General features: G+C 39.8%; 2 protein-coding genes across 2 annotated transcripts; both read right to left on the bottom strand.

Annotated features, from left to right (window-relative positions):
- Positions 1-5,634: 5,634 nt before the first annotated feature.
- Positions 5,635-33,303, bottom strand: LOC136678328 (erlin-2). Its single transcript, XM_066656344.1, has 12 exons — positions 33,170-33,303; positions 28,665-28,785; positions 27,061-27,142; positions 23,877-23,923; positions 23,231-23,292; positions 22,943-23,068; positions 21,799-21,872; positions 18,523-18,581; positions 12,296-12,387; positions 11,969-12,058; positions 9,707-9,786; positions 5,635-9,415 (listed from the first exon to the last, which is right to left on the bottom strand). Exons 2-12 carry the CDS (start codon positions 28,766-28,768, stop codon positions 9,236-9,238), a joined length of 996 nt encoding a protein of 331 aa, XP_066512441.1. The 5' UTR covers positions 28,769-28,785; positions 33,170-33,303; the 3' UTR covers positions 5,635-9,235.
- Positions 33,304-55,886: 22,583 nt separating this feature from the next.
- LOC136678991 (zinc finger protein 703-like) lies at positions 55,887-60,470 on the bottom strand. The gene is made up of 2 exons (XM_066657225.1): positions 59,875-60,470; positions 55,887-58,136 (listed from the first exon to the last, which is right to left on the bottom strand). The coding sequence occupies exons 1-2, from the start codon at positions 59,935-59,937 to the stop codon at positions 56,610-56,612; spliced, it is 1,590 nt and encodes a 529-aa protein (XP_066513322.1). The 5' UTR covers positions 59,938-60,470; the 3' UTR covers positions 55,887-56,609.
- Positions 60,471-64,586: the final 4,116 nt, after the last annotated feature.

Here is a 64,586-nt window from a genome sequence, read left to right as displayed (position 1 = left end):
ACATGAGCCTGACTTAAAATTATATATATATATTTATATTTTTTCAATAAAATCATAAACAAATAGCTTACAAACTTCTTTTATTACTTTTTATAAATTGAAATACACTCTCTAGTAATTCTGGGATGAGTCAGAGTGCTTTTTGAGACCCAAAACTAGTATTTGAACAGCAGTCCCTGACTTAAAGGAGATAATTTCAAAAGACACTTTTTATAAAATTCAGAAATCTGTTTGCATGCACCGGTCGAAACCCGGGGTCTGTAAATGAGTAAAAAATTGTCTCGGTCCTGTATACTTTACTATTTCTCTCTCTGCTCAAGGTAGAAGCATCTGGAGTCTTTTTAGACAAAGGAGAGAAGTCCAAATGTTGAAAAGCAGGATCCAAGATGACGATATTGCTCTAATCCCATGCCATATATTGGCAAAATTGATTTATATTTGTTGTTTCTTATCACATGTTGGAAATGACTCCAGATTTGCAAGTCCTACAAAACTAAACAACTTGAGAATTTCTGTGGTAATTCTAAACATGAATAAAAACTTACAGACAAGCAGAACCTTAGCCAATGAATGTAAGACAAATTAGAGGATATATCATTTCCCCACAACCATAAACATTCCCTTTACCTAATGTTATAGTGCAGGGGTATTCAATTACAAACCAGTTAAGTCCAGTATATTCTCCCAGTAAAGGTCCAGATCTCAAGATTTGTGCTTCAGCTCCTATTGGAGCTTCACATTGCTGCTTTTAACTTATGCTTAGATTTCTGAGCACATTAGACACACTGGTTTGGAAGAAGTTGCACAAAGAATGAACATAAAATGCACCGTCCATTCAACTTTAAATGTTTGGGTTTCTGCTTTACTCTGCTTATTTTGGATCAAGCCAGACTGCCCTCATTCTAACACTTTTCTTACTCTTTAAGATTGACCCAGAAAGGAAGAATATGCAAGATTATATTAGAACAACTCAATGTTAGGGTGTCTACAAAGCATTTCTTGTACCAGTATTATTTTAAGCATCCAGTTGAGCTTTTGAGGACTACACTATTTATCCCTTATCACAGCAGTGTTCTTCAAGTCCAGACAATGCATAACTGTTGTGCTAGGGTTAATAACCTTGTAACTTTATTCAGCTGCTATCAGCTGGCTGCCCAATACAATTTAAAAGATAATTGCAGCAAATAGAGCAATTTCCTGTGGATTATGGTGAACAATCTTAAAAATAGACTTTTTGAGGAACTGGTAAGTGGTCATTAAATTAGTTGATTCTTATGAAAACCTCTCAACCTGCAGGACCCCACTTAGTGGCCACTGTGACAATATCAAAGCACCAAATCAAATCACCTTGAATATTTGAAATGAATACAAAGAAATAAGACATTTTCCCTGTAACTGTTATCAGATTAAGTTGAGACAGGATTGATCTGCTTGTGAGCAATGAAGTATAAAACTGAAGGGAAGAAAACTCCTTCCAGCAAAAAACATTTCACATGTTTCCACGGTGAGTCATGCTGTTATAAAACAGCACAACAGCAGTTTCTACCTTTAAAAAACACAAGAATCATTTTTCATTTTTTGGCTACTCTTGCTTTTCATTTTTACAAAGTTTACTAACTGTATAATAGAGTTCTAATGTTCAGCTATTAGCCTGATATGTCTTAAAGACAATAGGAAATCGTTTTTTAAACCTGCAGAGGTCTTAAAAGCAAATCTGCATTATGTGAGTCTGGACTCTCAAGTGCTGGAGTTCCATGTAGAACAATTTTTGTGTGGGAGTGGTGTCTGTGAACCACAACGGATAATTTAATAACAGTACCTGCCCCCTAATTTGAGTATGTTCAGGGCTGCTTTTGATGCCATATTTGATGGTGTGAATACTGGGAAGCCCTGGGCAGTACATATCTGTGATTAATCTAAGTAATTGTTGGAACCAACAACTGTAATTTGTTCCATTTTAACATTATAATTCATTTTCAAACTTGTCATAATCATAATTTGTTGTGACACTTGTTTCTTTGTTGCTCTATTGCCTTGCATCTCTGCATGAACGACACAAACCCTAATCGATAGGTACATACCTATACCTATGTGTGTGTGTGTGTGTGTGTGTGTGCACATATTTGCAAAAAAGAGAAATCATAATCTGAGGCCAGTTCAGTGAATCTGCCAAAAGCAGACAGTAATCAAACACTGGAGCACCAAAAATTCTTCTGTTACTTTACGTAAGTAATGTGAAAACATGGAAAAACATGGATCATGCACCACACACAAAGCACACATCTGCTGATGGACAGATTAAAAGAAAATAAAAGCATAGAAATCATTCATTGAATAAAACAGAACAGGCTTTTTATGATCCATACTGAATTCAAAATAAATACCTCATTAACTTTTAATTAAGAACTCAACCCCTTGCTTTATCTTTTTACACTCTATTGCAGTTTTAAAAACAACTTTCACAAAAGCAAAGAAACTATTCCAAAAACAACAAACAAATGTGTACAGTAGATTTAACAACAACAGCTGTACTAGTGCTTCTTTGGTCCTGGAGTCTGTGACAGCAGTGATGGATTATAGCAATGTGCAAATTCTTCTGAGAAAACAATATTTATTATGTATTTATCTGGACAGCAAATTGTTTATTGTCTGGAAAGACATTAATATTAGAAGAAATGGAAATAAACACATAAATTATACATTTCCAAAACCCTCCTTGAGGTCCAGCATTTACAGTTATCCAATACCTAGTTTGCCTTACCAATGCTCATTCACATTAAATCCAGAGAGGCTAAAGGAACTAAATTCTGCAGTAGCTATAGTACTGTTTCCACACCTTAAAACTTTTAATTGTATATGCATGTGCAGAAGATGTTTTGTGGATTTTCCAAGCAAAAGTTAGTTAACCTATCCTATACAGGGAATAAATGGTGAATATGGACTTTTTTTCAAATATTTATGTACAATGTATATAAAATGGAAATTAAGTATTTAATCAATTTTAACAGTGCTAATTACCAAATGGGGGCGGCACGGTGGCGCAGCAGGTAGTGTTGCAGTCACACAGCTCCAGGGACCTGGAGGTTGTGGGTTCGATTCCCGCTCCTGGTGACTGTCTGTGAGGAGTTGGTGTGTTCTCCCTGTGTCTGCATGGGTTTCCTCCGGGTGCTCCGGTTTCCTCCCACAGTCCAAAAACACACGTAGGTAGGTGGATTGGCGACTCAAAAGTGTCCGTAGGTGTGAATGTGTGTGTGTGTGTCTGTATTGCCCTGACCCCTCCAGGGTGTATTCCCGCCTTGCGCCCAATGATTCCAGGTAGGCTCTGGGCCCGCCGCGACTCTGAATTGGATAAGCGGTTACAGATAATGAATGAATGAATGAATAATTACCAAATGTGTGTTTTTTCTGTAAAGGATGGGTATTTATTTTCACTTAGAAAATAACAAACAAAACACTGAATTGGACCAGTCACCGAAACTACTAAACCAAATTACTGCATAAGATCCAATATATAAATAATTCTATGCATATGATGATTGGTCAATCATCATCTTACTGGCCAAAAACTTTTAGTGCTGAGTATTAAATGGTAATAACAAACAATAACAATGGAGTTAAATTGTTCTAAACTCAGTTGTTCCTGACTCACTGAGACATTTGCACATAAATTTACAAACTTCAGTTCCAAAAAAAATTTGAGACACAATTTAAATGAAAACAAAATACAATGATATGAAAACGATTTAAACCCTATATTTGATTTAAAATTGTACAAATGAGTGTTATTAATTCAACAAATATTCAAACTGAGAATTTGTTTTGAAAGTGAAACCAATTGCACCAATTATTTTTTAATGGGTGACATGTTTGGAGTATTTTAGCAACCAGTCTCTTTCATTAAGGAGCCATACTGTTATGATAAATGCAGAACGTGGATTGGCCTTGTTACTGAAATAAGCAAGGCTTTTCCTAAAAAAAAATGTTGTCTGGATGGCAGGACAATGTTAAAAACCTGTGTATATCGTTCAGCATTAATGGTGCCTTAACAGATGGGAAACTCACACATGTGCACAATCTAACTGTGCACTTATAACATGCCTTATGTTCCCTCTTCTCTTTAGCCCAGTGGACATGGCATCCATGATTTTCTACAAATTTTGAGTTGTCAGACCATAGGACACTTTTCCATTTTGCCTCAGTCCGACCTAAATGAGCTCAGTCCTTGGGAAGTGGAGGAGTTTGTGCATATTGCTTATCCATGGGGTGCAGTCGTGTGATTTTTTATTTTTTATTTTTGCATGCTCTTCTGTCTGAACCTGAGTGAGTGATTCGGAGATCCCTGCCTACATTATTTCTCTGATTTGGCTTAAAGGTGTTATATTCCTGAAAACATGAACGATCCATGATAAATGTTTCATGTCGCAGTAAAGCTGAGGCTGAATCCCAGCGTCTCCCTACACCCTCCATAGGGCACAGTGTCAGTCATAAAATAAAGATTTCTGCACTCACATAGTGTGTTGTATGTTGAAAATATTATAAAATCTTTATATTTAATAATTAGTGACCTTATAGGTTCACATTTCCCTGTCAAATTAACATCTAATAACTGTCTGGATGCAATATTATTAGTTTTATTATCTATGATGTGCACTATGTAGGGAGTATGACATTACAATGGATGCAACCCAAACTTCTCTACTGACTGATACAAACAAATCTGTTTAAAAATGTGATGCTGAAAAATGTAGTAAATGTCATAAAACAGCAGTTTTTATTTGAGTTGTGTGTTTGAGTAATGAGTAGATTCCAAATAAATCAACTATTTTAAACTGTGACATTAGCTGCAACTAATGGAAATATGGTTTCTTTGTTGCATTTGAGAGCATTAATTTGCAGTTACAAACTGTTCAAAAACAATGATTTTCAAAAGTATTTGAGCCCATGCAGTGAATTCTACTACAGAAATGTTTCTGTTTGTAATTCATTGCCACCATAGGGCCCAAAGACCACAGCCAGTTAATACTGGTTTGGGATTTGTCCCATTGTATGCAGAAATTTGACCAAGTTCTTTAAATAGCTGGAGAAATCCCCAGGTTATGTGCTTGTTTACATAGAGAAATGTTTCCTGAATTGCTGCACTATTTGTCTGATCCCAATTCAAGTCTTTTAATATTGTGTATCTATTGATACTGAGTCCCAGTCTGATAAAATCAGCCCAGTGTTTGACACTGAATATCTCGCATTAAGAAAGACAAAATGACATTTTTCAGCACTGACCTGATTCTTTCTCTCTAGAGGAAACCAATGCAACCAATAAAGGCCACTATGAAACATATAGATTCAATACCCCTTGAGTCTTCAAGAGCACGGGTGGAAGATGACTCACAGGAGGATTACATGGCTACGGACCATGGAACAGCTTTGACTATGAGAAAGGAGATAAACATAGAGGCAACTGGGGTAGTAGGAGAAGGAAAGAGGTTGTAGGTGTATGTGTGCAGAATGAGAAAAGGTGACAACAGTAAAAGGACTGAGGATTCATCAAGAAAAGAGAAGGTGCTTGGATGAGAGAGTACAGGGGTCACACACTGAACAATACTCGTTACGGGGTTGTTCAAATCAGTCGGTTTATTTTATTTTATTTATTTATTATGAAATCCAGCGACAGGTTACTCACCACAGTTCACAAGATATCAACACCTCTGTTATTATTGAGGAGAACCCCATCAGAAGTGTACAGGAGGGTGCATCTGATGTTATCCAGAGGAATGGTGGAGAGCAGGAGAGAGTGAAGCAAGGGGTGAAAGAGAAAGCAATTGGGCAGAAAATAAAATGGCCAGTTGCAGTAGATAATGTAGGGTAGAAGTGTATAAATGCTGATTTAAAATCCAGGGCCAAATGATGTGCCGCATTGTGTGTACAAGTATGCACCTGAGGTCTTGAAGTTTTTATGGAGGTTTTTTGTCATAGTTTGGAAGAAAAGGATCATTCCAAAAGAGTTGAGAAGCGCAGGTGTTATCCTTATCCCTAAGGAGAAAAATGCTGTGGTTATAGTTTCGGCCTACAAGTCTTCTTAATTTGTAGGGTAAATTTTTCTTTTGTGTGATAGCGCAGAGACTTGCTGTTATTTGAAAGCAAACAAATTAATTAACATGTCAGTACAAAAGGCAGGGTTATGTGTCGTTTTCCTACATTTAGTGAATGCATTTGGCTCTGTTCCACATAAACTTATGTGGAAAACTTTTACATTTTTCCAGGCACCAGATAAGGTTACTAGGCTTGTTAAAGCATATTTTGAGAACATTCAGTTTTACTTTTGTACAGGGGAATTTGTTACATCATGGCAGCAGTTAGAAATAGGTATAATAGCTGGATGTACAGTTTCACCATTAGCAATTATGATGGTGATGGGGGTAGTAATCAGGGCCTCTAAGTGAGTCATAGGTGGAGAGAAGTTGCATGATGGTACTCGGCTTCCCCCAATCAGGGCTTACATGGATGACATGACAATCCTGACGGCTACTGTGCCTTGCGCATGCTGTTTGCTGGGGAAGTTAAATGATAATCTAAGGTTGGCTTGGCTAAAAGTGAAACAGTCTAGAAGTCTGTTGATTGTCAAAGGAAACTTGTATAGGAACATTTTTGGATGGAAGGAGAAATGATTCCTACAGTACTGGAGAGACCAATACAGAATGTAGGTAGATGGTATAGTGCAGCGCTAAATGATCCCGACCAAACTGTGGGAATAAATGCTGAATTGATGAAGGCTATTAATAGCATTGATAGATCATGTCTGCCAGGGAAATTGAAATTGTGGTGTCTGCAGTTTGGCCAATTGCCTTGCATTAGATGGTCGTTGACTGTTTATGACATTTCGATCGCAGAAGTAGAGACGATGGAAAGGGTTATGAACAAGGCTATAAGGAAGTGCCAGTGTAGTTTAAGTAGTGTGGCATGGTATGGGAGATGGGTACTGGAGCTACCACTCAAGTTATTTGAGGAATTTAAATGTGCAAAGGTGAGTCGCAAGATTATTCTGTCAGGGTCTAAGGACGCAGTGGTTAAGTGGCAGCGCCTGTCACAAAAGCAGGAACGAAGTGGAATCCATGAGTGGCAGTGCAGGTAGCCAGGAACTCATTTGAGCTAAGGGATGTGATTAACCAACTGCAATGAGCGGGCCTTGGGTCAGGTGATTCGTGGAAAGCATTTAGTAAGGCCACATCACCATAGAGAAGGCAAATGATGACTAGATTTATTCACGATAAAGAAGAGGAGACACGGTGCACAACAGCAGCGTCACAGACAAAACAAGTACAGTGGCTTCACTAGGAGAATCTGTAGAAGCGTAAGATCACTTGGCAAGAATTGTGGGCGATGGAGGCAAATCGTATTAAGTTTTTGCTTGGAGTAACTTATGATGTCCTTCCAACTCCATAAAATCTTAGACAGTGGGTAGGTGAAGATCCTAGTTGTAGATTATGTACAGAGGTTGGCACGCTAAAGAACATTCTATCAGCTTGTAAGGTTAGTTTGTTGCAGGGGAGATATACATTGAGACAATCAGGTGCTTAGGGTTTTAGCATGTTTGTTGGACAGCAAACACTTATCGGTAAATGCAAACGCTTTGCATGCAAAGTCTATAAATATTGGTGGATGGGGTGAAGCATGAGGTTGGAAATTGATAGTGGACGTAGGTAAAAATTGCAGGTCCCAGAGTGCATTGCATTAAATAGGCCAGATATGGTGCTGTACTCTGAAAGTAAATGGATAGTTTATTTCATAGAGTTAACAGTTCAAATTTGTAGAATTCTGCCACATCCCAGCTTTTTCAGTTTGGCATCAGGGGCCAGAAACTAAGGGCAGCTTTGAAGGAGGTTACTTAATTTGTTTTGTGTTGCCCTGTCCCAATTTTTTTTAAATGTGTTGCTGGCAACAATTCCCAAAAATGTATATTTTTGTACAAATTTAACTTAAATATAGAAGTTAAATGATTTGCACATCATTGCATTGTATTTGCACAGCGTTCCTACGTTTCTGGAGATGGGGTTTGTAAAATCTGTAGTCAGTAGTGCAACAGGTAATTTAAATAACAGAAAATACCTAGTAAACCACAGATTTACAGCACTGCCTGTGTGTAAACTATGCTCTAGTTAGTGAGGCTAGGAAACTCTAGTTAAATCATGATTCAAGTTTGATTATAAGACTATTCGATGTATCTCAATTTTCTATAGTCTGCAAATGGATTTAGGAAAAGGAGCACTGCATGGTAACAGTTAAACAGACATTCAAACATATTATTCTGCATGTAATTGTTAAAATTAGAAACTTCAGCTTTGTAACTCTTGACACTGTGCTACAGTTACCTTTTCTTGGCAAAAAATTAGGTTTTCAATTTTAAGTCAACACCAAGCTGCTGAGACGTGACTGATCCAAATGAGTTTTATAGTAGTACATGTAGTAGTAGTATACACAGATTCAAAGACTGGAAAATGGACCTTGCAAAGGAATCACTTTTTTCCCTTCCATGAGAAGGGACATGGGGAAATCCAGACTATCACTGTTGTGTAAAGTAAAGCAGTCGGTGGAGGGAGGGTTTTACAGGGGGTATTGTCAGGGACAGAGAAGGCTGTCCATCAAGATCTTCAGAGAACTGTGTATTTTTAGAACTCTAAAGAATTCCAGAGACATTCCAGAATGTTAGAGACAGAGAGAGAGAGATGGAGGAACTGAGGGAGAGGGGCATGGAATGAAAGTGAAAGAATTAATAAAAAAAAGCAAGAGAAAGATGGAACAAAATAGAGGCAAATAAGAAAGATGGGATGAACAGATGAAAGAATGAATAAAAAAGAGGGAGTGTTAGAAAGATATTGAGGGGACTTATAAACTGAAACACTGAGGACCCTGCTCTTAAAAATCACTCTCCTTCTTATTCTCTGTTTTAGAGCAGACAGAGACCCTGTTGTTTTTCACATTGAAAGTGGCACAAAGCCCATGTTCGAACTTGGACACTGGGGACTGGGCAGCTGAGAGAGAATGTTGTTCTGAAAGTCTTTTAATCTTTCACAAACAAAACCGGAGCCTCAATAATGCAGCAATGTGCTGAGAGTCAGTTGTGAGCCACTGAACAGAGGAATTAAAGACTTGACCTTAGCTATACTAACGATGTTTTCTCTTCAGTGGTCCAAGTACAGTCCCGTGGCACTGTGAACTCAGGCTTCGCCTGTCCAACTTTCTCTCAATCCAGGTTCAGCATGTCTTCAGACAAGATGTCTATAGCTTTGGATGTCCTGGAGGAGCTGCTCCCAGGGCCAGAATCCATGAACATATGAGGAATCTCACTGCCAAAATAAATCTTACTGTTGGTGGCAATAGCTTTAAACTTCATCAGCTGCAGATATTCGGGAGTCAGCTTCACCTGCAATACAGAAAGAGAGAGGAAAAAATGTATACACAGGAAAGAAGAAAGTGAATGAAAACAGAAAGGTTAAAGTAAATATGAAAAAAGAAAGAAAAAAATAATTACGTATGAAAGAACAGAAAAACAGACAAAAATAAGAAACAGCAAAGAGGAATAAAGTGTGGAACAGAGACATTGCAGAAAAGGGTCTAAATGAGCGAGCAGGTTTAAAGAGCAGATGTAGGTTTATAGGGTAGATGGACTGTGATTTATGGTTTCCAGTTAGAAAAACGGTTTTCTGTTTCTCACCTTATTGGCTTCGGCTGTTCTCTGAGCTGTATAAAACTCTGCATCTGCTTTAGCTTTCTGTCTTGCGAGAAAAGCACTGTCTAGAGAGAGAGAGAGAGAGAGAGAGAGAGGGAGAAAGAAAGAAACTATTGTACAAAATTGTATAAAGGCAAATACTAATTTATCAGTCAAAACACTCCAAAATGGTTGTATTAATGTAATGTCACTATCCAACACATTTTCATTTTCAGTTAAATTTTGTGCACATTTTAAATGAATGAGAAACTACCCATTTGAACACAGCAGCTGTCCTTCACATTGTGTGAAAATGTCATGATGGACCAAAAGAAATCCTAGTTACTTTTCTGTGAGATATATATTTTTCATTGGACAGTGATGATATGCAGAAAGTTTTCAACTTTAACTTGCAGCTGAACCATGGATGTTGCAACCTTTCCTTATTGTCCTGCACAGTATGGCACCAACTTTTAACCAACTCCAGCAGACCAAATACTTAAGAGGAGCCTCATTAGTCACTGTGTTTCATCACAGCTGGCAGAGCAGTGCAACTTTCCTTACAATTTCCAGCAGGATGAAAGCACTGGGGATCATAAAATGCTCTGTAAAAAGCTCCTTCTGAGCATTTGTTAAACTGTGCACACATTTGCCTTTAGCGCTCTTAAATACTCCATAAGAACAGGGTCTTTATGCTTGTGTGGGAAGAACCCTGAGGCCAATAGTAGAAGCCAACTTGTAATCTGTTGTAGAAACAGTTAAGATGGTCATGAATAGAGACATTACCCTTATGAAGAAAAAAAGTTTGACTGCATAAAAAGGTTCTATTCTATTTTGACTAGGCCTGTCACAGTTACGCAATCAATCATCTGAGAGATATTATTTTAACTGACAGTGTTTATATTGTGCAGCTTTTGCAATTATGTATTTTTTGCAGTCAATCAACAATTAAACAGTAATTCATGTGCGTTCTCCGTGATGTGTGTATGTTTTAAACAAATTAAGGTGTAATAATCATGTTTGAAAAGCCTTGCATATTTACCTATTTTAGGTGCAATGGAGAAATCAAGCTTAGTAATAAACAGCAAATATAGCTAAATATCTAATTCCCAGTGAAGCCCTGTTCCTTTAGCAAGTATAGATTACTTGGTTGATAAAATGTTAAGGTGCTCGGTTCTAGAAATGTACAAAAACAAGTAATAAACTAATTTTATAAATTGTTATTTGTTATTATTGTAAACAAAGACATTGCTATGAAGCACCAAAGAATCTCCAGATCTTCCAATGAAAAAGGTATGTATTTTGGGCTTTCCTGCTTTTGAAATGCCAGAAAAAACCCTGTGACAGTGGCTATATGGCTAATGTTAGTCCAGCTAAACTAGGCTTGCCTAGTTTCTCTTTCTTTTAATATAGAGTGAAGAGAGATAGTTATTTATATCACCTTTATAATGGCAGTGAGGCGCATAACCCCCTAGTCCCACACATGAACATGACAGAGTGAGAGGCTGCCAGTCATTTCATAGTAGAGCAGGCATTTTTTAGCCTCAGTTTTTCAGCAAGCTCTAAACCACACAGCAGCAGATTGATAAGCAACAATCTGAATTTTCCTGAGTTTATGCAAGATTTATGACAGTTTTATGGGCCAATCACAGACATGTGCAAGCTTAAAGTTCTTTTTCTATGGACAAAGACAATTCAGAGACTAATAAAAATGAATCCATGATAACATTCACAACCAAATGTGGCCATGAACATGTCCACTCACTAGCAGCAAACATGGGGTGTCATGAGTGAGTCATAAATTATGATGGAGGTCAGGCCCCAGCAGAACGGAGTAACAAAGAGAAACATAAGATCGGGGTAAATCAAGTACAGCAGTCACTCTGTGGTGCAGACAACTCAGGCAACAAAACATCCCTCATGTAAACATGTCTTGAGTGTGATTGTGTGTGTGAAAAATCTCTGCTGATTATTAGGTTTCTATTTCATCATATCCAGTACCCATGGGAAATAAGAAAATTTTACATTTTGTACCACCCCATGTAGCTGTGATATGAGAAATGAATGTTTAGATTTTTTAATAATATTTAATTACGATAAATGCAAACAATTTTAAATACAAACAGATTTTGAATCTATGTTGTCACATAGCATTTGGATATTTAATTACTACTACAGTTTATTTACTGTTTGTAACCCATTGGAAAAAGAATTGGGGGTTTTACTGTCAAAGAAATTCTATATACATGCTCGTAATATTGCACATACCCTCAATTTCTGAAATCTTTTTCTCTGTCTCTTTCTCCATCACTTTCTGTCCAAATTTGATCTCTGCGACTTGGGCGACCTTCTCTGCCTCTGAAAATGTAAACATGAACAAAGAAAAATGCTTTTACATGCACAGCTGTGTGTGGATGGTTGAACACGATTTGGTCAATTTTTGTGACTCTAAATGATTGAAATAATCTTAAATAAGGACCTTTTTTCTGCACAATGTATCAAATTCTTTCAAATCTTAAAACAGTAAAATGTGCATAAAAATATTGTAAAGTGTATTGTCTGTACAGGATGGTGTAAGTGACGGGTTCCACTTACCAATAACAGCTCTTTTCCTCTCAGTCTCTGCTTCCTTCTCCACCACTTTCTGAGTCTGAGCAGCTATGAGCAACTTTGTCCTCTCACTCTCCCTGATACCACACACACACACACACACACACACACACACATAAATAAACACTGAAAATGACCAACAAACCACATTCTATACATTTTAGAGCACAATTTATTTGCCATATGTAACAAAAATATAACATTTACACAATGTAAAATAACAAATAGACAGAAAATGTTTACGTCATATTGATATGACATATATATTATATAAATATAAATAGATATAAATCTCATAATAAATGTCCTTGCACTGTGGCAGGGGTACGTCTATCTATGCTTAGCCAAGATACATAATTCTCACCTTTGTTGTGTATCAAATATGATGCATATCATCATTAACAGATTGTTATAATAGATCAGACATGAGGTAGATGAGAATTAAAAAAAAAAAAAAAAAAAGGGACGACAAGCATTTTCCACAAGCAATTAAACTTTAATGTAAATGGAATTCCATACACAAAGAGCCTTATGCCCAATGCAAAGCACTGTCTAACCTGGGAGTGGGGGGCTGATGGGTTTTAGTCCATTCAGGTCAGACCACACCCAGATTTCACTCCTTTAGTTATATGGTCTCAGTAAAAAACTGATCATGTCACCTTTTGGTTTGTTGGAACAAAAACCAGCAGCCACACCTTTGTGGATAAGATTGCCCACCCCTGATCTAAGCAGGGTAAAGCTAGTAGAAATGTGGTATCTAGAGCTGTGAACCATGCTTCACTCTCTGTATGTTGAACAAATCTGGGTTTGACAGGTTTTCGGTAAGGAGAGTTGTTGGGTTGTTTCTAGACAGTTTTTTCCCCTCAGTTTATTAGCAACATTAAGTTCCACCCATTAGCTAAGACTCACAGATGTAATGCCACCAACCGGGTGGGCGAGGGCCTGCACATATCCTACACAACATGTGAAGCCATCTCCTGCATTTTTAAACTAAATATAAGCCAACAGTGTTGTAGGGACTTTTCTGTGATGTCAGCTAACACTCAGGTTGGCTAGCATCAGGCATATGTGACACAAGTTGACTTTTCAGCCATTCTAGCATATGGGTATTCCCATTGGCTAAGGACAGACAGGACTTCATGTTTTCTAGTTATAAATAGTTGGGGCCGGTTGCACAAAACACCTTAAGTTTTCCCCCTAAGTATGACACTTAAGGCTTAATTTCTCCTTAGCTGAGGGATTTACTTGAGGGTGTCCCTTAAAGAATTCCCTTACCTAAGGGAATGTGTTAAGGTGGTTACTGTGTTAAAAAAAAACATGTTTTACAGGAGTAAAATTGTTTCATGAAAACGGTTGTTTACATGCACTCGCTGTGAAACCCATTATCACCTCTCTTCTACCAGCTCACAAACATTTCAGATAAATTGAAGAAAAGAAAACAAGAATTGGTCAGAGAAGGAAAGGATAATACTTCTGGAGGAATACAATAAAAGCATTTGAAACTCGGTGAATGACATGGCCCTTCCTGGATCTTGTGTGGCTTGTGTGGTCTCATGACCTCCAGGGCTATATCGTCGGGAGCTGTTAGCTCCCAGTAGGGTCTCCCATGGCGAACAGGTCTGGAGTGAAGATCCAGACAAACATGATCCAAAAGCATTCCTATGAGTACACACATTAAAATTCAGTGTACCCTGCCCGGGAAAGGGTTACCGGGACCTACCCCTGGAGCCAGGCCTGGGGGTAGTGTCCGACGGCGAGCGCCTGGTGGCTGGGCAGCCCACGTAACCCGGCCGGGCTCAGCCCGAAATGGCAACGTGGGAGGATCATGTAGGCTCACCACCCGCAAGATTCAGAGTAGGGGTGCGGTGCAATGCCCATCGGGCACAGAGCGGGGGCAAGGGGGCCCCTGGCGTCGTGGAACTTGTCAGCGGAAACTGGTTCTTGGTACGTGGAACATAACCTCACTGGGGGGGAAAGAGCCAGAGCTGGTGCGTGAGGTTGAGAGATACCAGCTAGATATAGTTGGGCTCACCTCTACACACAGTGTAGGCTCTGGAACCAAACTCCTCGATAGGGGTTGGTCTCTCTCTTACTCAGGAGTTGCACAGGGTGAGAGGCGCCGGGCGGGTGTGGGGATACTCACAAGTCCCCGCCTGGCGCCTGTACAGCTGGAGTTTGTCCCAGTAAACGAGAGGGTCGCCTCAATGCGGCTCCAGCTTGCAGAGAGGAAAACTTTGACTATTGTGTGTGCGTATGCACCGAACAGCAGCTCAGAGTATTCGGCCTTCTTGGAGGCAGTGACTGGAGTTCTAGAGGGGATTCCATGCACTGACTCTGTTGTTTTGCTGGGGGACTTCAATGCTCACGTTGGCAATGACTGGGAAACCTGGAGAGGAGTGATTGGGAGGAACGGACTGCCTGATCTAAACCCGAGTGGTGTGATGTTGTTGGACTTCTGTGCTAGCCATGGTTTGTCCATAACAAACACCATGTTCGAACATAAGATTGCTCATAAGTGTACTTGGTACCAGAGCACTCTGGGCCAAAGGTCATTGATCGTCTTTGTGGTTGTGTCTTCTGACCTGAGACCGTATGTTTTGGACACTCGGGTAAAGAGAGGGGCTGAGCTGTCAACCGATCACCATCTGGTGGTGAGTTGGATCCGATGGCGGGGAAAGCTGCCGGACAGACCTGGTAAACCCAAACGTATTGTGAGGGTGTGCTGGGAAAAGCTGGCAGATGACTCTGTCCGGATGGATTTCAACTCTCACCTCTGAGAGAACTACTCACATGTTCCGGAGGAGGTAGGGGGAATGGAGGCTGAATGGACACTGTTCTGGACCTCCATCATGGAAGTGGCTGCATGTAGCTGTGGTCAAAAGCTTGTCGGTGCCTGTTATGGCGGCAACCCAAGAACCCGTTGGTGGACACCAGGGGTGAGGGAAGCTGTCAAGCGGAAGAAGGAGGCTTTTCGAGATTGGCTAGCTCGGGGAACTTCCGATTCTGCGGATGGGTACCGGCAGGCGAAAAAGGCTGCAGCTGTGCCAGTTGCTGAAGCAAAATGAGCATGGGAGGAGTTTGGAGAGGCCATGGAGAATGACTTCCGGGCGGCCTCAAAGAGGTTCTGGAAAACACTCCGACAGCTCAGGAGGGGGAGGGGGGACACTGTCCAAGCTGTGCTCAGCAAGGATGGTGAAACTCTGAACTCGACTGAGCGTATTGTTGGGCGTTGGAAGGAGCACTTTGAGGAACTCCTTAACCCGAGAGACATGCCTCCTGTACAGGAGGTAGGGCCAGAAGTGTCTGGGGGGTCAGATTCCATTTCCTTGGCTGAAGTCACTGAGGTGGTGAAAAAGCTTCGCAGTGGCAAAGCTCCAGGAGTGGATGAGATTCGCCCAGAGTTACTGAAGGCACTCGATACTGTGGGGCTGTCTTGGATGACACGCCTATACAATATCGCATGGACCTCGGGAATGGTGCCTTTGGATTGGCAAACTGGGGTGGTGGTTCCTATTTTCAAAAAAGGGGACCGGAGAAAGTGTGCCAATTATCGTGGCATTACACTTCTCAGCCTCCCGGGGAAAGTCTATGCCAAGGTGCTGGAAAGGAGAATCCGTCCGATAGTCGAACCTAGGATATTGGAGGAACAATGCGGATTTCGTCCTGGCCGTGGAACTATGGACCAACTCTTTACTTTTGCACAGATGATTGAGGGGGCGTGGGAATTTGCTACTCCACTCTACACATGCTTTGTGGATTTGGAGAAGGCATATGACCGTGTTCCCCGAGAGATTCTGTGGGAGGTGCTCCAGGAGTATGGGGTGCCAGGGTCGCTCCGGCGAGCCGTACGGTCCTTGTACTCTCAGAGTTTGAGTTGTGTTCGCATCCTTGGTAGTAAGTCAGGCTTGTTCAGTGTGGGCATTGGAATCCGTCAGGGCTGTGCCTTATCTCCACTCCTGTTCCTGATATTCATGGACAGGGTGGCGCGGCATAGCCTGGGGCAGGAGGGCTTCCATCGGGAATCTCGGGAGGTGGCATCTCTGCTTTTTGCGGACGATGTTGTTCTTCTGGCTTCTTCGCACGGAGGCCTCCAGCGTTCACTTGAGCAGTTTGCAGCCGAGTGTGAAGCGGTTGGTATGCGGATCAGCACCTCCAAGTCTGAGGCCATGGTTATCTCCCGGAAACAGATGGCATGCTCCCTTCAGGTAAGGGGTGAGAACCTGCCCCAAGTGAAGGAGTTTAAGTATCTCGGGTTCTTGTTCACGAGTGATGGGAAGAGGGATGGTGAGATTGACCGTAGGATAGGTGCAGCGTCTGCAGTAATGCGGTCACTGTACCGCACCGTTGTGGTGAAGAGAGAGCTGAGCCATAAAGCAAAGCTCTCAATTTACCGGTCAGTCTACGTTCCCACTCTCACCTATGGTCATGAGCTCTGGGTAATGACCGAAAGAACAAGATCGCGGATACAAGCGGCCGAAATGAGCTTTCTCCGACGGGTCGCTGGGCGTACACTCCGTGATCGGGTGAGGAGCTCAGTGACTAGGGAGGAGCTCGGAGTAGAGTCGCTGCTCCTTCGCATTGAGAGAAGTCAGTTGAGGTGGTTTGGGCATTTGATCAGGATGCCTCCTGGACGCCTCCCACTGGAGGTTTACCAGGCACGTCCAACTGGAAGGAGGCCCCGGGGTAGACCCAGGACACGCTGGAGGGATTATATCTCCCGGCTGTCCTGGGAACGCCTTGGGATCCCCCAGGAGGAATTGGTGGATGTTGCAAGGGACAGAGACGTCTGGGCTTCTTTGCTCGCCCTGTTGCCACCGCCACCCTGAAGTGGAGAAGCGGAGAAGAAGATGATGATGATGATGATGATGAATGACATGGCACACTGTTGACTTGTGGAAATAAAATACCTCGCCTATTACTGACTGGAAGGATCCTGTAGCATAAAATCAGAGAGCAATCATTAACTGCATTTCAGCAGGAAGACCACAGCTGCAGAAAGTAGCGTGAACCAACTCAAGACCATTAAAGAAATCATGGATTGACTGCCGATTAAATCTATAATTTAAAATCAACTGCTCATCATTAAGTGTACATTTTACATTTACATTTATGCATTTGGCAGATGCTTTTATCCAAAGCGACTTACAAAAGAGGATCTAACATCAAACTACAGCACAATTTATACAAAATACCTTACATTGAGTGCAATATGCCAGGAAGTAATAAGTGCATTAAAGAAAGACTTTCAGTGCAAGAGATACTCTTGGAAGAGCTGGGTTTTCAAGGATTTCCTGAATGCAGAGAGGGTTTCTGTTGCTCTGATAGTGATTGGAAGCTCGTTCCACCATTGTCGTACCAGAGATGAGAAAAGCCTCGACTGACCTGTACGGGGGGTTGGCCGTGTTAGTTGGCACTCCTTTGAGGAACGGCAAGGGCGGGCGCTAACATATGGTTTTAAGATACTATTGAGGTAGATGGGAGCAGAGCCAGTGAATACTCTGAAGGCCATCATTAATGATTTAAATTTGATGCGAGCAGCTTAGGGTAGCCAATGCAGCTCAACTAATAGGGGTGTTACATGTACTCTTTTAGGCTGGTTGAAAACCAGTCGTGCTGCAGTGTATTCAGTAGGTTCTCCCAGTCACGGAACACTCCCCTCGAGGGAGATACGTTCGTTTATCACCATAAACTCTGCCATGTTGCGGTTAAGACAGTACCAAATGTACCTTAAGTTATTTTAGAGATAAGAGAAAGATGAGGAAAAAACCTTAAATACATAAGTGGACATTTTAAGGGAATCTTAAGGAAAACAGTTAAGGTGTTTTGTGCAACCGATTTCATTTTAGGGAAAATCTTAACTGAAGGTGTTTTGTGCTAGCAGCTCCTGGGCGATGAGATGTTAAAGGTTCTGAACACACCAATTTATGATTTCTTTTACCTATGTGGTTGGCTGCACCTAAGGGAACCACCAGGGATTTGTTAAACACAATATGTGTGTAGCCCAGTGCTGTTTGAAGTACCAATGTTAGAAAGCCAGAGGTGCAACATTTCAAGGAGTAGAGTCACTAACTGTTCATTGTTCAAAGCTGGAATGTGAAAAAAAATAGAAGCAGAAATAGGAGAGAATGGAGAAAAAGAAATAATAAAAACTGAAGAAAGGATAGAGAGCAAAAAATAAAAAACTGGGAAAGAGAGTGCATCCTCAAACTCACATGAGCTCATAGTTCCTACGAATAGACTCAGGGATGTTGGGTTTGGTGACACGTACAGCCTGAAAGAAACAAAGTAAAAGAAACAATCAAAAATGTTTACTATAACGACAGATGTCAGTCATTGTATGATAGAAATGAGACCATGTTGCTACAATAAACAACCAAACATACACAGAGTGGATATAAAAGGTCTACACACACTTGTTAAGATATTTTGATGTTAAATAAAATACAATACTGTTAAATAATAGTCTGTGTACTTCTGATATCAATTAAGGTGCCTCTGTTTGGCACTGATGTAATACTCACCAATCACAATATATTAATTACTCATTACTTTTTTACTAACATCTTGTCATTACTAGCATACTGTCCCAACCTTTTTGGCGACATCTGCAGAGACTAATGTTTTCAGTCTGCTTAAAAACAGAAACCTCCCACAACACCCTGTTATATAACCAGTATTAGGGGCCCAGGCACTGCACACAGAGAAGATAAATTTGTCATTTACTGGAAAGTGGACCCCCACAGGGAAAAAAAAAGAAAAGAAAAAGAGAGCCGGGGGAGGGGGAGAGAGAGAGAGAGAGAGAGAGAAAAAGATAGACAGTGTGAGAGAGAGAGAAAACAAAAAGGGAACAACACAAGGGAGGGAAAAACAGGAGTGAGTAACACAAAGAAACAAAGGAAGAAGGAGAAAAGAACGAAAAAAACGGTGACAGTGTGCCGTATCCATATTATGGAGCAGAATTCCCAAGCAAGTTCTGTGCCAACTTTGTGGTCTTCACAGGATTTCAGAGGAAGTCATCCCACCATTTTGCAAAATTCCCCCTTTTATCTGAAACATTCTATGATTCAGATGCTTAAGAGCAAGCACAAACACATTGGAGAGAAAATCTAGTAATTTACAGTAATAGTTTAGAAACAAAAACTGATATTTCCACAGGACTAACCGACTAACCGGCATTTCCACAGGACTTGATATAGTCACTTGGCCATTTGAGTAGTAAAGGGTCCAGGAAATGTAGTGGGTAAGGGTATAATAAAAGCTAGAACAATAGACAAGGTTCTGATAAGACATAGTTTTCATTCCTAAAGTCAAAGTAATTACAGATAGGCTAGGGGCAACTGTATTTGCTATCCACAAAATAAACATAAGAAAGTTAAAATTTGATGCTGATTCTTTAGGCTACCACACACACAGACACCCACAAAACAATAAAAAGTAAGTATTTAACAAACCGCAGGTCCTAATAACAAATTTTTTTTTTTATTTTGGCCCTGATCTCAGTTTGCCAGTGTTATGTTCTCTGGCAGTACATTTTATTTCTTGTCATGGAGGAGGAAATTATCATCACTTGCCAAACCATACAAAGAAATAGATACTTAAAAGAGGACTGAAAGCTATGGTGTTCTTAGTATTAAGTTGTATTAATATTATTACAGTATAAAATCAATTTATCTTGCTCTCATTTCCCATGAACCCAAAATACTAAAAACACTGTCTAAACCTAAATTTAATTCTGCTATGTTAGCACCTGCACAGATTGGCTATCATCACACTGGGGGGTTAAACCAAGTATGGACTACAGGGAATTAAGACAATAGACATTGGAGATTTCAGAGGAATTAAAGCCACAGGCAATGATCAACTGAGATGTCATAAAAATATTTTGGATGCGAGTAGCCTCTTTCAGAAGTACCATGCTTTAATTCACAGGTAGGAAGGGTTTAATAAGAATAAAAATAATGCAAATCTTATGCCATAGCCTTCCAGGTGAGTACCTGCACTGTCAGAAAAACTGTCACTGTAGTGGTACCCTGAAAGTCACAGTATGTGTCCTAATGGTACTCTCCAGTGTTATCACACCTCAGTTTGACAAAACACAAGGTGTTCTATTATTCTGTATACAGACCCAGAAACTGCTGAAGTGGCTCCACTGAATCTGATATTGAATGTACTAATCCAAAATATGTTCATTCATTCATTATCTGTAACCGCTTATCCACTTCAGGGTCGCGGCCAACTTTTGTTGTTGTATATTTCTTTGAACAGATATTCATTGTTATTTGTGATTGTTTAAAAGTTCTGTGCAGAAATTGTACAATAGAATTGTACAAAACCATAATACATGATATCTTCTAAAATCTGTATCATTGCATCCCTTATGTATCCAAGGGATACAATTACAGTGCAAACCTTAGTACTACCTGGCTACAGAACTGCACGATGTAATTGCCTGGAGTTTACGAATGCTCTGTGCTTAGTAGCCTGTGACTGTGGCAGCTCAGTGTTGTGGGAAAGCACGGAGCTCCATGAGCTATTTTTTCACCAGGAATGTATTATTCTCTAGGAATACCTAATGAGTTTGGCTCATGTGTGTGGTTCAGATCCAGCTGACAGAATCTGAAGTTAATAAAGTGTTCTTGTCAAGCCTGGCTGTACATGAAAGCAAAATCCTCAATAACTCAATAAGGGTTTCTAACACCCCTGAAGAAATCTCAAGACTAATTCAAATTAACAACATTGTTCCACCTGTCACTCTTCATTATCATTTTCACATACTCTAGGTGCACTTTGAAGTTCTACATTTTAACACACTCTGTTGCTCTGCATACTATTACCCCTCTTTCATCCTGTTCTCCAAATGATCTGTGTCTGCCTGACTCAAACCAACACAATGATAACTGCAGTGTAGGTTGTGAACTCCCCAACCAATCCTAGCCCTGCCCAGTGCCCTGTATCCATTACAGCATGCAGAACACATGGGCTACAATCTATAATTACAGAACTACAAATTGCATGTAGATACAATTCCCAATGCACACAAAGTTTTCAATACTTACTTGATGAGAAAGTTTAAAGGATTGTGTGGAACAGATGCAGCTTACTTTGTTTTTTGTTTTTTTTTAATCAGGCTGCTCAATAAGTGTGTTCTCCCCGTGTCCCCTAGAGTTTCCTCCAGGTGCTCCGGTTTCCTCTCACATTCCAAAAACACACGTTGGTAGGTGGATTGGCGCGTTCGTATGTGTGCGTGCATATGTGTGTGTGTGTCTGTTGCCCTGTGAAGGACTGGCGCCCCCTTCAGGGTGTATTCCCGCCTTGCGCCCAATGATTCCAGGTTGGTTCTGGACCCACCGCAACCCTGAACTGGATAAGCGGTTACAGATAATGAATGAATGAATGAATGCTCAATAAGTCAATAATAAGCTAAGAATGGAACATCAAGTTTAATTTTTTAATTTAGATTCTTTCAAACTATTAACTTAATGACAGACCTGAATGATAAGACCAGGAGCCATTATGGTCAAATCTTCCTGCAGGGTCAGCTTAAGGTTCTCATCAATCTGATCTACAATGGAGAGAGAGAGAGAGAGAGAGAGAGAGAGAGAGAGAGAGAGAGAGAGAGAGAGAGAGAGAGAGAGAGAGAGAGAGAGAGCTCATGGCATCATTAATTATTATTAAATTATTATTATTAAATTGTTATTAATCTTAAGTTATGAAAAAGCAACTGATATGAAACTAATGCACATAATAAAATTACATTGACTCACAACTGAGCTTTTGTTACAATTTTGTTCTTGGAAATTTCTCTACAGTCCACTTTTGGCAAATTTTGGTCAGTTACACAGTCTAGCTCTAAGCTGTACCATTTGTAATCCACATTATGGAATAAAACCAAAAAACTTTAATGGTTATTTTAACGAAAACTGTTGTGGGCTACACAAGTCATTAAAGTTATTTATTTATTTATTGCCTGTTTTCAGTCTCAGCTTGTTCAGTCTAGTGATACTTGCTATGAAACTATCCATTTCTGGGTAAATCTGATCCTTCAGCCTACAAGTAGAGGTCAAGGTATTAAAAGAATTTAACAGGCTTTAAAAATATTTTCTAAAATATGACTGACTTAATATAAAAGTTTTTATATTAGTGTTTATTTGGGACCAAAAAGCCAGGTTGGCCTCTTAGGTCCTCTTTCAGTAATGCAATCTAAAGAAAAGCCATTTTTTTCTGCATGCCAACAACTTTGGAAAATCCCTCAATAATTACTATAACAATATACGCTAACACTATACAAACACTACACACTCTGCAGTTCCATGCAGTATTAATATCATTCAACATTTTGAGACAGTAACAATACACACACTGCAGATCCATACTGAATTTCAATCCTTGTATTATTAATGTATATCTGCAAAGTACAAAAACTGGAGATTTATATTGGATTAAAATTACTCTTCAAGTATCACAGTTGGACTGTGTAAACTATACTGCACAGAAACTGTTCCACATTTATTCTCGGAGTGTTCAAACATCACACACTTCAAAATTCACACTTTTTAGCAAATCAAAAAAGGAATCTCCAACTCCAACAAGGATATGTGGGAAATAGTTTCAATTTTAGGTTTAATGCCTTACCAAACAGGCCTATGTAGACTTCCTGGAGTGTGTGCACACTGCAGAACTGGTTCAGCTCATGATGCACTTTGTTGAAGATTAAAGCCTTGTCATAATCCACTGTGAAGTTTCTCACAATGCCGTACACTGTGGGCAAAGATGTGGTTTATGTGAAAAATAAATATGTAAATAAATAAAATAAAAACCTAAAGCCCCCACTGTACCCCACCAACAGCACTCACAGCTTTGAAGGTTTAAATACAGTAATGACTGTTTTCACATAAGAAATCAGAGATCAAACTACTATACCAGCTGAGGGGATGAGGTAGTTCACTACTTCTATCCGATCAAAGTAGATCATGACGCCCCCACTAAAACAGGGTCAAAACAATGAAATTTGTCAATACATTCAGAGAAGGACATACTATTCATATCAAAATACTAATATAAGTCTCTCAATATATAACAAATGCAGATTATTTTCTTAGGACTACTGTATAGTTACACTATCCGTCCAAATCTAGCATATACCTGCTCATTCAGTGTTTCTTCTGAAATAAACAAAAATAGGGAGTCTGCCCAACCTTTGCTGTAGTACCCCACACTTCTGAAAAGCCTTTCTACTTTTGCTAGAACTAGGCAGTTAGCACTTGATTTCACCCAGCTTTAGGAACATTAATCCCCAGTAACCCATTTCATTTTAGAAGACTAATAAAGTGTCTATAAACTTTTATATTTTTATACATGCTACAATGAGATACTGTAAATTACTGACCATTTCTTCTGTGGGGATTATTGTGGTTAGTGGTAAGCCATAGATATTTTGAAGAATTAAAGAATGCAGTAACATATAATGGATCCGAAATTATGGTTAAGCTGACTAATACATTTGAATCTATTGAACACATGGGTTAATTCACAGAACCAAAAGTGATAAAAGTTTTAGCTATCTTACCTGGTGCCACAAGGAACATTTTTCACTTCGTCTGTTTGAAGGGTGGTCTGGAGAATTGATTAAAAACACATATATAGCCTTTAAATGACATTTATGTGTCAGCTAAATCCTGTATATACAGTGAACGATCACCTACCTCGTTTCTACACTCACTGTCCATTTTATTAGCTTCATGAACAACACTAGAGCCCTCTGTACTTCTACAAATACCCTTCGATTTTCAACCAGTGACAGTGAGTGGACACAGTGTTTAAAAAACTCCAGCAGCACTGCTGTGTCTGATCCAGCCATACCTGGGCAATCACTACTTATATACAGTGTATCCTGTATATACACTGAACGATCACCTACCTCGTTTCTACACTCACTGTCCATTTTATTAGCTTCATTGACAACACTAGAGCCCTCTGTACTTCTACAAATACCCTTCGATTTTCAACCAGTGACAGTGAGTGGACACAGTGTTAAAAAAACTCCAGCAGCACTGCTGTGTCTGACCCAGCCATACCTGGGCAATACACCAAAACCACATCAATGCATCGCTGAGAATGATCCACCACCGAAATCATACGTGTTGTGTGGTTGCCCTGACTATTAAATGGTGAAAGTATGCAGAAAAACATTTCATGTGAAATGGTCTTTTTCAGATTCACTCCTCATAATGGAATGACACAGGGAAATGTTGTGATTTTCAGTGAAGCGCAAACACAAGTAAAAATAGAAATGACTAATTAACCATTTACCAATTAACAAATATCTTACATTGTGAAGGGCTGGCCTGATGAGAATTCCTGAGCCATTCTACTTGTGTTGACCCGTGTTGAAGCATTCATTGATTTGAAAAAAAAAAAATCCCTGGCATTTGATAAAATAATCTTTGCCCCGTCTTGTCAGAAACATCCTGCTTTGGGCAGTGTTAGATACTCACATTACAAAACTGTACACCTGAGGATATATAATTCAGTGCATTCTTTTTCTTAGAGTCACCCCAAAATTAAGTGTTCTCCCTGCTTTAAAACATCTAATGTAGCCCATTAGCTAACTACAAAGCCTTTCATTCAGCATGTCAGCCAATTGTCTTTCAGGAATTAGGAATACTCAAAAGCACATGCAAACAAATCTCCATCTGCTAGCGCTATAGGCTTAAGAAACACAATTTTCTTAATTTTGAAAAATTAAAATTGAAATTCACAAAAATTGAAGCCCTTAACTTAAAAATTTTCACTATGAAACACTACACAAATAACTTCTAAATGATGCCAAAAACAACTGTTTTGAAGCAATGGGCTTTCTGTTCAACATATAGTAATTGTCAATGTTCTACACAGAGTTTGTGTTGGTGGGGAGGCAAAATTTAACAAGTTAATACTAATCAAGCTATTTATAGTTAGTATAATTAATATATGAACACATTAGTTATGCTCCCACACAGTTTTTACAAAAGCTACTGTATCAGATGAGAGAAAGAAACTGTGTGTCAACAGTGAATACTGATAGTCACATTTTAACATCAAGATTTCCAGCAGATCTGCCCTAGATTGTTATTTGGAGTTGAAGAAGCACTTCTAAATGATTGATCTCTTTTCAAGACTCTTCTCTATGTTTGTAAGAGATTCAACCTGGTATTTTCCAATTATATTGCACAAATTAAATCGCATCAAGTTAACTTGAAGTGAGATACACAAGTATAGTTTACCCCTGATTAAGACTAATAAGCTATGACAAGGCCCCGTCTCTTTCTCATATAAACCTTTGTTTTATTCACATTAAAAAGGAAATAAACCCTGCATTTTATCTGGGAGGCATTTTCTCGATAAATGGCTGTCTACTGTTCAAATCAAGGTTTGGTCTCTCCAAGACACTGAAAACAGCATGTAGCTGAATCTGTAACCACAGAAAAATTCATGACTAAATAGTGAGGGTTTCTGCTTCTACTAAGAAAAATGATCAATGTATTCTCAGTAGTTTAAACTTCCCACCCACAGACGTACTGACATCCTCTTTCCCTCCATCTCATTTATCAATGACAAAACCTTGTCTCTACATGTATGTTCTTATGAACTCTACACGAACATGTATTTTTCCAAAAAAAACAAAGGACCAGCTAAACCCAAGGTAGATATACACTGTAGAACAAAGACTTTCAAATGGCATAAAAATATCAATATAAATAACTTCAATAAATAAAATAGAAGTACATATAACATATATGCAAATAAAACAGTCAAAAAACAAATGCTACTGAATAGATGATTATGATTATGTTGCTAGAAGCCACAAAAAATGTCCCCTTAAAAGGAAAATTTAAAGGAAAAAGGAGTTTCTTCCTTATCACTTCTAAATAGGGTTCTGTAAAATCAACTAATATATGTCAGTTAGTTAATTAGTATGTAACGCCATCTCTGCCCATAGGGACACATTCATGGCAAGAAAGGTAGCAAGATGTAATTGATTTACTAAGACAGTTTTATTTTAGATACGCTGAGGCTGCCATCAATTTAAGTCCATCATATGTATTGCTTAAGTTTCATTACTGACAGAAATGTTTAGAAGTGCTGATGCTTTCGTACAGTTGAATAATTCTATTATGGACTTCGCAGTTAGGATCGGTTGCCTCTCATGGCCAAAATCAATACAGTCCATCATTAAATATTTTATTGTAAGCTGAGTTTGGCATGTTGCACAATATGGGGCTGCTTCTCCTTTTCCTAGATACATATGAGTTAGTCTGGTGTGTCCAATGCAGCATCTTGTGTACACTGCTTGGTAACTAATGTATGCAATTATGTTAGTTAATATTAAGTTTGTGTTTGAGCTCTATAGCCTTTTTAATATTTTTTTTTCGTTTAGATTAAACTAAGGATAGTTTTGGGAGTAACTCCACACATATGAGCAATACTCCAATTTCCTGTTCTATTTTATGAGCTTTTAACATTTTGCATTTATGCAACGGCCCTTGATTACTGAGCCATTTTATTATGTAACTGGGATCTGCCTGTGCTCTCTTTTGGTATGTGGCATTTAAAGTGTCATAAACATTTGGATTTGTCTGTACAGAGGTTATGAAACTTTCCACAGTTCTTTGTCCACTTTTACACTTGATTTATTGAGAATGGCAGATAGAAACTTGCCTATTCAAACTCTGAAAATGTCCTGAAAGGTTTTAAAGGTTTAATATTCTCACCTGTACAGGCTTGAATGTGGTGATAAATGGCAGCATTAAGTGGAACCCTGGACCACTGGTAGTTGTGAGCAGTGCTCCACCTCTGAACATAAAACAGAACAATGAAATTAGAGCTACGGACTTTCACTCTGTGGTTACCAAATTTGTCCTGAGGGATCCTCAGATATAATTTTGGATTTCAGTTAAATAAACAGTAAAATAAAAAGTCAAAATAGGGATAAAATGGCTAAAGCAAAATCTGGATCTACTCTGGATCTCTGAGGACCTGTTTGAGAACCACAGCCTTAAAGAAGTTTCAGTTAACGCTTCTTTATAAATACTCTTTATAAAGCACACCACTTCAGGGACCCATATGGACAAAGACAAAAGTGGACTGTTATTTATTAGGAACATGTATTGTAAAAACAATAACCAAAGCACAATGTAATTCCTAATTCCTGTATGGATTCCTTACCTATAGATCTGTGCAACAAAAGAGAAAATTTTATTGCAGATTTTATCATTTCAATCAAGCTACATTGATGTGTGTACAAAATGTATAGTTAATTTTTATTTTAAATGTATAAAACCTGAGTGAAAAATATTAAAGCACCAGAACTATGTCTGAAATGTAGACTACAACCTGTTGAATGTACATAAAGTAAAATACATTTTGACACAATGTAAGGTTACACAAAAAGTTAAAATAACAAGGTTTGGATAAACAAGGATTTGTTCCAACCATGATATTATACATGATCCCAAAACTCTCCAGTCTCACTTTTAATAATATTAACAAGTCCAAATGGCATAATATATACTGTGCTATGGTCTATTAACTATAAGGTTTAGAATCAGTTATTTCTAATTAGAAGTACCAATAAATCTATTTGAAGATTGTTTAGAGACAGGGGTGGGACAGGAATCACATTTCAGGGAATTTATACAAGTCTTCAAATGAATAAATCTATATGCCACAGTGCCATCTGCTGGACTAAACCAACAGACTGATCCAACCCTGTGGGCTAGTTTCCAAGACCCAGATTTAACCTAACATCAATGTGGACAAAAATACATTTCTAATAGCAATTCACCATGAACGCTGAAAATTAATACAAGAATTTAATCTGGTTTTGGAAATCAGCTCTGAAGATCTGCATGTGGTCCATAAAAGCATTTTTTAAATTCTGAATTAACAAGTGAATTGACATTTTGTGATGGTTTTACAGACAGGGATTAAGCCTAGTCTTGGACTACACAGCATATTTAAAGGAAGATATGGACAATGGCTAAGCTAAATCTCTGTGTGTGAAACCTGCCCGCAACGTTTAGGGGTGTAAATCGATCACTGAGAGTAGGTACTGATTAATTTACCAGTCACTGTATAATAATAATAATAATATATATATATATATATATATATATATATATATATATATATATGGGAAATTTTGGAATTAAATTAACTTTTAGGCAGTGTAGCAAGCAAAACCTAACAAGACATCAACTCCCACATCTGTGTAACATTCATGTTTCAAATCTAAAAGCAAATATGCCTTAGAATCAATGGGTGATATGGAAAAAAGAAATTAGTTCGTGAGCCTGATATATTTACACATTCTTACCTGTAGTAAACACCAGTGTGTCCTTCTTCAATTTTGTGAACTGAAGAAAAAAGAGCTGCTCCTCCTATGGCCAAGATCACTGAGGCTACCGCACCCAGTGTCATCCTGAGAAAATGTATAGCTAAGAAAAGGGAGGAGGAAAAGAAAAAAAAAATATTCCAGGATGTCAGACTATTAAAGGGGAAATCCAAGCATTCTTTTTTGATGTCAGTATAAACAAATGATTAAGAAGCAAAGTGCTTTACCCAAGACCAAGAGAAACTTCAATTTTCCCAAGAAACTTACCAAGAATTGTTCATATTATTTTCACTGTGGTGAGTTTAGTGCCTCAAGCATGATATATTTATCAGTATTTGGCCTGATGTTCAAGACATTGCAGTGAGTTCTGAGACGATATTCTGGTCTATAAAATGGACATATTTAAAATAGGTCCATAAAGAAAGCAATTTTTAAAGATCTAATTTTCCACTATTAACAAATGATATATTACAAATAAATCACAGAAAAGACAAGCAGGTTCACTGGTGGTTTTGAACAGCTAATAAAATCGCTGTATCTGCATTGTAGACTTTTTCCTTGTTACCATCAACATTACTACAATGAAATGGAGGTTAATACATTGCTATACAAAAAACAATTTCACTTCCACCAAATCTAAATGATTACATTTCAACAGGTGAATTATACAGAAAAAGTGAAATAATGTTCCTTTAATGTTATAATAATGATTCATCACTAACGTAACTATGAGCATTTACATTTACGACTATTTCTCGTAGGGCTGTGCAGTATATTGATATATTAAAATATATCGGGATAAAACAGAGCGGGATATGGAGTGAGGCTGTATCGTTCATATCGATATTTGAAGTTTTTAAATTGTTCTAAATCTAAATCTTTTACAGAGCCATTCTGTTCTCTCACTATCTGTCTGTGCTCTGCTCACAGCCCTGCCCAGACCTGGGTTCTCTCTCTCATACACAATGAAGGCGAGAAACACAGAGCATGAAGAAGAGTTATGCTGCGTTGGAGTGACGTCGAAAACTGGGAAATCAAATTTTTCCGACATGTAATTTGCACCCAAATGGTGGACAAAGTCGTATTTACCACTGGTATACTCAGGATTCTAGATGATACATGAGTTTACGAGATGTAACGTATATAGCGACCTTTTAACTCTTTCCCAGGAGAAAATGGCAAATATGCATTTGAATAGTTTTATTATGCATTCGTTCATTATCTGTAACCGCTTATCCAGTTCAGGGTTGCGGTGGGTCCAGAGCCTACCTGGAATCATTGGGTACAAGAAGGGAATACACCCTGGAGGGGGTGCCAGTCCTTCACAGGGCAACACCTACCGACGTGTGTTTTTGGACTGTGGGAGGGAAGCAGAGCACCCGGAGGAAACCCACACGGACATGGGGAGAACACACCAAACTCCTCACAGACAGTCACCTGGAGTGGGAATTGATCCTACAACCTCCAGGTCCCTGGAGCTGTGTGACTGCGACACTACCTGCTGCACCACCATGCCTCCCTTTATTATGCAATGCATGTTTTCTGTAAATAAAAGCCAAATATTATGATCAGTTTTGTTATTACTCAAAAACCGTTTAGCTTTATTTAAAGATAAATCACCTTTTTGTGGGCATATTGTGTACAGTGGGTGGATCTTTAGCCAAGCTCCTGAACGCAGTGAAATCATATTTACTACTTCACCACCCAGTATATACAATTCTAAATGAGCACCGAAACGCAGCATTACTCTACATAAAGAAGCGGTTCGGTTATATGGAAGTGGTTCGGATTGTACCGGTCAGATGAGGAGCAGAAACGGACTATCTGCAGGGAATCCCGTAAGGAGGCAGTCTCAAAATGCCCTAGTACTACCAACCTTTTCCACCACTTACACCAGCAGCACAAACTTCTGTACGAAGAAGCTGTTAAACTCTGAGGTGCTGCTACTACTGTTCTGAAGCATTCACATCCCAGTACAGTTCCCCTAAACCAGTTCAGACAGCATTGTAAGCTTCATTGGCTAACGCTGTGCCTTTTACAAAGTGGTGTGGTATTACTAAGGCAGTAGTTTACTACATAGCAAAGGGTATGCTCCCAGTCTCAACAGTAGAGCAAGAGGACTTCAAACGACTGATTAAAACTCTTGACCCATGATACCAATTGCCCAGTCGCATTTTTTTGCATGAGAAGTACTGCCTAACATGTACATTTAAGTCTGACAGACCCTTTCCAACCAGCTTGGGAGTGTAAAACATTTTAACTTGACGACAGACATATATAGCATCCGTGAGCCATATATGAGCGTGACTATCCATTTTATTGAAGATTGGGAGATTAAAAATGCGTGTCTGCAGAAGAACCATTTCCCAGAACACACTGGGAGCAGAGCCGAAGCCTTTACACTGTTCTTAAAAGCTGGGTCTGTAAATTAATAAAGTGAGTTGTCATTTGTCACATTATGTTAATGTGTTTTGCACTGTTATGGGTGGATCAGAAACAGCTGCTTAAGTTTTTAAACACTGTGCAGTCCTGCTGTGTCTGATCCACTTATACAAGTGCAACACAGTCATACCACCACCACATCAGTGTCACTGCAGCTCTAAGAATGACCCACCACCCAAATCATACCTGCTTTGTGGTGGTTCTGACCACTGAAGAACAGGGGGTTAGGAGGCTAACAATTTTTGCAGAGCAACAGATGGACCACAGTCTGTACAAAGTGCTCCTATGGACAGTGGAGCTGAGAGAATGGACCATGTGTGGAGAAACAGGGAGACTGTTATAATGTTATGGTTGATCTGTGTATATAAGGGTGTTAATTTTGCACATATGTATTGTCTTATTTGTTGTAATTTCATATATATGGACAGAGTGGTAGTACATTTCTTACTTGGTGTGTAGTCTGGTTGTGTGGGGCTTTGTGATCTAGCTGTGAGGTAAGAGGATTAGCAGAAGCCATGTGAGCACGAATGTGAAATCTTATTTGGACATCTACAGGTACCACACACGTACCACACAAGTGTTATTTGGTATCAAACATCTGTGTACACCAGTGACATGGAAAGTAATCAAACTAGCTAGCTAGATATATATAAAACACAAACTCATGGAAGGTTGGTTGGAGGACTGTGGAGTTCTGCAATATTGTAATTTACTTGAATATCTGTACTGAACTTAAAATAAATATTTATTTGCATATTAGTTTATATTTTATGACCCTTGTCCTACCACAGAAATTGCATTTTTTTTCCCACACAAATGACAGGCAGGCTGTGAAATGTATCCACCATATGTGGAGGACCAATGTGTTTGAATTAGGGTTCATCAGGTGTTGTTCTTGTTTAGTCCACGTTCCTGTCCAGGTTTGGTAGTTTGTCATTAAACTAAGGTTCTTCACAAAGAAGCATTTCTCAGTTGAGCTACACTCCTGTCATTGATTAAACCCTTAAGAACTCACTTCTGCCTTTTAGAATTCCATATTTAGAACACATATATTTAAAGTGAAAAACTGGCTTTGCTCAGTATACATTAACTTATAAATACAAAATTAGACATTTCCTCTATCTACACACACTCCTCTGACAGCTTGAAATCCCAGTGACAGAACTAGTTGCTTGGGTTTGTGATGTCAGAAAACCTGCTCTTGTGAATTCGCTCGTTCAAGTTCATCTTTAGAGCCCTTTAGTCTCAATGGCAAAATGATCAGCCATTGTACTGACTGCTTATTTCCGCCATGAAATCGTTTAACAAACCACACGGACATGTTAACAAGATTAAACAGTCTATTCTCAATGGGGACTTAAAATTAAGCCCAGAAATATTCCGGGTCAATGCGAGAAGCGCTAGGAACATCTTGGTTACAAAATCTTGAACACTGGGCCTAAATAAATTGGTTAAACTGAGAGGGAATCCTTTGTGGAATGACCCTGCTCCATACATAAGTCCGAACACCGAAAAACAAACTATCTATGGCTTCGGTATCGCGCGTTTTTAACTTATTTAACATGTAAGCGTGTGAAAACTCGGTTTGAAAGGCGGAATGTGTTTCAAACACAACTTTTGTATTTTGTATACATGTGTGTGGTGCGCATTTAGTTAAACCAGTTAAACCGCCTTCGTTAACCTTACAATGACAGCGACAGGACTTGCCTGTCCAGTCCAGTGCATTGCGGCAGAAAAGATACACAATGAGACTCAGTCTGCTGTAAATACGTGTTTAAACGTACCAGTAAGGGTAAGCAGTGGCATATACTCCACAATGACCTGCTGATACATCGGTAAGATCAGTAGCGCTATATTCTTTACAGCACCTTGACTGCAACTGCCATGAGACTTAGACAGCGTTAACTGTTGGTGTTTACAGTTAGTGGCTATCACTCTCGCCACCCTTTCATATTCAGTCTCCTTGAATTAAAACAGACTATTATGAGTCCTTAACGACTCGTACAGAGTCGTAAAGTAAAGTAAAAGGGCAAGGAAAGTTGTACCTGTCAAAGGTTTCAGTTAATCCCCCTCCTCGCAGGCTGCAGTGGGCTCTGGTGGAGTTGGTTATCTAGCTGCCATTGCAAAAGCTCTGTGGCATCATCGCGCACGCTACGTCTTACGTCACACGCTCGCTCTCTTGGTTGTTCGCATGTGGCTCGACAAGATGGCGCCAGAGGCAAAGTTATCAGAAGATAAGCCGTTTCGATGGTATTTTTCTTTATTCTCTGAATAGGTTTGTAAATACACCAACTTCCAAATAATTTCATCATTCCTTGAGATAAGCTAACACACCCAGGCAGCCCACCAGCAAGAAAATAGGCAGATCACCAGTAAACAAAATCTCTCTAAAATATTACAGTCCACTATGGACCTATAATGACCCCATATACTGCCCTCATTTATCCAAAATAGGCAGCCCACCTGGGTCCCATTAATATCCCATGTACCAGCCCAGCCAGAGCCCATTTTCATCATGAACTATAGCTGGTGCTGATGGTTACCAACACACACCAAAAAGAGAGAAATACATGATGCCCAAAGGCTGGTCCTATCCAGCTTTTCCAGAGGAAAGAGTAGAATATGGTGAGCATGTTTTCCTCTTAATCTCATACTGATTGGGCCGTCATGGTCTCAAGGCTATGTGGACTTCAGAGCAGAAATTTTCTGGTTCGGTTCCTTCAACTGGCAGGATATTTGGTGGAGGGGGGAGTGAGGGGCCAACACTGACTCCTTCCTCAATGCAAGGCTCCACTAAATTACCAAACCCCAACTGCTCACAGGCACCAAGGTGGCTGCCCACTGCTCTGAGTGTGTTTGTTCACTGCCCCTATTGCACTGTGTGTGTGTGTGTGTGTGTGTGTGTGTGTGTGTGGGTGGATGAGAGAGAGAGAGAGAGAGATGGAGGGTTTAAATACAGAGTTCAAATTTTATTGTAGTGTACATTGACAGCATGAATCATAATATTATTGATTTATTATTTATTTTAATATATGTTGAAATCAATGCAAAGCATTTTCTCCTGCTTCTGAAAATCAGCTTTATTTTTGTCTTTTGTCAAGTTAAAATACAGAGTTAATAACATGTAAAGAAAGGTTAAAGAGAATAAAGTAAGAAACCTGCAATCCTCCATTACATCATTTGCAAACATTATTTGCCTTTACTAGACACATATATTCTTAACTTATGAAGTTTAATTTTGGTCCTTCTAAAGAGACCAAGGGCAGCAAGGTGGCACAGCAGGTAGTGTTGCAGTCGTACAGCTCCAGGGACCTCCAGGTAGGTTGTCAATTCCCGCTCCGGGTGACTGTCTGTGAGGAGTTGGTGTGTTCTCTCAGTGTCCGCGTGGGTTTCCTCCGGGTGCTCCGATTTCCTCTCACAGTCCAAAAACACATGTTGTCCGTGTGTGTGAGTGAATGTGTGAGTGTGTGTGTTACCCTGTGAAGGACTGGCGCCCCCTCCAGGGTGTATTCCTGCATTGTACCCAATGATTCCACTTAGGCTCTGGACCCACCACGACCCTGAACTGGATAAGCGGTTATAGATAATGAATGAATGAATAAAGGGACCAAAGGTTTTCCATTTTTATTTCCTTTCCCAACAGTAACATCCTCACAAGTTTATTGCTGTGAAGAGCTGAATGCTCATCATACTACCCATGCTGAGGGCATTTATACATCTACAGTCAGTGTTTTGTAAGCACAAGTTGGTGCCCTTTAAACTAGGAACTCGCTCACTCACATTTAGCAGGCTAAATATTTTCCATAAGAGGGTGATAGTAGCACTTGATTAGAATCATTGACACTATTTGTGTACAAAAGAGAGACAGAAATAAAATATGAAGCTAATCTTTACCCTAATCTGGGACAGTCAGGCTAGCTAACTACCCAGCAATCCTTAATGTGACATTCATCCAGCAAGCCTAAACAATAATCAGTGACAATAAGAACAATAGATGTATAACCCAACAAGGAGGCACTGTTAACCCTCATGAGTGTTTGACTGTTGTAGGGTAATTTCAATCAGTTTCCAAAACTGTGCCCTATTCACTATATAGTGCATTATTATGGGGTTCTGCCATTTTATAATAGTGTTTGGAAATATAATGGACAATTTTCAGTCTGCTCAAACTATCCCATGATGCAATGCAAAAGGTAGTGTTCAACCAATGTACATTAGCTGACACTGTTTATAGTGGAAGACTTAGCAAAGTCAGTGAAAGAGAAGTTAAGTTGTATAGTTTGTTGGTGTAATATAAGAAAAAGAAATAGCAAAATAATCTAGTTAGCTTCTTAGCTAAACTTAATGTTGATCAGCGACTGTCAGTTAAGAAGGTAGCTAGCCAGCAACACAGTTTAGCTAATCAGCAAACCTTGGTGAACCCATACAAGGGGGTGCTGTTTCCACGCAGAAATGTGCTTTGCATCAATGATACTCTGTGTCCTTGTTTTCAGTGTGTGTTCAGTTTATGATACATTCAGTGTTTCCATCTTTCAGCTCACCTCAACCTGGCTACATGGGGAATATGAGAACCCAGCATGACCTGCTCTTTGGTGCCACGGTGGTAAATTTATGTTGAGCGTCTTTAAACGAAGTGCGAGAGGGAGGGAGGGAAGACTTGGCGAAACACAATGAGGGAAAAGAAGTTTGTCAGAGTTCATTAAGTATCAGGGGAACATCTCTGGGGCTGGCGAGGCGAGGCGCGCCGGGGGCCGAGCGCCATTAATCACGTCTGACAGCGAGGCAGAGCCAGTGTGCGGGCACTCCTGCCAGAGACTCTGCTCGTGATTACGGCAAGGGTCCTGACTCACATGGACGCACAAACCCAAGTGAAATTCAAGATGAGGAGAAAAGTGGAGCCAAAGAGAGCCTCTCAAACTGTATTACTCGCTGCCCTCTTTCACCGCCACACAAACGCCACCATACACTTCAAGAAACAATTTAACAACATGGCCACGACAACAATGAACAGGGCTGAGGTGACGAATTATAAAGGCCCCTTCATACACCTCTGCTGCTTTTTCATTCACTTTTTATGGTTTTATAATAGGCTCTCTGCCAAAACCTGGCAAACCAGAGGCATGCAGGAGCAGAATCTGAAGTGCAAAAGAAAAGGGGGAAAAAAAGCACACAAAAAGTCCTGCTTAAATGGGGATGTCTGCGATTGTGGGGAAAACTGTTCTCTGGTTTGCTTGGAATGGTATGTCTGAAGGGGGAAAAAAATTACTTATTTGTATGTGGCTGAAGATTTAACTTGTTTTTAAGTATTTATTCACTATTTGAATTACCACAGAAACTCATTTGGTACTCAAGTAGTTTAGTAGGACTTGCAGTTTGTGATTCATGCCGTTAGCGCTCTCCTGAGTTTAAATTCAGTTTCATTTACAGCCAAAATAGGTCAATATTATCAATATACATATACAGAGAAAGAATAGAGCAATATCCTCATCTCAGTTCAGGCTTTTCAACATTTGCTGGTTTCTTCATTGTCTAAAATCCTCCAAAATGCCATTATTCTGCCATTAGCAGAGAGAGAAATCCTAGCATACTGGACCGACTGGTGAGCTAGCAAATGGTGAAAAAATATCCTCAGAATTTTATAAAAAGTGTTTTATATGTGTTAGTGTTTTAGAGGAGCCTTTTTGGAACTAGGGTTGAATGTAATGAGTTGGATTTTTTATTTGGATTTTTTTTAAAAACTGGATTACACATAGATTTCTACAAAATCACCTACTCCAGCTTTATGGTTAAATAATGACAACTAGTAAACACAGTAAACTAGCTAGTTAGCTAACAAAACATTCCAGCCATCCACTAGTATTTGGCATTAATTGCTGGCAATCAGTATGCTCACTGGCTAACATAAAATGTAGATGGCTAGGTATGGTCAGAGTTTATGCTGTGTGACACTATCTAAATAGAATAAAAGTGTGCAGAATATGAAAACAAGGGCACAATGTTTTATAGATAGATCCCTTTGGCTACATTTACATTACAAGCCTCATAAATAAATTCAGGTTTTGTTTGCTCTGATCAGATTTTAGTATTTTGATTGTTCACATTCATAAACGTAAGTGAACACTAATGTGAACAAACCTGTTCCTAAAATGGCTTCGTAGTTTTACAGTTATCGAATGTCCACCTGTTGCTCTGCATATCCTGTTCTTCAAGGGTCTCGACCCTCACAGAACCTGATCCAATCATACCAGCAAAACATGCCACTAGATACAGAGCAACACAAGTGTCACTGTAGCGCTGAGAATGATCCACCACCCAAACAATATTGTGGTGGCCCTGTTTAGCTCTCGACCATTGAAGAACAGGGTGAAAGGAGGATAATAAAGTTTGCATAGCAACAGCTGGGTAGACTGTGTAATTGTCAAACTACAAAGTCCTTCTATGTGGTAAAATTGATCTTATGAAATGGACAATGAATGTAGTAGATACAAGGTGTGTTTACCTAGTAAAGAGGCCAGTGAGTGTATGTATAGGAGTGAGTAAGTTTCTAGACAGTTCCATGACATTCTTTGTATTTCATCCCTGTCCAAAAATACACATGTATCTCCTAAATAGTGACTTTAAAGGTGAATTTCTTAAAATTCAATGGCAGTCAATGTAAAAAAATATTTATTCTATTGGAATTTCTTCCAATGGAATTTCTTTTGGTCCATGAAATTTTCACCCAATTATGTGAATGCAGGATGGCTGCTGTGTTCAGTCGATGACATTTTTCTTTGGACAGTGATGATTTTAAAAAATTAATTCTGTAACTGTTTTGCCTGTAGTACCGCGAATATGTTTTTTTTAATTTCCACCATGAATGGATTTGGATCCTGTAGCATTAAAACAATCATAAAACAATGTCTTATCTAGAAAAGCCTACTGATAACCATTTTAAATAAAGCACAATGTGATGTATAATTATTACCATATGTAACCTGAACTTTAAGAGATATTAAGTTGTTCTTTTCAGTTTCCTGGCTCCATCACTAGAGCCCTTCCTGTGAAAGAATGCATTGTTGGACAGAGAAGGGATAGGTCATTGTCCATACAGGGGGCCCATAAGATCCCAGTAACACCACTGGAGAGAATCATGTCATTCTGCAGTTGTGTGATATTTATCTTTTTTTCTCTCGCTCTCTTCTGCCCACTCATCCTCATGTGGAGAGTAAATAGCAGTGAGAGTGGCAGGGGGAGTTTGTGTGTTTGTGTGTGTGTGTGTGTGTGTGTGTGTGTGCTGGAGGGGGGGGGGGGGGGGTCTCTCTGTGACTGGCGGAGAGATGGAGGCTTGTGTTAAGTGCTGTGATGTTGAAAGCACGTCGGGCCTCATTAGATGTCAGTTGTAACAATACTGAACTGGCAGCCAGGACTGCTGAGGGTCTCGCAGCCATAAATCACACACTGACAGCCCACTGACAGCGCTGGGAAAAAACACACATGCACTGCCTTTCCTCTCTCTCTCTCTCTCTCTCTCTCTCTCTCTCTCTCTCTCTCTCTCACACACACACACACACACACACACACATTGCTCCCTCTTTTATTTGCAATCATTCATTAGCTCTCTCTTTCTCTCTTCCCTGGTCTTTCTGTGTTTCACTTCCACTTCTTTTGTTATTTTTGTTCCAACTCCTACTTTTTCATTTTCTTTCTCTTTTTCTTACAGTTAAATTTGACAGCATCCTTCTCTCTCTCTCTCTCTCTCTCTCTCTCTCTCTCTCTCTCTCTATCTCTCATGACAGTGTAATAATACGGTTATATATTTTTATTATTATTATTATTTTGATTTCATGAAAGATTCTACTTCTTTTATATGCAGGTCATTAGAGGCCATTGCATCTGCGTGTGTGTCTCCTAATTCTTGTCTGTGTCTGTTAGGGTGATGTGTGTTCTCTCTTTCTCTCTCTGTGAGTGTGTGTGTGTCACAATGCTGCTGAGGAAGGAAGTCAGAGAAACATGGCCTGTGGGTCATTAATCACAACTCCCCCTGACAGGGGGCCAGAAACACTCTCTCTCTCTCTCTCTCTCTCTCTCTCTCTCTCTCTCTCTCTCTCTCTCTCTCTCTCTCTCTCTCTCTCTCTCTGTGTGTGTGTGTGTGTGTGTGCCTGTCTGTCTGTCTTTCAGAGAATATGTTGCTAGAGGGTTAGGTGTGCTGGTTAGAATCATGTAACTCTGTAGGAAAATGAGCCCTATTCTGGTCCTGCTCAGCCGTGGAGTTATCTAATAGGGATGCACAATGATACAATGGTATTGGTAGAGAATTTCTTAAAGGTGTATTTGCATTTGATTAAAGTTTACTTTAGCATGTGTTTTATTGATTTCACTGCAGTGCTACATTACTTTGTAATGCTAATCCAGGTAGATTTAGTCTCAATTTCTACATTTTTATAGGTTTATGTGTTGGCATCAGTAGATAATCTGTGATGTTTTGTTACAAACATATATATATCGGTGGAAAGCTCCAAAGTGTGTGTGTGTGTGTGTGAGATAGAGAAGGAGAGAGAGTGAGAGAGTGTGTGTTAGCATTCAGACTGATAGGAACTGTCCTTGGCCAGTGTTAGATAAACACTCACTCCTTTTCGCCTTAATGCTCCAGTTTTCTCCCTCACTCAACCCTTCTAAAATGCTCCATATGGGTGTCCTCCTGCACACCCACTCGTGCAAATTTATGAGGAGTGTGTGTGTGTGTGTGTGTCTGTGAGTGTGCATCTGTGAGAGAAAGAAGGGAGTGTGTGGTATGTCCTCTCTCTTGGTGATATTTCCTTAGAAGTTTGAAAAGTTCTGTGCTTATGTTTTGCTCTGTGTTTAAATTTTAATCTGTTTTCAGGCCTTTAATATAGAATATTTGTGACACAGTGGCGCAGCAGGTAGTGTCGCTGTCACACAGCTCCAGGGTCTTGGCGTTGTGGGTTTGAGTCTCACTCCAGGTGACTGTCTGTGAAGAGTTTTGTGTGTTCTCCCATTGTCCGCATGGGTTTCCTCTGGGTGCTCCGGTATCCTCCCACAGTTCAAAAACACACTTTGGTAGTTGGATTGACGACTCAGAAGTATCCACAGGTGTGAGTGAATGTGTGAGTGTTTGCACTTTCATAGTGTGTTCTGACCTTGTGCCCAGTGATTCTGGGTAGGCTAAGCAGATAATACATATAGGATATTATCATTATATTATGGTACGTGTATGGGACATACAGTATGTATGATCAAACATCCTCATTTTGTATAAAATCAAGTTGTGCACATGTTTGTCTGTGTGAGCATGAAAGAGAAGAAGCACTCTGTGGGATTTCACTAGGGCGTGGAGGAACAGATGATGATGATGGTGGTGATGAGGCAGTGGGGAGATATAATATACAGGCCCATGATCCAAGAAAAGAAACAGATCCATCTCAGAGAGAGAGAGAGAGAGAATGGCAGACAGAAAGTGAAGGCTTGGGGGAGTACGTAATGTATGAAACAAGAAACAAACGTCTGTTAAAGTTATAAAGCACTATCAGTCTGCTCCCTGAGTGTGTGTACGTATTTCCTGCTCGGCTGCCTTTGTTCTTGCATATAAAGGATTGTTTGTCATTGTGCAGGATGTTTTCTTTGCGTTAAAGTAATACACCCCTGTTTTTCAAGCTAGTCTCTATCTGCTAAATCTGTAGCAAATGGTCATTAAACATAAACAATAAGTTCAACATTTTATTGCTTAGAATAAGAACAGTATACTCACAGTCTTGAAATAATCCTTCAATAGAAGCTGATGAGCAGTTGCTGAAGCATCTTCTTTTTGGGTTTGTTTTAAGCAAGGGTGTTCTTGGGTGTTGCTCATGGTCATTACTCATATACTATATACAGGTAAAGAATAGTAAAAACAAAAACAGAAGCCACAAGAAGCGTATTTATTATAATTTTTATAGCTTAAACTTTACACTCAAGGACATATTCCTATTACAAATCATCAGCAAAGAATATTCACAGACAGTCAACATAGTTCTCAGTTTGCTTGTGGCTAATCAGTTCTCGAACTGTGAAGAGAAAGTCTGGCTAGTTAGCTCTCTTACTCGGGTGAGAAATTCAGGCATTCTTGCTTATTTCAGCTACTGTGGACAGAATGTCCCAAGTTGGTAATTAATTCTGTTGCTGTGTTAGTCCCTGGTGTGTGGTTAGCTCTGTTACAGTGGTGAGAAATATTCCTGCTTTGTCGCTAGTTAGTTGTCCTACTGTGGTGAGAAATATCTCTGGATTGTGGCTAGTTGTCTAACCTACTGTGGTAAAAATATTCCTTGATTGTGGCTAGTTAACTGTCTCACAGTGCTGAGAAAGTCCCAGGCTTGTGGCCAGTTGCTGTAATAAGAAACTGACTTGTTGCTAACTAGTTCTGCTGTATTTGGGGAGAATGTTTGGCTAGTTATTTTAGCTACTGTTGGCAGAAAGTCCCAGGTTTGTGTGGATAGATATATTGTTACGAATATCCACTTTTCTAGACACTAAAAGCAGTTTAGAATTTTTGGGACATTTAGGCATTCCCTCAACTACCATTACTGAGCATGGATGATGTAACAGGAGCCAATCCGCACTAATATGCTCACCACACATTAGCTATAAGGTAAAGAGAAGATAAAGGGAACAGTTAGACAAATTGATACTGGGCAGATTTTGTCAGACAATGCAGTACCACCCCAACTCTTTTCAAATAAATGCCCAGTTACCTTCAATAGGTTTTAGGTTTTATGTCTCAGGCAAAGGATGGGGTCATTTGTTCAGTACAGTACACATTTCAATGTACTCAGGCATTGGGTTCAAAACATACCAAAGGGTGAGTGCCCACTGTTGGCTCTACAGACATTCAAGCATCCACCCCTTAGGTCTCCCATCCAAGCACTGACCAGGCCAAGACATGCTTAGTTGCAGTGGATTTGCATGCACAGTTTTTTAGGTGCTATGGCCACTGGCTTGTGCTTAGGTAACTCTAACACTGTGATGAGAAATTCCCAAGGTTCTGGCTAGAAGTCAACCCTACTATTGTGGTGAGACAAACACAGGCTTGTGGCTAGTTTATTCTATGAGTAAGTCCCATGCTTGTGGCTAGTTTAGCTCTGCTCCTGTTGTGGTAAAGCACCAGGCTTGGGGGTAGTTAGCTCTGTTCCTGTGGTGAGAAAATCATGGACTTGTGACTACTTAACTCTGCTGCCGTTATGAAAAAGTTCCTTACTTGTGTACTGTTAATATTGCTGTTGTGGTGAGAAAGTCCCTGGCTTGTGGACTGTAGTTAGCTCTACAGCTGTGATGAGAAAGTCCTTGCCTTTTATACAGTATACAGGGAAACCTTGCTAATGTTATGAGAAAGAACACATATCACAGGCAGTCAACTCGGCTTTTTCAGTTATACAGTCCCCCGGACATTGCCAGTCACCTGTACTGCCACAGTGAAAAAGTCCCCTGCTGATGGCCGGTCACGTCTACTATTGTGAGAAGAAAGTCTGCATGCAGGCCTATAACCACTCAATTCTGCTACTGTGATGAGAAAGTCCGCGGCTCATGGCTACTCAACTCTGTTACTGTTGTGATAAAGTCCCAGCTTGTGGCCATTCAACTCCACTACATTGGTGAGAAATTCCACACACATAGGCACATACAGATTTACTGATACCTCATCTGATTCATTTTTGTAGCCTTTTAGGTACAATAATTAAGTTGTCAACAATTAGATTTGAGCCCCGCCCCCCTATTTAACCCGTATCCATTCTTGTTAATATCACAGTTATGGCAAAAACCACATCTTTAAAATACCAGATTAACAATATCAGTCCTAACATCTGGATACTAACTCCTAAAAACCAACACCTGAGTATTTAATAGTACATTTGTGCTGAAAATTTAAAAAATACACACACGGAAGAAGCTTAAGTATTTCCAGCTATAGGCTTGGTGTACCTACATATCTTAATTTTGTAAACACTGATAAAAGCTGTGGTAATTTGGTAAAGTCTGTATGTGGACCAGTGCATAATGTCAAACTTTCTTCTGAAATACTGGGTAATGTTTAATGTTTGGCTCTACCATAGAATACAGTTGGTGTGTGTAAAAGGATATGACAGATCACGTGCTTCACTGTGTGGAGAAAATAAAGGTAGCCTACTATCAGTTAATGAACCATTCTTTGTACCAAGTAACGTTGAGAAAAAACCTCTGAGTATACAGTGGGTGTTTGTGTTTTTGCTACACTCTTTAAGTAAAGGTCAGCAAAAGTAAAATAGCCAGGTATCAGCACTTCAGCCACGGCTGCAGGACAATCAATCACTGCAGAGGTCAGCCTTATGGGCGAATTCCTACGCCGCTGAGAGAATGGGGGGGGGGGGGGGGGGGGTTGATAACGAGTCTGGTTTTGCTCTCCTACTGATGGCTGCTCTTCCAAGTCTACAGTTGACCATAATTATAAACATGCTCATTTATGGTCTAAATCACTCCCATGGTATTTACAGAATCTGTGCAGTCACCGCAGTGACAACATTCAGAAATATCCTGTTTGAGAATGTCACACTGTTTACTTCTGTTTTCATAAAACCACTTGCAAAGATATGAAACATTAAAAACTAGTAAAAACTCTCCTCTCTCTCTATTTCTTTTTAAAAACTTTTTTCTCTTTCTCTGTTTTGACTTCCTCATTTTTGTTTTTCTTGATTTTATTTCTATTGCTCTCTTTATATCTTATTTCTCTCACTTCCTCTCCTTTCTCTTCTACTCTTTAACTCTCTTTGCTTCTTTTCCCCTTCCAGTTTTTTTTCAGTTTCCTCTTCTATCTCTACCCATATCCGTATTCTTTTCTCTCTCTCTCTCTCTCTCTCTCTCTCTCTCTCTCTCTCTCTCTCTCTCTCTCTCTCTCTGTGCTGTTTTGCTTTTCTTCACCCCCCCCACTCTAACCTCGCTGTGGCCTCAAACCAGCTCTGCCATAAATCAGTGGCTAAGATCATGTCTGCCAGTTAGACTAAACAAGAGCATTTGTGAGGATTTGCTCTCCCTCATTAATCATCCTGACAGTTTGAAAAACACATTTCCCCTTTAATGACTGTATTTGGATAATCAGGTCTGTTCCCCTCCTTCTCCCTCCACCCTCCTACTTCATTTTTCCCTCACTCTCTCCCCTCTCTGCTGCAGTATTAGAGACAGCTGGCTTAGTTTATGGCCCAGTCAGAAAGGGTAAAGAGAGGGAGTGGTCACCACCACCTCAGTTGCTTTTAAAAAAGGGGGCGTTTCAACTTAAATAATCAAATCACTGGAAAACTTTTCTCTTATAGGTCCAAAACCAAATTCTTGAGATAACAGATAATGCAGTGATTACATGTGCCAGATTCATTTAATGTTACTTCTGAAATCACTGCTGTCATTTGGTATTCATTTGCAACCTCAATTCTTCTGTAAATGCCTTGCACTACATGTTAAAACATTGTTGTGAGGATTTGACTGAATTCAGACATGATGTGATAAGTAAGGCACTTAAATACTTAGTTTAGGATCCCATATGCTGACTCATCTCAGTGGTATTTAATAATAGGGTTCCATCATTTCAGAGATCACAGATTTGTTGCTATAAAGCACACATTCTAGAAGACATCTAGAGTGTTACTCCCTTATACAACATTGCATTTTCATTTCATTTTAGTGGCCAATAATTATCTATGGGACTATGACCCTGAAATGGATTAAGCGGAATAGATGAAGAAGATGATAATGATGATTGTCTATGGGGTTTATACACGCTGAAATAAACAAGTACATAAACTAGCTGCTCCGTTAACCATAAACAGCATAACCTTTGTTCCACTTATTTGATCTATAGCAGATAAGCTCCACCCCTTCATGTGTAGGAAATAAGGAGTGTTGTTACTGCAGACATTCTGTAGCAGAATTGTGCTGGTCTTTGGAATGCATATTTCTATTACATGTAAACAATAAATTGTGTCCCAAGAATACTTCTGAAAGTGTTGTTACTTAACACACGCTGATACTGCAGTAGTAATTGTAGCCTGAAACCTTTTTACACAATGAAAAACCATTTCTCTAAAGAAACACTGCCAAGTTAAGTATTACACTTTTCCTAGATTGTATGAAAGACGGTGGAAGTGTCTGCTGTGGTCAGAGAGTCAGGGCAGCACAGTGGATTGGTGGTTAGCATGTTTGCCTCCCAACACTGGGATTCATGTCCCATCTGGGTGGAGTTTCCGTGTTCTCCCTGTGTCTGCATGGGTTTCCTCTGGGGTCTGTGGTTTTCTCCCACAGTTCAAAAACAGGGAGGTTAGTTGAATTAATTTCTCTAAACTGTCCTGGTGTGTGTGAATTGAGTGTGTATGTGAATGAATGTCTGTATGTGTGTATGCCCAGATGTGGATTGGCACGCTATCCAGGGTGAACCCCCTGGTGCCCAGTGGTCGTTCCTGATTGAGAGTACGCTGTGTATGTTTGGTTTCCACTTCCCTAGAGCGTGTGTGTATTAAATGTTGATTGGAATGGCATTTTGTGTTGATAGTAAAGTGTCCTTGGGAATCTAGTAAGGTGATTTATTAGTGTAACTTTAAAATAAATATATAAGTTTAGTCAAATTTTAATCTTGGGGCAGCATAGTGGTGCAGCAATTTAGTGTCGCAGTCACACAGCTCCAGGGACCTGGAGGTTGTGAGTTTGATTCCCGCTCCTGGTGACTTGGTGTGTTCTCCCTGTGTCCGTGTGGGTTTCCTCCGGGTGCTCCGGTTTCCTCCCACATTCCAAAAAACACACGTTGGTAGGTGGATTGGCGACTCAAAAGTGTCCGTAGGTGTGAGTGTGTGAGTGAATGTGTGAGTGTGTGTGTGTTGCCCTGTGAAGGACTGGCGCCCCCTCCAGGGTGTATTCCCGCCTTGCGCCCAATGATTCCAGGTAGGCTCTGGACTGACCGTGACCCTGAACTGGATAAGCGGTTACAGATAATGAATGAATTTTAATCTTGCTTTCATTTATTTATTTTTTATTAATATTTTAGTAATATTCAACACAATTTTACCTTAAGATCCCATTTAACACTTTTTCCTCACTGTAGCATAAAGGATGATGCACTATATGGGGCGGTAAGTCACGTATGGAGCTGTTTCACCGCGGAGAGAAAAATGGCAGGGTGTTGACAGGAGCACTTTCATCTCTGTGGCTTTCATTAGAGGGGACGTGACAGATTTCTGTGTCCTGCTTCATCTGACCCCTGCATCCTGCATTCTGACATAGACGTTCGACCTTTCCTTGAATTTTCTAACTGCAGTGTTTTAGCTCTTAGCAGCTGCTTCAACATCACATTACCTTTTTAGCAAAATTGTGCAAAAATACTACTTAATTTGAATATGTTTACAAACAGAAAATTTTAGATTTTACTAATACCAATACTCTGTACACTCATACCTGAACAAATGAATTCTTTGGTAACTTTAAAGGCCATAGAATTCAGTTAATAATCCAATTCATACATTAACCCTTCTTTGACCCCAATGGATAGGGGCATTGTCATCCCGGAGGAGGACAGTCTCTTCATGCTAAAAAGGTGATTAATCAAAATGTCTTTGTATTGATCCTTTCTAAGTGGAACCAAACCTTGTCAGCAGAGTATACAATGCCCCCAGAGTATACAAGAGCATAGAACAGCTACTGGACCTCCCACTGTAGGGGTGAATTATTATTTTCTTAGTGTATAAGTATATACTATAAAATAAAGAAATAAGATTAGTCCAATTTAAGGTTGTTTTTATTTATTTATTTTTTATTCATTATGTTACGTGAGTATATATATATATATATAAAACTGTATACTGTAGACTATAGTCCACCTATTTCTCTGCAGCCCTGCTGTGTCTGATCCATTTTAGCAGATACTATTTTGGGTGATGGATCATACTCAGTGCTGCAATGACACTGAAGTGATCATGGTATGTTTTAATTGCACTGGTCCACTCCCACTTTGTTAGTCAGCCTTGTAGATAGAAGTCAAATTCATCTGTTGCTGCAGAGTTTGTGGTTGTCCTCTAGTTCTTCATCAGTGGACACACACACTCAATCCAGACACTTAGTGGTTTAAAATCACCAGCAACAATGCTGTGTCTGACCCACTCATTCAGAATAGGCTGAAAGGGGCTAACAAAGTATGCAGAGTAACAGGGGGACTACTGTCCGTAATAGTACAACTATCAGTAAAATTCAAATGAGTTCTTTAATAGTAATAATAATGACATTATTAGTAGTAATATTAGTATTATTGCTATTGTTTGAAGTAAGAAGGTTCGGTTTATTTTTACTATTGCAGTGTACTCTCCACTTTAATGCTCATTTTCTGTTCTTTTTAAATACAGCATGTCCAGTGGCCAATATAATTTACTTCATACATCATCATATGTTCATCATAGTCAAGTTTAAAACAAATCTAATGACCAAAAAAATATTAAATATTTACTATGTGTGATTACCCCCCCCCACACCCCACACACACCACCACCCCCCATCCCCCCACAGACACACACTGCTACCCCCCCACACAAACATTTTGCTATCCTTGTTTTCAGATCACTTTAATTGCATGCTAGCTTGTGTGTGGTTAACAAACTGAGTTATTTATGTTTTTAAACTTTAAATATCAACGCTTGCTTCTATAAATTCAGCCTGTGGTGTATGTGGATGACTTCTGTTTTGATTTGACACAGTAAACACTCACAATGGATGGTTTAAATTGTTAGGAAGGGTATATTGTGAATGTTTTGCTTACAGAGGCTACCGTCAAGGATGTTATGATTAGCCTTGTGCTTCTTCTTGACAGAAGGTGAAAGGCCCAAAGTATTGGGCTTTGTGGTGTTGAATGGGTCAACTTTTTGGTCTTGACACATTATTGTGTCACTGCGGAACAGTGTGTCATGCAGGCGATTGCGAGTTTATGCAAGCTGTCATAAAGCTGACACTAACCCAAACCGTGTGTGACAGCTGGTTTAAAATCGTTCGCGTTGCTATGCCAAGCGTCTGATGAATGACCCCGGGAAAGTTAAACAGCCACAAATCTAACTCTGTGACTAACACTGACACCTACACTGAGTGCGTGTATGTGTGTCTGTGTGGACTTTCACAGTGTGGAGATATTGTACAGATTGCTATGACAAATCTAGCTGACTTAAATGCCAAGGCACTGCTGAATTTTTTATGTTTAAGGGTATTTTATTTTATTCTTTCTTTTTTTTTAGAGAAGTTTTTATAACACATGTTTTGTTCTGGTTATAACTTTAAAGATGTTCAAAAGTTTATAGAAACTTTCACATCTAATTTCCATTTTCTATTTAACAAATTCCAGAAGGCTTTTGACTAGATGTTAATATGATGTTATGTAGATGCTATGATCTTCTGATCATAACCCTCAGTTCAGACCAGATATATAGGGCAAAGCTCAGATGGAAGCATCACCAGAGAGCACAATAATAATCTCCCAAAATAGGGTGTATAGATTTGTCTTTTATCATTATTATTATTATTATTATTATTAGCAGAAGTAGTAGTGTCATATCATAGTCACCTAAATTTACAGCAAAATGTTTGTGTTAAATCAACAGATACTGTTATATGAACACTAATGGTGTTAAATCAACACTGGCAAATTTGCTCTGTGGTTTGTGGAAATCTATATTCCTAGTGAAAATATAAACTAATCAAGAACTTTAAAAGATATTTTCAGATTAGAGTTGGACATAAATTCCAACCTGGGAGGGAGGTTGATCTACAGGACTCCCTATCCCAGCTTTCAACACAACTGAGCCAAGCAATCACTCAGAACCCAAATTTGTGCAGAGCAAACATTTCAGCCATCTTACAATCCCTGAGGATTAGATTGGAAACATTGGTTTAAACTGTAAAACTCCTGTGAACTTGTTCAAGAGGATGCCTCATAACTGGCTTGGCACTGTTTGACCTCAATGTCCGGTACATCTGAATGATGGCATTGTGGAAACTAAAAATGTCTGCAAATACAGCAGCAGGATATTTCTACTTCAGTTTATGACTCCTGTAATTAGGCAGTGCACTCTAACCTTTGTGGGAAACTTTGCTAGTTTTGCTAGATTTTTATTTTTGAGACTCATGAAACATGTAGCACCTCCACATGTATACATGTAATTTAACTATAACACATTTTGTGAACTGACTTCTCTCTTTGCTAAATGTGCTAAAAACCTGTGACAGAACACTCAGAGGACAGAAAAAATGGGCAACAAAAGATAACTATCTGGTCAAATACAGACAATACAGAACATAATAGCCTAATATACCAATACACACAATGTTTAACTGTATTGAGTTCTAATATGATTAGAATTAAAAGTTGCTCTGGTTAACACTCTCTGACAAATGCTGCGAATTAATACATGAAAAGGAATATGGGCACACTTGCAGTTTTTCCAATATTCCTATTACAATGGGCTAGCTAGCATACCAGCATTTTGTATTGGACACTTTTAATACACATCTACTACATACAAACTGGTAGGTTTACACTTGCAATCATGGGTCTGTATAAAGAAAATGGACCAGATAAGCAGTAGTTTTCTGTATGGATTTCTTTCAGACTGGTATTGTTATGCTAGCCAGGATGTTTTTTATTTGAATGAGCTAATTTTGCTACCCATAAACAGGACACTTGTTGTATTGAGAAATATTTACATTAGCCATAATTCTACATAATTCTCAAGTACTCCGGATTTGTACTGGAGTACTTGAGCTCCTGGATTAGCTAGTGTAGCAATGGATGCACATATGCTAATTGCAACAAAGCTAGACCTCTTTCCCCCCAGCTGAGTGCGGTAGATGCCATTGGAAGCTGTTTTGAACTCTGGCTCAACCCAGACCTTTAGTGTTTCGATGCCAAGGCACGTTTTTTCCTGCAAGTTCTTCATTCATGACATCAGCCCAGTGCTCCCCTGGATGGTTCATAAATGGAATCCAGCTGTTTCTGAAGCTTGGGCCGTAATTACATGGAGGTCGTTGTTTGTTGTTGTTGTTGTGTATGGCTTGTGCCATGCTTCTTTTGTTGGTGACTTGTGTCCTGGAGCATGAATTGTTGGTGACTTGTTTGCTGAAGATTTTTAGACAGGAAAAGATAAAGAGATTTTATAAGCTAAAATTAATACCAATTTATTGCAGTTTTCCTCATAATAACAAAGGCTTTTTGCAGTTTGATACTGTTATGTTGTAACTGCAGTAATGTATTGGCAATATAACAAATATATAAAAAACGTACTTATAAAAATGCAGTGTGTTTGTTGTCGGTGGCAATAACAAAACTATGGTGTAATTATGAAAAATTCCTCATAGCCCATTTACATTTCCAATTAGGGTTTGTAACTATGACATGGGTATGTGGGGGTGGGGTTAAGAGGCTCAGGTTTTTGAAAGGATATTTTTCAGTAGGGCATTTATATCATCATCTGTATCTATAATGCATACATGACAAATAAGAACAACATGAAGCAATTTAAACTAATGTTACCTAATGTTTTTCAGTTAAAGCTGACATTCACTATATTAATAAAAAACTGACAAAAAAAAAAACAGTTTTTATAAAATACATTAGATTCACCATTTGCTAGGCCTCCAGTCAGTTTACATGCTCAAAACTGGTCTAATGTGTTTACGAATCCCCAGTGTCTGTAAACAGGTAAAACAAAATGTGTCTTGTTATGTTAGGCTTACTCTCTCTGCTCACAGCGAAGAATCTGGAGGTTTTTAGACAATGGAGAGACCTCCAAAGATTGAAAAGCATGAACTGAGGTGAGGATATTACTCTATTTCTGTTCCTTAAACTAGGTAATATTGACTTAATTTTGCTGTAAATGGAGCTGACTCTTCATTCAGGAAACAGCTATGGATTGAATTACCAACTTTCTGTGGTAATTCAATCCATAAACAAAAGCATACAGACTATTTAAACAACTACATACCAACAAGTCATTCTTTTCCCTCAAACATACCTTTACACATAAAGTCCAGATAGCAACCTGCCTTGGTTTTGCCTGATCTAGTAGTCAGTCATATGTGTCCACATGCTACTCAGCCCTGCCACTATATTTAGTGAAGCCTTGAGCAACAGATCAGACAAGAAACAGAAAAGACAAACAACAGAAAAGAACACACAGGAAAATAAGTTTCTTTTAAACTGTTTGGACAAAGCCACTGTTGAGCAGTCATATGACATGAGCAGAAAGAAGCAGGTAAAAATAGTTCAAAGACAAGAAACAAGATCATTATATGATCATACTAGAGTGTTTAAAACCCTTTAATGGATAAATGAACACAACCAAACTGACCTATAAGTTTTGTACATCAATTGCAGTGACCTCTGAAGTCATTTTGTCGTGAGCATCATGGTGAAGGCGAATTTTTTATTTGCCCAGGTGTTTAATATTTCTTAGTGACTATGAATTAATTGCTCTGTTTTGTCTTGTGTCCCTGGTGTTCTCCACCTACCAACTTGTCTTATTGTCTATTCTCAACTATACCCAATTGCATAATTTAAATTGTTGCTATCCTATTCTATCTTATTTAATATCTAAAATTGGAACCACTAAATACCTTGTTGTTTTAACATTTCTTTGATTCATTTTTATTGTGAAGCACTTTGGTTGACACTTGCTGTCTTTTAAATGTGCTATATAAACAAAGCTGTCTTGTCTTCTCTTAAAGGAACACTGTAGCTGTGTCTATAGGAAAAAAACTGAATGCCATTTTGTGAAAATGCCAGTTATGCAGCAAAATGGAAATATTCCAGTTCCAATACATATTGTCCTGTATACACCGCCAAGCCAAGAGAGCTAGAATGTACAAGGCTGAGACTAAGATAGAGAGAGGGAGACAACGAGCCAGACAGAGAGAGAGACAGCAAAAGAGAAAGAGGAGAAAAAGGAGATAGACTGCCTCCTTCTCTCTCTCTCGGTGTGGACTTGGCGGCTAATTGGAAAGCAACTCCACACCCTGTCGTCATTAATCACTGGGGCTGTCGGCCGCCTGCCCGGGACACTGCTGAGACTGAATACAGCTCACACACACACCTACTCACACATGCATACAGGTTTTTATGCAGTGTTAGGACATCATACTGTGTATGTACCTATATGTAATAATAAGAGTGGTCAGCCCCCAAAATGTTCTAGGTTTTCAGAGTTGGCCTAACAAATTCTGAGAACAAAAAGAAGGCAATTTTAATCAATTGCTGTAATAGAATTGTTTTCTTATTCTATTTTAACACTGCAAGTGATAAGTGAATTTCACTTGTGTGTTTTATTTGGAAATAAATGGGTTAAAAACCAGTCCAGTCCTGTCAGAATTATTTTCTCTGTCAATACTGTGAGTTTGTTTCTCTGTCTAGCTACATTTAGCTAAGTGAGCTCTCCAATTGGTCAGGCCTCCAGGAGCTAGAGTGTGCCATACATATAAAATTTACTACAAACATAATAAGGAAGTGCCAGAATCAGAATTATCTAGTGATAATTTGATTTACATGGGGTGAGACGATTTGGTGATATCACTTTAAGGGACTGGGGTGGCAATGTAGCTTAGCTAGATGCCCTATATACATGACATGTGTTACATTTTATGGAACAATGTTTATCTGTATTTTTCCTGTCAAATAAAATAAATAAATGAATGCCTTCTAGAACTTCTAGGCACATAACTGTCTGTAAAGGAGCCATAGTTGAACTAGGTTTCAGTCAGTTGTTACATACAGCTTGTTCCAGATTTTTTTTTTTTTTTAAATCCCAATATATTTTATATTGGTTTGATATTAATTCCCCAAATTAAAGATCTAGCTCTTATAGTCATAGTTTAATAATGATGTTTTTATTTATTATAAGCATTACATGTAATAATAATAATGTTTTATGAATGTACTGATATGTAATGAAGAGTTTCAAAGCCTAAACCTTACACTGATTTTAACATCAGGATATTAAAAGAACAGCATTTACGGTTTCAGGATTTCTCACCTAAAAATGTGTGACAACACACATACTTGCCCCAGTGCTGACTGAGCAGGAGGTAATTTAGCCTGAAAAAGCCCCCATAATACCCCACCCTCTCCTCCCCACCTCGACGCTAACCCTGTGAGACAGAAAAGAGGAGGAGAGAGAGATCAATCAAACAGGTGTAGCCCTGCTGGGCAGACACTGGTCAGGGACTTAAATTAACTCTGCACCTCTGCCCCTGAACCCCCAAATCTCTCTCTCTCTCTCTCTCTCTCTCTCTCTCTCTCTCTCTCTCTCTCTCTCTCTCCCACCCACACACAAAGAGAGAGAGAGACAGAAGGGGGTACAGAAGGTGATAGAGAGAGTGGGAGAGGGAGGAAGATGAATGGGACAGCATAATAGATGAGTAGAGAGTTGGAAAAAAAAGCAGAGCAGGGCATGATGTACGAGTGTGAACTGGGTGATGGTGGAATCAGTTCCACCCCCACCCTCTTCTCTGTTCCACAATTTCTCTTACTTTTCTCCTGTCTCTTCACCACACATTAAGGACACATGATTAAGAACCATCCTAAAACCTGCAATAGCACCAGCTGTTCACCCCTGAAATCATTTGTAAAGAAGTTGTAATAATTAAGATTGTTGTAGTTGCATGCAATATCCACTGGGGGCAACATGAACCAAGTCATGAACCTTTATCTCCTCCTGAAGGAAGTTCTTCTGTCTCTGAAAGTCACTCCATGTTAAAATAATAACAATAGCGTAGAGGCCTAAATGAAGAGTGCTAGAAAAGATGTTGACAGGTTTATACCATCGAAACCAGCCAATGTGGCACACTATCCCCCACTAACCAGGGGGTCACAACATCTACATAAAAATATATACAATTTATCTTCCAGGGGAAAAAAAGGCCTAGACCTGTTACGGTGGTAGATCTGAAAAAAGTACAGTTTTATCTTAGGATTCTTTTTAAAACTTTCCTCAATAGATATATTTAAAAAATATATTTAAAGCCAAAACTCTTATGAAACACTATCTTCATAACCATAATGAACCATGTAATAAATTAATGTGACTGAGATTTTAGAGGCATTCTGCTTTTCCATTATTTGGATCATATCTGTAGAATTGAGCGTTTACATCAGACAACTGTAAATAACTTAAGAATAATAAGAAAAATGGAATTTTCTTTGAATGCTCTGATCAGTTTCTGAACACATTAAAAAAATTAATTTAAAAATGTTCATTCCCATCATCTGTGCATCTCTTCTGAGCCGTGTGTGTGCTTGTGTGTGTGTCTGATTAAAACCTCAGTAAGGGGCTTTAGCAGGCCACTCTGACCTTGCTGGACGTACTGGAGTAACTGAGGCTTGCTGGTGTGATCTATTTAGTTAATGGTCCTGTCAAGTGACACCTGTGCAGTGTCCTCTCCTGTCTGAAGTGCTAATGAAGCGAGTGTGTGTGCGTGTGTGTGTGTGTGTGTGTGTGTGTATGTGTGTGTGTGTGGTTGTCTGTGCATATGTAGGGGGTGTTTGTGAACCAAGCCTCCCGATGCCTTGTGACCAGCCTGCAAACAGCCTGCTTTAACAACCTACAAGACATACACACAAACAAACACACTTGTATTACTCTCCATATGAATACCACTATATGCGGAATTGTGGATACTCCTGGTAATTTGATGTTTTGTTCATACCTTCAGTAATTAGACCTCATTGTCCAATTTACCATCTAAACAGCAATTGTGCCTAAAAAATGTGCAAACAATCTGTAGATGACATGTGCTCATCATATTGCAGATCAACAAAGCGTTTGATTTTACCAGGGGTGCCCAAAATGTGTATTGAAAATACTGACCATAAACACACGCCGCTACTGAGGCAAACCTCAAAAATTCTATATGACCACCCCATACAGAGCTCCAACAATAAGGCCAGTACTCCCGGGGTTTGTCGGGGCCCTTGATAAATATTTCTCCATTAACAGCCTCCTGTTGTCGTATTTTGCCCTTTGTGTAGCAGCGCAATCCATCAGCGTTTTTTTTGTTGTTGTTGTTGCTGCTGCTGCTGCAGGGAGTGTGTTCAGGGCTCCCGCGGGTTATTAGTGGCCACCTATAGAGCTGTATTTAAGAGGCACTGGCCTGTCCAGTGCTGAAGAAGCGTTTTGTACTGCAGAGGAGCAAATGAACAAAGGTGACTACCACTGCAGTCTCACCTTAATACCGCTGAGAACCACTGCATTGTTCTCACTAATGGGGAGAGAGAGAGATTTTAATTGAGTACTCCACTGATTTAACTGATGGACTTGCATGACCAGCATGATTTAGGACATCAATAATGTTTCAGCAAGGGTTTGCTAAGGCAAAATACTCAAAGAAATCTATTTTAGATCTGATTGTCCACCATTTTCACATAATCAACATTCCATATGAAAACTCAAAAGAGACATGTAGGTTCATTTGTGCTTTTAGACTGTAAATTAAATTAAATCCTACATTGGTTTCTACCAGTGTTATGCAACCTGATTTTCACTACAATGAACCATTTCCCATCTAATAACGTTATATCTAAATAAAGAAAGAGAGGAATTTTCCTTGATGGCCAATGACCTGGAGGCGCGGCTTTAAACTTCTAATATAAACACGACCGTATACGCTATACATATACATACTTTATACCCTTTTGTCAGAGAAGGAGAAGCCTCATTAAAACAAAGAAACTAAAAACACATGTATAAATGTAACCAAGTATCATTTATTACACAAAATAAGACATTCTTTTAAATGGATAGCACCGCCATCTCTACATATTTCTTTTGTTGTATTCTTTTCCTATCCCTCAAATCCTTCAATAAGCTCTCCCCAGCTTTGCAGAATCATTCACAATAGAAAATATATCACATCTGTCTGTTTGTGTTTTATTCTTCGAACTGTACAATGTACAAAAAAATGGCAAATTTTCAAGAACAAACTGGCTGTCAATCAATTCGTGCTCACTGGAGACATCCAAGAAAGAGCCAAAAAAGCAAAAGACCTGACACACAAAAGGAAAAGTGACAGAAAAAGTCAAGAAAAAGAAAACAAATGATGATGGATAGATAAATATGCCAAATGTCTGTTCTAGCAAAGCCGTATTGTTATAAAAAATGCATTGTGGAAATTGCAAAATCACTTTGAAAACACTGTTCTTGTATCAGTGACATTAAATGGATTTGGATGGTAAATGTTTCCCATGTAGAAAGCCAAGCGCTTTAGAGAAAATAAATATACCTTTTTTTTTAATAGACTGAAATAAAATTTTGATCATCAAATAATATTAAAACAAAGTCCTCCGTTCTTAGGGATTGAGCATATTCTCTCCATCTGTGTGAGCAAAGTGATTCCTCTTAGCCAAAACTATCTGCATTTTGGCTTGGAGCTTTTTAGAGAAGAGTAATTACCCTCGTCTTCCCTCAGCCTTTTATTCATCTATCACGGATATCCCAGTGCCGATGCTGATCCCAGTCTCTGCCCATAGAGGGCGTAAGGTGAATAGTAGGGTGCTGTGGCAGGGAGAGCGTGCATAGGAAGTGATGGAGCGCCAGGCAAATGGGCTTTACTATAGGGATGATACCTAGCCAGGCCAAGACCTGGTGAGCCTCGGAGGGAAAAGGAGCTTGGAATGGCCCCTGGACTGCTATGAGGGGGCAAATGGAGGTGGCAGGAGGACACAGAAGACATGGAAGAAGGGTAGGCAGATAGAAGCTTGCCATCCACTCCAGGCAGGGTGGTATGTGTGCGTAAATGGGCCAGGAGTTCCTCAGAAGTTGCGAACCGCTTATCGCAAGGCCCAGCAACAGACACCCAGTTGCAGGCATGAGGAAGGGTGTCAGTAGGCAGCATGAATCCATACGGGTAAAGTGGATGAGCGAGGGATCCAGAGGCTGCAGAGGATAGAGAGCTTGAGTGAAGGCTATGAAGGTGTGGGGAAGGGTACATAAGTGGAAAGCCTGACTTTAGAGAGGAAGAAGAAGGGTCATGGACACAGGATGTGCAATTGCTGCCACCGCTGAGGTGGGGTGCATTGGGGTAAGTGAGGCAATATGGGTCCCGACACAGGCTTTGCATGAAGGAGGGAGGAGAAGCTCCTGTGAGTGGACTAGAGCTTGGATGCTTCCCTGGGACACCCATCCCGGCTAGACTGGACTTGGCAGGGTCCAAGCTAGAGACAAACTGTGATGGATACCCTGCATAAGCTCCAACGATAGAGCCGTGGTAGCCCATGCTGGAAGGAGGCAAGGGAAAGACTGAATGTCCCGGTTTGAACGGGGACACTGGGGCAATATGGCCAGCAGCCAGGGATGGCTGGGTTTCAGCCTTGCTCTCTGAGGGCTGAGGGCTGCTGGAAGAACTGCCACTGCTAGAGTTAACGCTAGCACGTACGTGGCTAGAATTAGCAAGCTGGGCATTGTCAAGACTTGCCTTGCCATGCTCGGGGTCTTTTTTGCCACTTCGATCGCTGCTGTTGGTAATATTAATACTACTACTGCTGCTGCTGCTGTCCGAAGAGTCTTTGGAGTCCACGTGAGGAATCTGGGCTTGGGACGCTTTCTGTGCAGGTGGAGACTGGGTCTGCCGGTGTGTGTGTGTCTGCCCTGGTGCATGCTGGCTTGGTGAGCCAGTCCTTGGGGACGCAGCATGAGGGGGAAACGTGGGACAAGAACTTGAAGAAGATGAATTCACCCTGAACCCAGATTTTTCAGCTGTACCATTGATCCCAACTCCATCCTTCCTGCATCCATCCGAACCGCCTTTGGAATAAGGCTTGAAGCTGGACTTGTCCTCTAGGCCCTGGTGTTGCTCTCCAGACTTGAGGCTCGAGCCGGATGAGCGGCTTTCCTTCTCTCCAAGGCTGCCCGAGGACAGGGAGCTGAGCTTGGAGGACACTGGAGGGTCCGGTTTGCCAATCTGAGAGCAGGTTTGAGCCAGCAGGGCGAGTGGACTTTTCTTAGCATCCAGCTGAAAGAATAACAGAAATATGATCAGTCAGGATTTATTTAAAAATAAAAGGGGGAAAGTAGGATATCACTTAAAAACAAAAGAAAAATAAAGCATTTCTTTGGATGGGTTTGATTCATGAATGTGGATAAAGTTTATTACATCAGCATTTTGTGTTTAGGTTTCACTTATTTATGTTAATAGGTTTTGTGTTTACACATTCAAACCTACATTCACAGTAGGAATCTAGTTCATGTCTCTCCTTACAACCTTTACAACTCATCACATTTAACCAAAACATCTAGACGCATATTTTGTATTGTAGGAATATACTATGATATTGTGATATTATTGTTTTCACCCCAAATTCACAGCACTCTCAGAAAGCTATTACCCTCCAGCTAAGAAGGGAAATACCAGAGATGTACGATCTGCCTCGGTTCATTTACTCAGCCCTCATCAATGACACACTGTTGAAACTATTCGAGGAGCAGTTCTTACAAATGACGGCACAGGGATGAAAGGAAGTGCTCTGGAACCCGTGGCATGTCAAGCCTGCTTTTTATTGTTTGTTTGTAAGGGTGGGGAGTGTAATAAACCAACTGCAGGCCTCTTTAAACAGGAGCTAGTCAAGCTTTTTAAGACAGATGGCTTAGCCTTTGATCAGAAGTGTTTTATAACTGCCTTTTAAAAACCCAGTCTGCTGGTAACTTCACATTTAATCATGGTGTTCTTTCTGAGATGTTTCCAGTAAAAATACCACAGACGTGCCAACAATTATACACAACATTAAATTAACCGAGTTTAGCCTACGTCTTGACATTCAAAACATGGTGCAATAGGACCTTTGGGGGATAAATTGACTTTTATATATTGATAATTCATATTGTACAAAGGCCAAAGTTGAGACTCTCGGTCACGTCGAAATAAATCGACATGAATAACGCCACAAACTAAGCGCAGGAAGAGTGACCAGACCGTTGTGTAGGGCGTATGCGCTCCGGAACCCCTTGTACGGATAATTTTACGCACGAAAACAAAACGTAAAGCTCAACAAGGACCTGAATGAGACCAGCACGCATTGTTATAGGATCGACATCTGCTTTTCGACAGACACTCGAGAAAAACAGGAAAGACGCTCGCCAAAACTGACACAAACAAGCAATAGAAAACGCCGTGCCAAAACTGGCCACTGCTGACGAGTGACCAATGCAAAACAGCGAAGAGATTACGGAGGAAGGAGAATGGAGAAAGTGGACGCACTGAAAGAAAGTACGAGGAACTGACTTCATTAAAATATGCGCGTGGGTTTCACGAAGATAATACGAATGACGTCAACACGGTGTTTGTTTTTATTTGAATAACAACAACGACGTTTTAATATTTGTAACCGAAATGGGCTCCTTTTAGCGTTAATACATTTACTAAAATAACTGCACAATTCCACTTGAGTTTGACACATTCAAGAAACAATATAAAAAGGGGACATGTTATATATATTTAATAGCATGTTATAACTATTGTGCTAAAAAAACGGCACACTGCCTATTAGCGTATTTTTAAATCAATTATAAAACCTATAATTTGAGCAGAGGATCGATCGCACAACCTCAGCAAAACCTCGTTTCATTTCACAGTGACACGTCTGCTTCAGAATTATGTTGAACCAAATCAAACAAGTCAGGTTTGAAGGAATTTAACATATGAATGTTGAAGATAATTCAAACCGTGTAATTAGAGCTGTGTCTGAGGCTCTCACCTCTATGGTGACTGGCTGCAGGTAGTCTGGGTGCAGCACATGTCCCGAGTGCGCACTCAGCATGGTGAGGCTGTGGCTAGAGGAACACTACAGAGGAAAAAGAGGGTCCAATCACATAGCTCACAAGAACAGACGATCAGTATCGATACGGATCAATAGAGCGTGAGGTATCCGTTCCAAATCCTGAAAAAATACACCCCCAGAAACGCTGTCCAATATCCACCAGAGGCGTACGCAGTGTTAGAAGGTTGTAGTCCAGAAGCAGACCAGCGGAGTTCACCGTGTCGATCTACAGCTCCGAATAATCACCAGGGGAAAAAAACAGAACCGGATCCCTCAGTCGAACAATGGCGACCACGGCCCCTCGTCCCAGTCGCTTTTTATATTCGCTTCGAATATATCCGCGTAAAAGGAAGAAGAGCGAGTCCGTGTCCTCTCTCTGCGCTCCGGAGTCTTCACTATTCCACACTCACTCTTACACATAGAGACACACTCTCTCTCGCTTTCTCTCACACGCAACACACACTCCTCATAGCGAGCGCCGGAGGAGGGGTTTCAAAGAGCTGAGCCGACATCCAACCAGAATGCGCAGACCAGCATCTGCAATAAGTGGGCGGGGCATCGGGGCGGAGTCATTGGTGAAACAACATAAATCGACAATACACGTAAGTCTATGGGCACATGCTCATACAGCGCAATGTTTAAATATATCAGAGTCATCAACAGCCTCCACTCTTCTGGGGAGCGTTTAGACTCGATGTTCGAACATTTCTATGGGGATTTGGTGACATTCCGCTACTGATCAGGTATTGATGTTAATCCCCACAAGGTTGGATCACAAGCACCGCCTCAGATTACCCCAAAGTTTAAGGATTGAGAGTCACCACTTCAGATAACATCCAAAAAAAACTTTCAAATCCAACCTGACCCAATAAAATACACTGTGGATTGTCTAGTGTGGTCATTTTTCCATTGTCTATCAAATATGTATTTTCCGCAAACATGGTGCAGCAGGTGGTGTCACGGTCACACAGCTCCAGGGACCTGGAGGCTGTGGGTTCAAGTTCAGCGCTGGGTGACTGTCTGTGAGGAGTTTGTCCCATGTCTGCATGGCATGTCTTTCTTCCGGGTGCTCCGGTCCAAAAACACATGTTGGTAGCTGGGGTTGTGAGAGTGAGTGTCCCCTCCAGGGCGTGTTCCCAACTTGCACCCAATGATTCTGGGTAGGCTCCGGACCCGCCGTGACCCTGAACTGGATAAGCAGTTACAGACAATGTATATGTATACATACATACATGCTATCACAAATGCTACTATGACAAGGGCCACATTTTTATGGTCAAAATATTTGGGTCAGAAGATGGCAGGTCTTTTGGGGGTGCAGTGGTTAGCTCACAAGAAAGGAGAACTGGTGAACTGGTTCATTGATGCACAATGAGGAGCGAAGGCTAGCCAGTCTAGTCTGATCTCACAGAAGAGCTACTGTAGTACAAATTGATGAAGAAGTTAATGCTGGCTCTAATAGAAAAAAGCTGTGTATGCAGCTGCATGTCCACACTGACCTCTTTGATCCCTCACATATCAGTTGGACCTTGGGCACCTATCAATCTGTCGCCAGTTCACTTGTTGTCCATACTTGGGCCACGTCTAGTAGGATTTTTGGTAGGAACTAACCATTTCATATGGAAAAATACCCCACAAGACTTGCCATTTTCTTGCTTCCAACATCAACTTCATGAACTGGCTGTTCACTTGCTTCCAAATGTATAGCAAACCTTTGACAAGAGTTGTTGTAGAAGTGTAATCAATATTATATGCTCTTAGAGATTTAAATCATATAGCAGTAAATATCAATAGATATCACTGATATCAGTGTGAATGTCAGTCATTTCACTAATATTCTTTAAAAAAAACGAAATGCAAAATCTAACAGCCTTGCTTTGATATTGATATATGCCTAGGGTTCACTGACAAATGCCATGCTTGCTATTCCATGTCCACAAGCACAAAACCATTAGAGGCGAAATCAGATCTTAAAACTGAGTTGGCTCATATTTGAGGTTTCTTTCCATTTCAGATTACACTAAATGATATATTTCATACATGGTAACTACCCATGTCCGCGTCTGCTTCCAAAGCTGGAATGTTAATAACTTTATTACGTTACCCCAGGCTGCTTTGCCTTCGAAGTAATTTAGCAAAACCTAATTATGCAATGAATTGGCTTCATTACTTAAAAATGAAGCCTGGCAGAGGCTATTACGAGTTGAGCTGAAATAGTTCTGCCTCTGAATAGCTTTGAAGCTGGGAATGTTTTATGGCCTAAGGCGAGGATTGTTTATGGGACACTCTTTGGCTGACTGTTTTTAGGAGGCACTTAATCTGCAATGTTGTCCTCGCTTTGTAAAGTAATGTTTCACATTCACCACCTTAACTGCTGCCATGCAGTGATGTACTGTTATCTGACCAGCGCACAGGAATTCCTAAGCAGAAGACTGGAAAACTCTCACTTGCTGCAGTGGCAAATACTGGGATAAAAATCTAAACTTTAGAGTAGAATTCCACAGATGTTTTAAAATTTCTGCATAATTAGGTGTAAACAAAATCGGTCCGATTTTAAATGGTTCATTGTAAAGAAACCACCCATCTAAGGTTCTTTACACTGGCTCTGAAAGAAACCAAGGGTCGAAATGTCTGCAACATGCGTACAGCCATTTTATTTCCAATGCAAATTCACCAAAAAAATACGCATCACTGAAAGATGGTAAAATTGGTCAATTTTAAGAAAAAATAATGTTTTTTTTTATTATTTATTTTTATATTTATTTACTTATTTGTTTATTTTCAGAATAGTTTGCAGACTATATTTTATCCAGGACAACGTACAGTTTAATTATGTTATAGTGATAAGTGAACAGCATTAGGAGTCTTATTGGTGTAAAGCAGTTGCTGGAGCATTGAATCAAACCTCAGTTGTCCGCATGGAAGGCAGTGGTGTTAACTGCCTTGAATGTATGCCATGAATACATTAGTTCAAAATGTTCTGAAAACTGATGTAGGCATTAGTCATAAACATTTCATGAAAAGCCTCTGTGAGTAAGTTTTAGAGGCACTAACTTCTTCAGATATCTCATTTCTATCATCTCTACAGTAAAAGTTCTGACTTTGAAAGTTTCTCAAACACAGTATTTCACAATTGACCTCTCTGATTGACTGTTTACACTCAGTTATATAATATAGAATGTTATATTTGTCAGTAATTTAGAGTTATAGTTAAATTATATTTAATATTTTTGTTAATGGGCCCTACACTCCAACAGTAGTGTAAGGTACTTTAGCATATTCTTTAGTATTCCAGTGTTCATATTAGTACCCAGCTTCAGTGTCACTCTGTTTCTACTGGCAAAGCAAGTTTGCAGTCGTTCTGCCCAATGAATAAAGGTAAACAGAATTGTAATGAAAGGAATACTCCGGTGTTATTCAAACCTAATCTCTGACTGCCACATCTGTGTATGATTTATTACCATGGACAATAATTTCCCCATGCTTGAATAAAGATCAAAAAAAAAAAAAAAACTTGGCTCAAGATACACTTTGAAGCTGGAAGGCATTTTATTCAATCATATGCCACAGATGAAGCAGATATGGGTACTCTTTAAAGGGCCATTCTGGCAAAAAAATGAGAAATGTAACCGTCACCAGAAGAGCTGTAAACATATCTACTCAGGTCCTACAGTGGGGCTGCTATAGTTATGAAAGTGAGATATTCTGGGCATTGTGAACAGGGCTATTTGGGCAGGGCGAGAAATGTGCATGTGATGTTTTGACCATGTCGTGGATGTTTCATTAAGGCCACAGGGAGCTGTGTAAACTTGTGGAAAAACAGGTAAAATATGTCCCTGATAAAGCTAGTTTTTTCAGCCAAAACACAGTTCAGAGTTAAATACAATCTTGCTTAACCCTTATTTATTCATTGTTCTGACTCTACACAGATCAGCAGTAACATTCAAATGGACTCTGTTTCTAAACCTCAGTGTCACTGATAGATTAAGAATAGTTCACCTTTCAAAACACCAATCCACCAGTGTCCAATGACCACTGATGAAGGACCAGAGGATGACCAACATAAATGTGCAGCAACAGATGAGCTACTGTCTCTGACATTACAACTACAAGGTGGACCAACAAGGTGTGTCTAACACAGTGGTCAGTGAGTGGACACAGTGTTTAAAAAGTCTAGCAGCACTGCTGTCTCTGATGTCATACTGGTGCAACACACACTAACACCCCACCACCACCACGTCACTGTCACCACAGGGCTGAATATGATCCCCCACCCAAATAATACACACTGTGTCGCGGTCCTGTTGGGGTCATTTTAATGTTAAGGCTGACTGGTTTACGTTGCAAAATATGAAAGTCTTAAAAAAGCTTATGAGGAATTAAGCTGTGTTCCCTGATTTAATGAATCAATAACAGCAAAACTGTCTGTAAACAAACATGTAACACAAAACTGTTTACTCTCACTTTCATTCATTTCAAATACATTTTGCACTTTTGAGTAGTGTTTCAGAGCAGTGAAGGCTTCTTTATTTCTGCTCAAGCAGACTTCCTCTGCAGGAACACTAGGCCCGTGTCTGCGGAGCAGATTTTTTTTTTTTTTTCTCAGCAGGTCAACCATGGCCTTTTCCACCACTGTGGCCTCTGAAGTG

Source organism: Hoplias malabaricus, chromosome Y (assembly GCF_029633855.1).
Source record: "Hoplias malabaricus isolate fHopMal1 chromosome Y, fHopMal1.hap1, whole genome shotgun sequence".
NCBI lineage: Eukaryota > Metazoa > Chordata > Actinopteri > Characiformes > Erythrinidae > Hoplias > Hoplias malabaricus.
The sequence above is the reverse complement of the archived record's forward strand: the minus strand, read 5'-3'. Positions and strand labels throughout refer to the sequence as shown.

Coding starts and splice junctions, on each gene's coding strand:
- LOC136678991 (XM_066657225.1), bottom strand. CDS start 59,937: ATGCTGAGTGCGCACTCGGGACATGTGCTGCACCCAGACTACCTGCAG. Junction 58,137..59,874: donor TGCAGCCAGTCACCATAGAG/GTGAGAGCCTCA, acceptor TTATTCTTTCAG/CTGGATGCTAAGAAAAGTCC.
- LOC136678328 (XM_066656344.1), bottom strand. CDS start 28,768: ATGACACTGGGTGCGGTAGCCTCAGTGATCTTGGCCATAGGAGGAGCA. Junction 23,069..23,230: donor CTACCTCATCCCCTCAGCTG/GTATAGTAGTTT, acceptor CTTTGCCCACAG/TGTACGGCATTGTGAGAAAC. Junction 9,787..11,968: donor AAAGATTTCAGAAATTGAGG/GTATGTGCAATA, acceptor CTCTCTCTCTAG/ACAGTGCTTTTCTCGCAAGA.